Source organism: Micropterus salmoides, unplaced genomic scaffold (genome assembly GCF_014851395.1).
Source record: "Micropterus salmoides isolate LMB-PRFRI ecotype aquatic unplaced genomic scaffold, ASM1485139v1 Ms_hic_scaffold_12, whole genome shotgun sequence".
In the NCBI taxonomy this organism is placed as follows: domain Eukaryota; kingdom Metazoa; phylum Chordata; class Actinopteri; order Centrarchiformes; family Centrarchidae; genus Micropterus; species Micropterus salmoides.
The window spans coordinates 10,081,143-10,153,231 of NW_024040263.1; the positions used below are offsets into that span (position 1 = coordinate 10,081,143).

At 40.8% G+C, this 72,089-nt stretch overlaps 1 protein-coding gene across 1 annotated transcript; it reads left to right on the plus strand.

Annotated features, from left to right (window-relative positions):
- The first annotated feature begins 6,134 nt into the window (after positions 1–6,134).
- On the plus strand, positions 6,135–37,476 carry cxxc4 (CXXC finger 4). The gene is made up of 3 exons (XM_038713278.1): positions 6,135–6,749; positions 8,776–9,714; positions 36,273–37,476. Exons 2-3 carry the CDS (start codon positions 8,890–8,892, stop codon positions 36,315–36,317), a joined length of 870 nt encoding a protein of 289 aa, XP_038569206.1. The 5' UTR covers positions 6,135–6,749; positions 8,776–8,889; the 3' UTR covers positions 36,318–37,476.
- The last annotated feature ends 34,613 nt before the right edge of the window (positions 37,477–72,089 follow it).

Genomic DNA, 72,089 nt, shown 5'->3' on the forward strand with positions numbered 1-72,089 from the left:
AGCGCCCAGCTATGACGAGCTCTTGGAGGTGGTGACACGGGCAGTGACCAAGCTCCAGCTCGGTTGGCTGCAGACTGTGCCAGACACACATGCTGCGAGTAAGCTGGATGAGCGTTTCCTGCGACGCCTCTGCGCCGGTCTCAGCCTTTCTTCCCGGATTTGCACGACGAGTTGTGTTCTTCCCGGATTTGCACGACGATTTGCACGACAAGTTGTGCAAATCCTGGGGCAAGCCCTTCTCAGCATGTCTGACTACTCCCCTGCTCCGGATTTACAGCGACGTTGCAGGGGTTAAAGGTTTTCGGCTATGGGACGATGCACCGGGTTGAGGATGCTTTGGCCAGCTATCTCTCGCCCGGTCTTGCGTCGTCCCTTAAAGAGCCGGCGCTGCCCACCAAGCCATGTCGCGTGACATCTGCTCTGGTGGTCAAGGCTTACATGGCGGCGGGCCGGGCTGGTGCAAGCCTGCACACGATGGCGGCTTTGCAGGCATACCAGGCCGACCTGCTGAGGGACATGGACTCAAGAGGGGGCCCCTCTGAGGAGGATGTGGCTGAGCTCCGCAGAGCTATGGATTTGTCGCTGGGCCACTCCTCACACTTTCATCCGGTTTTACAGTCTGGACCTTCCTTCTGCACCCGGCACCAGTGCGCTCTCCTCTTAGTCGTGCCTACGGGTTACTGCACGCTGGGGGCAGGCGGGGGTTTCAGCGCGGCCTAGTGGGTATATCGTTCCCATAGTGTCGTCACCGATGCAGTGTCTTCTTCCCCTTCTCGGGGAACAAGGGTTACATACGTAACCCGAGACGTTCTTCCAATTCTGCTGATGACATGAATGCAGCGGTACACACCAATACATTAGGATTAACAATTCACTAATATCATATATAACAATATAACACTCAGAGCGACTTTTGTTGGCATGAGTACTTTTACTTTTGATACTTTAAGTACATTTTGCTAGTAAGGCTTTTTTTAAATTTCAATTTTACTCAAGTAAGATTTTGAATGCAGGCTTTTTACTTGAGTATTTGACATTGTGGTATTACTACTTTTACATTAGAAAATGAGCTGAATGCTTCTTCCACCAGTGTATCCGGCAGCGGATCAAAGAGCTAAACACATTCAAATAAATGTGTGATTGATTTGGTCTATGTGTCATTGCCCGGTCTGCTCAACAGGACTTTTTTTCTGAGTTCTTCAGTATGCTGGGGAAGCATAAAAAGGCCATTTATCTAATACACTCATAGAGTGATGGAATAATCTGAAGACGGGATGTAAATCTTATATTTGCTGGTGTACAACGTGCTAAAATTAAAAAATCCAGAATGAACCAGACATAATAACACCAGAAATCTCCAGTGCTATTTCTTCCGTCTGAAGAATGTTTTAAAAGCAGAAACATCTACAGAATATGACTATGAACACCATTCACGTAGCCCACATGCAGACACTGTACTTTCAATCCACATGTTACTGGATGTTTTCTGTGGAAGTGATTGTGTGTAGGTGCTGTCATCTGTACCAGACTGTGCCGGCTTTCTTTCAGCACAGCTACTAACTGGATAATTAAGGGTGCTCTATACACTCCAATTAGCAGGCGATGCCAAGGGGAGGAGGGATTGCTCAACTATATCCGAGGAAAGCAGCGTAAAACCGGGTGATACACATCAAATCACAGCAAAAGGCTAATGTGTGCGAGGTGAGGGCACATGCATTACAGCCTGCAGGAGGGAATGAGGCAGGTTTCTAAATAAATACTGCCAAGGTTGCTGCTGCACTGTGGCACATCACTGCCAAACCCATAATCTCATACTGTTTATTTTCCCAAGTTGTTCTCCCGCTCTCTCTCTCTCTCTCTCTCTCTCTCTCTCTTGCTCAGCCTTTCTTCACTCGCTCTCTGCCTGTGCCTTTCACTTCATGCTGTAAAGGCCTCAAAGGAATGGTGTTTACCACAACAGTCTGTGTGAGCCATCAGAAACACCTTCAGGAGCTCCTCCCTTTTCCTGGTCAGATTTTTTTTTCATAATTCCTCTGAGAAACGACTGTGACTCTGTTGTGGTTTTCTTTGCGTGCATACAAACATATATACATACTGCAAGTGTTTGGGGGGCCTTCACCTTTTCCAACAGGAAAAATATACAGTATGCTTGAAATAACAAGTGTTAAAATGGGGAAGCCAGCTAATCCCACGGTTTCCACCGTGTACACTGAAGCTTAATATGTTTATTCTTTTATTATTCTTTTTTTCTTTGTTTGTTAAATTAGCTGTTCATTTTAGGATTCCAGGACTTTTGTAAAAGAGAAAAACAGACTGGATGTGTCCATGTTCCTGTCTAGCTTCACTGTCTTGGATGTGAGCACAGTGCTTGGATCAAATTGAGACAGATGAATCAATGGTTTCACACCATCACCCCTCAAACACCCATGTCTTATGACTTCATTCCTCCGTGATTCTATTTCCATCGACTAAATGCAGGCTACATTTAAATCTGGGGTCATGGTTATTAATTACTCCGCCGAGTTCAGCTGAAAGCCCAGGGAAACTGGGAGGAGTAGATGCACGGGGAGCGACGCCGGAACACGCAGACAGGAACAAAGGCATGCCACGAGGGTTCATGCCTCCCACTGCTACAAACCCACATACCGCCGTGGCTCTGCAGGCAGAGGTTAGGACCACCTAGGCAGATTTCCCCTGGGGGCTATTATCGCCCGGAAGATAAAATGATTTTCAGACAGAGGAGCTTCCACACACACAAATGCACAGGGTCTGATCCTGAAGAAAATAACGCTTCCAGGATGGTTCCTTTTTTTTTGTAATGCAACTGTCAGTCGTGTCAAAGAACAAAAGTTGTGATTCATCATTATTTTGTCAGGACAAATTTATTCATAAACTCCTCTCTGCAAAAAAATATTTGTCAAATGTGCTTTTTGTAGTGTCAAAAGGACATGTGCTTTTATTGTAGTAAGGGGCTCTATAAAATTATCAAAACTATTCATATCAACTGGACCAAACATAGGATGAAGATTGAAGAATGAAGTCTGTGTAAGGACAGAAGAAAGACATGCTTTCCACATTACGAGTTTACACACACTTAATACAGTAGATATTTTCATTCAGAGTTGAATATCAAGACACTAGGTTTGTTTTTTATGCACACAAGCACTATGGTAACATGTAATGAGTTTAAGGAAATGCTTTGATATTTTGTTAAGTTTACATCAATGTGTACATAGTGTGATTTTACTCATGATTTTTCATCGTCTTCCTCTGAGAATCATGATGACCTGCGCAGTTTGAAAACAGTGTTCACATGCCCCAAACACTGAAAGAGGTGCTTACTTACTCTGATCATGACTTTACCTTGATTAAAGTAAGTGGTGTACGACAACTTTAGCATTCAATTTCTTGAACACAGACAGATGATGATGATGAAGGAAGACAGAAAGTTGTCGCACCCAAGATAGGAGCAATCGCGGCTCAGAGGGTGAAAGTGGCGTGTGGGGTGAGTTGAGAGACCCAGCTGTTTATCCTAGTCTTAACTGCTCCAAACCTAAACCCAAACCCAACTAGCCAATCAGCATATACTTTAACACCTACTTCTGTTGGCATGCTTACCAATTTGTGTTAATAGGTGTCACTGCTGCTTTTGGGCCTCTGAGAAAAGTGTCTGTGGCAACGCTTAGAAGTCTTTCCAAAGCCCCTTTTCCACTGCACAGTACCAGCTCGACTCTGCTCGACTCGCCTTTGTTTGGTTTTCCATTGTAGAAATGTTGTACCTGTACCTGCTTCCAGGTACTTTTTTTCGTATCACCTCCGTTGAGGTTCCAAGCGAGCTGAGGGATACTAAAATGTGACATGAAAACACGGCAGACTGCTGATTGGTCAGAGAGAATTGTCACTATTCACTGCATCATCATTGCGTGCGCCAGACAGGGGCCAGCAACAGAAAGTTTTATATTTTACAGTTTTCGTATGGAATTTCATCACTAAATCCACTTCTGAGAAGTTTTGAGGTGAGAAATCAGCTGTGTAGATTTCAAATATTGGCAGTTTTACGAAAAGTGATGGCGGAACAAAAATGTGCTTGAAAGTTTTCGGAGTTGAGGAGCTCTGCAAGTGGCGACAGGGGAAGCCTGCCCCAACCTGCGGGAGGAGCGTGTGAGGCCGGCCAGCCGCCCGCTCACAGAACCCTCTGCTCCCGCCGTCACACAGACCGCTGCAGCAACAACGGCAGAGGAAAACACAGCTGGAAGGTTTTCATACCGCTTATCTGTCTTTGCATTCTGAGGAATGTTGAAACGTTTTAACTTAAAAAAGAGAAAGCTGTGTGGATCGCTGGTGTGTGTGTCGCATTGAACATTACGTTGCGGCAGTTGTGTGTGGCGTCGCTATGACGACCAGCTATATTGAGGGGTACTATCTGCAATGGAAAACGGAGCATGGCCAAACCAAATCGAGTACAGTCGAGGCGAGTTGAGCTGGTACTGGTAATGGAAAAGTGCCACAAGTTGTTGGTCACCTTGCCCACAATGATTGACAGCCATTGACAGAGTGGTAATTCGACAGCTGTTGAATGAAGAAGAGGAAGTTTTAGGGCTATGTTCTTTTGAGTCATTTGTGGGCGTGAACAGGTGTCTTGTGGGTGTGTCAGCGTGTCAGCTCAGTCACCAAAGATTATTAGACTTGAACCCGCATCATTTGTTACGAGTTCAGCATCCTTAGAGTCAATGATGTCTCAGTGATTTTTCACCATTTATACTCCTCCTCGCCATCTGTGTATATGGTTAATTTATACTTGAGTAAGTAGAATCTTGGAAAATGATTTACACTGAGGATATCTGAATTACAAAACAAGCATTTGTTAATGAACCAAACGTCACTTCTAAACAAAGTCTAAGTCTAAACAGATATTTACAAATAATTGTAAAACACTTAACGTAGACGTCTTTGCTTCTTCTCTGTCGTATGTATTGCCAGCTCTCAATAAAATTAAAGCGTAGCCTTTAGCAGCCTATAGGCCTGTGTCACACAGCTCACCTGGAGACTTAGAACTGTGTCAGTGTAGCTGTCAGTTTGTTTACTGACACCCAAACCTGTCTAAAAGTAAAAGGAATGCAGGGATTGTTTATTCCTCTGTGACATAATGTCATTTTAAGTGATCTGTCACGTGGAGATCAGTCAATTGACAGATAATTAATCTGCAACAATTTTGATAGTAGATTAAGTCAGTTTTTAAGTAGAAATATCAAACATCCACTGCTTCTAGCCCCAAAATATATATATTTGCTTGTTGTCTTCATCCTCTGTGAAATTAAATCGAATATTATTGGGTTTTGTGCAGTTGGTCCAACAAATCAACGATAATAATAATAATAATCTGCAAATGAATCGATAATAAAAATCATTGTTTGTTGCAGCCTGAATGATAATGACTTGCTTGATAACTAACAAAACAGGCACTACCACTGCCTAATAATAGACACTTAATAAAGGGTTTATAAGATGCCACTGCCGGCTTTATTAATGGTTAATAAATAAGGTATTAATTCTTTATAGATCGATTGGCATCGAGATAGCTTATAAGCCTTTAATAAGAACAACTTTGGGTTGTTGGGTTGTGAAAAGTCTTGTTTATTGGGTTGACCATCTGACCTTGGGTGATTAATTAGTAATCAGCCTCAGTATGGAGTTACAGAGGGGATGGTCCTAGTTAACTTATTTCTAAACTTCACCCTGTGGCTTACAGCCTATAAATGCTAATGTAGAGGGAAAATAATCTGGTACTGATTGGAGTCATAATTATTTCAACTCAAAGCTTATATGTTCCTCACCATGAATTAATGCACAGTCAGTGTCACACTTGGTGGTGGTCGTGGGGTATAAATGTATCCGCCTGTGGTCAGCCTGTGGGAGCTGTAGGCATGGGTGGCCAGCAGGTGGGATTTATAATGCTGATGAATCCCGGAGGTGTTAGTAATTATGGCTGTCGCTGGACGGACGGTGGGGGGGGGGGGGCAACCAACCAGACAGAGGCATTTTATCTTAATCACAGCTCAGCTCCATTCAAATTAATTTGACAAGTTTCCCCAATCCTATCTGGCAAGTGACACCCCCCCTTTCTTCCTCTCTAAATGCCTCGTCATAAAATAAATCTATTAAAACATATTTCGTGAAAGAGGCCACAAGGCTATAAGGTTGCAAGACGCAGATATTTCCAGTAGATATTTTTCTCCCTGTAGGGCGCCCTGAGCCATCCATCCCTCCCACCTCCCGAGTGTTTCTATAGTAATTTCCAGCCAATGATCAGTAGGTGTCCACATCCCTGCTTCCTCACCTCAGCACCAATCAGCCACACACAGCGACAGGAGACACGGACTGAGCAGAGACCAGGCAGACACACAATACAGCCCCCGGATCAAGAGGAGAGGAAACACCGAGCCCCCATTTGCGATTTACCACCCTTCTTTTTATCCTACGACACCTTTTGGCTTATTTATGCACTTTCCAACCTTTTTCTAACGTGACAAGAAAGTCGATAAAAAATGGTCCTTTTGTTTTGAGCGCTTTGAACACACACACACACGCACACGCACACGCACTCGTGCCGCTCTCCTCCGGCAGCCTATGTCTGTGCGTCTTCTCGCATCTTTGCATTATTTTTCCCCCCACGTATCGCTTCGCAGTAATGTGCCGTTACACGGTCGCGGGCTGGTAGCATCTTGGGAGCTCTTCTCAACAGGAACCTGGTAGGTGATGCTCTCTCTCTCTCGCTCTCTCGCTCTCTCTCTCTTTCTCCGTGTCCGTCCGTATTTTGCCGTCCACTTGCATGCGTTTTATCCCCGTTTCCCCCTGTCCCGATTTGGGTCTGTGTGGCTGCCAAGTGAGCCAGGCAATGTCAGATTATTTTATATAGGATTTTATTTGGACTATTGCCACGCACTGCCCTCTTCGGATTATCTATGCATGACCTTTGATCTGAATGTCTCCCGCAGACCTGAGTGTAGCCTAATTAATGGCACCATGGTGCAGCAGCTGCACAATGGTTCGTCATCGGACGTGGCTTTTTTAAATTTTTTTTTTTACTTTTCTTTCTTCAATCTCCTTCACGCACTCGCCACCTTTCTCTCTCCCTCTCTCTTGTTTCTCCTTCCTCTCTATGTCTCCCTCTCCAGCTGCAAGTATTGAACATTTCTGTCTCTCTAAACTTTGTTTACAGGCTGAAAATCAATGTCCGTGACTTGATTGCCTTTGGGCTGCGTATTTCGCTCCAGGGGTGAATTGATTAAGTAATAATGAGCCTGAGGAGGGCTGATCATTAAGCCAAGGAGGTTTTGTTTACTGGTGGCTGCAGGTTGTTTTGGATGCCACATCGACACTGAACCTCTGGACTCGATGGTGGATAGGACGTTGGTCACATCAAAATAAAAATAACGATCACTGAAAATAAACGACGTTGGATATTTTAGTACATGTTAGAAAGTGTATTGAGGCACTTCATGTAAAAAAAAATAGCCTGTGGGCACTTGGACAATATTGAGACTTGTATTGTCTGAATCATTTTGGTACTTTTAAATGAAGGCAAACCTGCTAAGACATGTTTAGAAGGGGATGCACTTCTGCATTCAGATGACTTTGATAAAGCCACCCTGTATGATCTCTCTAGTTCCATTTCTTCTTCTTTTTTTTTTCTCGAGACAGCTGCTGGGTAGCACCATAGAAGTGATTTGAAATGCTTTAGTGTTCCAGCAATGGATCAGCTCTGGCAATTAAGAGAGAAAGCCCAGAAAAAGGTAATGGAAGTAGGGGGAGATGTGTCTAATGGGCTTTTATCTGTGGAAACCAAATCCAGACAGACTGGTGGAGAGAGAGAAAGGAAATGGAGCACCCCCCCCCCCCCCCCCCCCAAGCCCTCCACCACACACATGTACACCTATACACACCCTTGGAGACACACACACACATCCCATCCTGAGGCAGCCGACACTGTAGTTGGTCTGGTTCACAATCTGGATGTAAATCCACCAGTGGCTATCTGTGTTGTTACTGAGTAAATGTAATACAGCTGGCCATGAATGAATACCAGGTCCTCTTAAGAGGCTGGACAGAGTGGTGTTTACATGGATGGGCCACCTCCACTCTTTGGAGAAGATGGAAAATATGTGAAGATATTTAACTATGTTCCTCCTGGCACTCAAAACAGATTATTTTTAAGAGCTCATATTGCAGGCCTAAGGTAAAAAAAAATTCTTTGTGTTTGTAGCTACTGCTGTCATAATCCAAATTCTAGTGAGACGCTCCTCTGACTTTTAAAAATAGTGATATTTTGGATTTAAAATTACAATTATATGGTTTGATGAAATGTACCCTTGTGTATTAAAATGTATTTATTCATTGTGTGAAGTAGCTGATTGGACTTTCATCAAAATTTGTAAGAATACTTTGACAAGACATCTAAACAATGTTGAAAGTGTGGCTTTTTTCCTGAAGCATGCAAATTCGTTTTCTTATTATAATAATAACATGTTGGTCTGTCACAGCTTTCACGTTATTGACACCAGATGAAGATCAGTTCTGACAACTTGTGATAGTTCCATTACAAAACGCAGAGTGTAAACAATGTGCCAGAGGATTCTTCAAATGTTCAGCAGGTATCTTCACAGAAAAGTTGAAGCATAGAAATGCAATCTGATTAGAATGAAAACATTTGTCTCTTTTATGTGTAACTGTTGTTTCTTTTTTTGTTTTTGTTTTTTTGTTTTGCTTTGCTTTTAGCACTGGAGAAGATAAACCAGGATGGTAACACACTGTTCGTAACCAGCTTCAGTTCGATAAAGGCCACAGCAACCCAACTCTCTTCTCCTGAACACTGACAACCATTTCCCAGCCATGTCTAACATAAACAATGCTCTTTGCATTGAAAACGGACAGAACGCAGATGTGTCTCTCTTACAAAAGGATAATCTTCAGGATGGTGGATTAAGCCAGCTTTTGGATTATAACGCCGAAATGGAAAGGTACCGGTCTTTTGCAAACTTTTATAAAACCAATGGGGCATTTCCACAGACTGCTAAGATTGCCCGCATCACAACACCCATTTTTCCCAGTGCTAGAATTGGCATGTCCCCTTGGAACTGCGATAACGCCATGCTCTGGGGAAGGAAATCAGCAGCAATAAACCCTAATAGGACCAGCATGCATAGAAATGACTCCCAGAGGCCGGGGAAGCCTGGCGTACCGCCAGAGACGCTGCAAATGGCAAATAATAATTTCCTCTCTACCTTATCCCCCGAACACTGCAGACCTTTAGCAGGAGAATGCATGAACAAGCTGAAATGCGGCGCTGCTGAAGCAGAGATAATGAATCTCCCAGAACGCGTTGGAACTTTTTCCGCTATCCCGGCTTTAGGGGGCATCTCATTACCTCCCGGGGTCATCGTCATGACAGCCCTTCACTCCCCCGCAGCCTCAGCAGCCGTTACAGACAGTGCGTTTCAAATTGCCAATCTGGCAGACTGCCCACAGAATAATTCCTCGGTATCCAGTGGAAACCCAGCGAAGAAGAAAAGGAAAAGGTGTGGGGTCTGTGCACCCTGCAGGCGGCTAATCAACTGTGGTGTCTGCAGCAGTTGTCGGAACCGCAAAACAGGCCACCAGATCTGCAAATTTAGGAAATGCGAGGAGCTGAAGAAGAAGCCAGGCTCGTCGCTGGAGGTGAGAACCGGGGCTCTGCTTCCCCTTCTTTTGTTATTATCCCCTTGCACTCCAAAGCATTAACCTTTTCATCCAGTCACGTTCTAAGCCCTTGAAAATTGTTTCCATGCCCACCCATGCCTGAACATCCCCCCGGCTTCTCAAATCTGCCTACCCGCCTAGCCTAATTGGCAGTAATTAGGGGTGTTTGTGTGGAGCGCAAGCTGAGCTTGGCTCAGACACCCCTAATTGCTGCCAGTCAGGCTGGGGCTGGAACGCATCCGAACAACCCCGAGCTTGGCTCAGCTCCAAGCAGGGCTGGGAAATGGTTTTCAGCAGAGAGCCATCCCTCTCTGCACCCGGTCATTTTAACCAATTATGGAAACCGTCTCTGGATGGGGAGAATCAATAACCCACAAAGCCTCAGCCTCCGACCACCAAGAGATGGTGAGAGTGATGGCAGGGCTGCTGATGGTATTTCTCAAAACATCCCCCAAGTTTAGTGTGGGGAGGGTAGTGAAGCACCCAGACTGATCTTCTCCCACTGATCCTTAATGAATTGATTGTGCATGTACAGGAGGGTTGAGATGAAATCATTTTATATTATATTTGTGTCATTATGGCCAATTATGGATCAGTCTGGGGCATGATACATATCTAGAAGGGTGCAGAGGCAGAAAAGAAACATTGTCACAAAAACATATTAAGTAGTGGCTTAATTGACAAATAGCAAGAGGCTTCATTAGGACACAATCAGAGGGCAGTGTTGTGTTTAAAGGTTCATTTTAATTGATTTATTTAGTAGCTGACATTTGGTTATCAAGTGCAAAGGCAGAATGAATGTTAAGTTGCAAATACAGTTCTCTTTACCCTGAGAGTTTGAACTTGCTCACTGACTTAACAGGAGCCTGTATGGATGAGTCACCAACAAATGCAACCTGAGGGCCAGATGATTTGCTCATTAATTAAGTAATTACACAGAGAGGAAATAGAGGTTAATTATAAAATATTACATAATCTACTCATGGAAAAACACCACGTATGGATTCCTTTGTTCATTATAAATTTGTGGCTTCACATTGTCTATCTCCATGATTTTTTTGATTAATAATTTTTAAATGTTCATTTTGGTAGATAAAACTCTTCATTTAGGTGTGTTAAACACCTAAAAAGGATTCAAAGTACATTGAGATTGTACCTGAATGCAAATGTGGAAGTTTGTTCTTGTCCATGTAGTGTTGACGAGCTCAATGTGACATAACATATCATTATTTATTCATATATTTCTCATCATTTATGTCTCGCATACTCTGCAATGTAGTGCAGCATGGAGGTTTTCTGGTCATTCAATCTCATTTGACAGCATGCCATCCACAGATAATATCCCTGATCAAAAGCTTTACCACTCTGCAACTAAAACAGAAACTGAAAGGCTAACCTAGGTCTGTTTTTTGTTGTTGAAGTTGTTGTTGTTTTTGTTACCTCTTTAACCCCTAACAGCAGGCCAATCATTATAAACACATGCTGGGCAGACAAGCACGGTTCAAACCTCCAGAGATTTGCTTAAAACTTTAGTTAAGATCCCAATGTTTTCAAAGGGTCACAGTAGGATTCATTTTAGGAAAAACAGTTTTACACTGCAAAAAAATTCCATCTTGACAAGTTCTTAAAAAAAAAAAAAATGTTACAAGTATAAAGTACAAAAGTATACGTGCAAAATCTGCTATCAAAATGTTTCCACTACAAATGAACTACTTTCAAGAATTTTCCAGTAAAATGACCTGAAACTAGTTGATTTACATTGGGGCAAAAATTTAAGATAAAAATGACTTCATAGAAAGAGATTATTTCTATTTAGTGCTGCCATAAGAACCATAGTGTCATGGGTTTGAATATTTCCTTTAGTATCTTGTACAGTGGCTCAAATTGAGTTTTGGAAACTTTTCATACAGTGTGGAGCACTGGGGAAATTGGGAAAGCAAGGCTTAAGAATTTAAATAAAGGGGTCACTGAAAGGGTTATGGGTTATAGGTTGGTCGTGTAACTAAAAAAGTGGCAATCAGAATTTTTGTTGACTGAATATATCATGTACTAACAGGTGTCCTAAACAGGTGTCCAGGAAGCTGACCTCACACTCATAATGCATGGGTAGGCTCACTTTTAGAAAACATCCATTTGCGAAGACGGTTAGAATTATACAGGGTGTGAAAACCCCCCAAACAAATCCACACTTGCTTTTAAAAGCTTCTTCGCTGAGTTCAGTAATTCATATTATGGACTTCTCCAGCAGTAATTGTTATTTTTGACTCTGCATCTGTAATTACAGGTGCACCTTCTGCTCCGGAAATGGGTTTGAGTTTGAAGGCCCCTTAGAGGTGTGAAGTTGTGCTCTTGCTTCGGCAAACTTTTATATGTACTAATGGTCGCTCACAGTTCAGCGGGATTCGATTGAGGAGTGTGACGAATCAGGTGCTGAAGTGACTTTAGAAGGAGAATTTGCAGCCCATGCGTGCAAATTCACATGTGAGCAGTCACACATATGCACACTCCGTATCTCACTCTTTCTCTCGCACACAAAGACGTATGCAAACACACTTGCATCCACACTCTTACCACATGCTCACAAACAAACAAACAAACACACACACAAAAGATGAGCCGAGTGTACCTTTTGCCTTGGAAGAGACGATAAGCTACTGGCAGCCAGCTAGATTTGGCTGTCAGTGTTTTCCACATGGGAATCACCCTGAACTAATTATATCTTAAGCAGCGGTGGAAAATGCAAATCAGAATTTTACTCACACCCCTGAAATCGGAGAGCCAATTTAATCTAATACCCCCTTTAATTTAGCGCGCTAATGCAAGGCCCTAGAGAATTGCCCTGTGTCACTGCTGTGCTGTTCTGCAGCAGATTCCACTCTCTCTCTCTCTCTTTCTGTGTGTCTCTGTGCTACTCTCAGGCTCCAGGATGGATTAGTCTGGCAAAGGAATCTCATCTAACCTAACATTTCCCGTGCAGTTACCTTTGCGTAGCTTCAGCTCCTATGGCTCAAAGGTCCTTCATTAACTTTCAAATGCAATAATATTGTATGTGGGCAAGCTGTGTCTTCACCTCTGTTTACCTCACATGTTTACCTCAACTTTGCTTTTATTTCTGCAGAGATACTCATGAAAATGGGCCTTAGCTGTTCCTTTTGTTATGTTTGCCAGCTTGTGTTGCTTAACACATTGATTAACGTTGCACAAAAATTGACATGGTGTGAGGACATCCATAAATCCTTATCGTTTTCTAAGGCAAGGCCAATCTTTTTAACTTGTGGCGCTTTAAAAGGATGCATCATGTTGATCAAAGGTACTGTATGTCCTTGGTGTGGACATGATTTGTTAGCAGTTCACCCATACACTGATTTCCCTTCTCAGATTGTTTCATTTGAAGGATATATAATTTTGTGTTAATTATCTTGACCCTTCAGATTTATCTTGGGACCCCTTGGATTGGGAACCATTCTTCTGAGGTACTTGGTATTCATCATCCAGCGTGTGGCTCAATGGTAATACTCTGCTTTAAGATAATCTCAATAATCTTTAAAATATTGTCCACAGCGAGGTTAAGAATGGCTTTTAATGTTTTTTCAAAGTTTATGATAAAGTTTTATTCTAATTGTGGCAAGTTTGCCTATTGTTTGTATTAGTTATCTGTCAGTCAAGCTAATGTAGGGGTTGCCTTCATAAACAGTATTAAGTGTGAACTGTATACATCTCACAGCCAATTTAATATTTCAAATATTCTTTGAGGTTGTCACTAGAACTTTATAGTAATCTTGTATTCAGAAATCTTAAAAAATACACACACAGTTCCTACAGTTTATAATTTACCAGTAACAGTGTCACAGTGAAATTGATTTTTTTTATTAATAGTACAGATTTTAAACATGTCAGTCAGTCTAGTGTTAATGTTAATATTCTGACAGAAAACAATATGACTTGATATGGAGTAATAAAGACTTCATAGTTAAGTCAGAAGTCAAGTTCAGTAAAATATTTGTTGAAAGTCAGAAGTTAGTGTATTTTTCACTATGTTGTGCAGTCAGACATTTCATTAAATCAGTCCAACAAAGACATTACTTTTCTGTAGTGAAACATCTGACCAGTGTAGTGAAATATTACAGGACGACTTCCAGTCACGCTACACTTTCAATCTAATATCCAACAAGACTTTCAAAACATTTATAATATGTGGATTTGAGTTGTGCACTCATTTATGTGTTTTTTTATGTTTTTTTATGTGTTAAGGTTTTGCTTGTGAATGACTTGTTAAATTTAATGGCTTCAGATAAATGTATAAAAAACAGCCGTTACTATATAATTTAATAGAAAAATAACATCCTCAGAATTATGTGATTTCAAGTACCATCGCACTGGGTTGTTGATAATAGTGACAGGAACAATTTGCCTTAACAGCACTTCTGTTTTTAATGTTCATAATCCTGCAAAAACAAAAATCCTTGAAAGAACATCCAACCTGGCTCCTATTTGATTAGTCGCATAACACGGTGTAGAAAAAGCAGGAAAAGGGCAAAACAGAAATCCAATTGAGCAGATTCCCTCTTTCAATTAGCAAATGTCAAAGGCCAGCATCAACTCACGAGCAAGAAAACAGCATCCTAGAGTAAGCGGATGTTCTTTCTCTCCCTCTCTCCTTCTGTTCTTTGTGTAATGTTGATATGACTACATGAAATGGAAGAGATGAAAAGGTGGCATGGCTGCCTAGAAACCTTTGCTATTGTGATAAAAGACAAGGCCCAAAATGGTAGGAAGCAGTTCCTTGAGGAAAATAGCTTGGATTCAGCCCCTTAATGAGAGCACGGGAGCCAAATAAGCAACGGCAGCCAGGTCTAATTTGTTTTAGGTGTGCTCAGAATAGATAAGGACAAATCTGTGGCCTTCACCCCCTCCCCCCAACCTTTGCCTCCCTGGAGATAACAGTGAGTGCTGCCAGCCAATCTCCGTGGGCAAAGGAGAGGGGGTAAAGAATTTTTTTTTAAAACACAGAAGGAAAAGCCTAGGGGACAGACGGCCTTTAGATCTGCAGATCTCTAACTTACTGGATTTATTCAAGCTTTAAAACTGCAGATTAATTTGGTCACAGAGGTCTGGGGGAGTGTGAAAAAAGAGAAAAATGAGACCTTACGCCGACGCGCATCTCAACCTAAAGGGCAACCTTAAGCTCCTGTCAAGACAATAGGATTTTGCCATCTGAACCATGATGCAGACCGCTTAATTATACACATCTTTCCTGCAAGCTACCCTCAGCTACTTAAGAGCATGGGCCCCCTTATTCATTGTCATGCCCTTTTTCCCCTAGATTGGTTGTGCCGTGTGGATTTTCTGTCAGCTTCCATTTGCACAGAGTAGCTGTTCTCCTTAGGCGTTTGCTGTGCTCAGAAAGGCACCACCGCATGGCACTGTTAAAGAATTCATAGTTTTTGCCACTGCAACCAATTAAGGCCAAAGCGTAATCGGAGGCGTCTGGACGATGCCCTTACATTATGTGGTCTGTCGCCTCCTCTGCCCCTGTTTGATTTAACATCCCTGGTTCAGTGGTAAAAGAGAACTCGTTGTCATTGTCTTTATTATAGTGCGAGGAAAGAGAGAAAGAGAGAGAGGGATGGGGGTAGAAAGCAGCCAAGTGGAGGATGGACAGCGTGAGAGAGCAGGTGCGGGAGGACGTTAATGTGTGGCACTTTAAATTTTAAACAGATGAGAATAAATTATTAATGCTGACTCTGGCTAAGAAGTTAAAAGGTATCTCGTCATTACAGAGAGCCTGTATGGAAAAAGTGTGAGAGAAAAGTCTCCAGCAAATGCATCGTGGGATTGCACTGAGAGCATCGCAGCAAGGTGTTTTTTTGTTCTTCATAAAAATGACGTGATCTTGACTTGTTTTGATTTCTGCACACATTTTATGGTTTTATGTCACTACTAAGTACTTTTTTACAAATGTTTTTCCCTTGAAGAAATAATAAGGATTTTTGTTAATTACGATGTTAATGGTTGTGGTGCTAGATAGCATTCCCTCGTGTCATACGTTAAAAATACGAGTCGAGAAATAGCTTCTTAGCTAGTCAGAGGCTAGCTTACCTAAACAATGGAGTCTATAAACAGCATGTGTGAGGATGTATCGCTGACAGTGTTGGGCAAGTTATTTAGAAATTGTAAAATATTGTTATTTACTTATTAATCCTTTAAAAAGTAATAGTTGGGGGGGTTATAATAACTTTGGACAGGTTTGTGCAGCGGTGTTCACGAGCGAGAAAGAGGGAGCGAGCCAGGAGGTGCTGCATGAAGATATTCTTCTCAATACAGCTCCTCAATGAAAATGAACACGTGGCGGTCAGTGTTGATAATTATCCAAATTATAGGCTAATTATGGGAAACACTGCTTTCATTACCACCCCCCTTCACCCCCAAGCAGTCCCTCCCGACTTTTTAGCTAATCATATTCATAACAGCAGCAAGGAGTGTGGTATTTACAAAGCATATAACCTAGGTCTAACGTTTCTTAACGCCAGCGGGTGAAATAAAAAAATAAAGCAATTAAATCCTGACTTTTAAACAGCTTTTTTTCTGCACATGTAGCCTATTTATAAGAGCAGTATTCAGTAGTTACAAAACGCTACGCTAAAGCCCCTCTCTCCTGATGAGTCCAAGCATCAGTGACAGCAGCTGCCGGAGTTTTGTTCTGCAAGTTTCACGTTGCTGTGCTGCTTCAGCAGACGCTTCAATAAATCAGATGTAGAAATGTTAGCGGTTGAAAGCTTTTTGCTGGTTTACACTAGACGACAATTTTCTTTGCATCAGACTGTGACACAATAATGGCAGTAGCTACTTACAGCTGTGGAAAGAACACCTCTCTCCCTCGTTCTCCATTCTTCCTTTAGTTTTGGCTATCAGTGGACATGAACAACAAAGTCCGGTGTTATGCCAAGTTTTGCCTGCCTGCCAAGAATTGCATGCACATCCAAATACTACTTTTAAACGCTATATTCTTTGTGGGGTTCATCAATGGTGTTAAATGATTCAAAGTATATATTTTATCTTTAATATTTTAATACACTTAGTAGAAGTACCATTCCTTGACATTCACTAAATATATGTGGTGATAACGCCGTTTGATCAATGAGCACAGCAAAGTGTCTGAAAAGGACCTAAAGAGGTGGATGCATAATTCGGCAGATCAAATTTTGTAGGCTACCTGCCGAGATTTGCATCCACCTCTTTCTCTCAGTATAAATGACCGTTAACACCTGCGAGGTGTATGCAATTCTGCCGCACAGCAGGCCTGCCCACAGAAATGACTGGGCCCCTGACAAGGTCCACTAAATGGGCCCTCCGCAAAGTTGCTTTACTCATGTCAGCGCATGCTGTGCTCTCTGTCTATGTCCTTCATAAACACATACATGGCCTTCCGCATGCGGTGTACTTTTGATGCTTACAACAAACATTACTCATACCATGTTCAGGAGAGGGGGTTTCATTATGAAACAGGCTATATTTTAATAAAGGCAAAAAAATAAAAAATAAAAATGTTATTTTAATAAGTAATGGTGTGTTTTTTGGTACAAAATTAAATTTGGTTATCTTTGCTTATATCAGAATGAACATCATTAGTGTTGGACTGCATGGGCCCCCCTAGCAGCTGGGCCCCAGAATGCTTTCCCCTTTTTCCCCCCTTATGGGCGGCCCTGCGCACAGTCGTGGATTCATGTCAAGGATGGTGCCTTCACTAACGAGTAACGCAGCGTTACTTGCATTAGTAACTAGTAATAATATTACTGTTTTAGAAAAGTAATTAGTTACACTACTTAGTTACTGGGAAAAGTAATATTAACGTGTTACTGCCCACTGATCGCACTGTGTGCGCATGCGTGCGTGTGTGTGTGACACCACCAAGAGTCGGAAAGAGACGCTAACGCATTGACCTGCATTGAACCCAAAGTATAGATAATCTGCTCTGTATATGATTTCTATTTGATTGTACATCCTTGCTTTACTTTCCATCTCATATGTTGTCTCTCTTACTTTTTCACTCAAAACCACAAACCACTAAATTACAGTTCTTCTATTGATTCTGAACAAGTCAAACCTCAAGATTCTCCTCATGGGTCTTAACACTTGCTTCCTCCTATGGGTCTGATTGAGTGGATGCTTCTTATTGCCTAAGATGGTTCATTGACTTTAGACCAGTGAAGACACCGGTGGAAAGAGAAACTGCTAGCAAGACCTTATTTCCTAACGTTACTCCAACACACCAAACCCTTCTCTCCAACTCTGACACACATAAGTGCTTTTCGAAACCTCTGCTAGCCAAAGTTTGAGCATCGGCTGCTAACAACAATTCACATTTTAAACTAGGTTGGCTGAAAATCAAACCAGGAAACAAACAATAAGTAAACATGGATTTCATGAATCAGGTGAATCTGGTAGTGCCTTGCATCGCAGGCCCAATCATTTAATTTAGCCATATAAATTACAGGTATGTTCACATGTATACTTGTAAATCTTGACCTATAGAATAAAAATTTTTTGTGTGTTGGCCAACTAATCACAGCTAGAAACATCAGGCTGTCACAAACGTTTTGTATTCAAAGGGCATCAGAGAACATGAATGATTTCAGTTTTTTACACTGTATAAAAGAAATGGACTCAATCATCATGACATCACCTATAAGTTTGTGGACTAACGTTTTGAAGCCTTGAGTTTGGTGTTTTGGCCATAGCCATTGCCATCTTAATTTTTTGTAACCAGACACCAGACATGACGATATTTAGATAAGACGGTGCATTAGCTAGCATGGTTAGCAAGGTGCATCTGTAATTCACATTTTAAATGGGATGCTCATTTTGGCTAGCAACAAACAAGCTTAAAACAAAATGTAGTTACCAGAAAAAATGTACACTCCTAATGAGCTTTTTCAAAGGCGCTGGTTAAATTTACACTGCAGTGTATACGAGTCACCTCTAGCCTGATTGACAGGAGTGCCATTTGGCAATCACATGTTTCCCACCTTGTTAAACAAAAGGTGCTCCCACTCTAAAGCATACGTCTATTTTCCTTTAAATTGGACTATCATTTACTAAATGAAAAGTGTTTACTGAGTAATAAACCGAGTGAGAAGTAGGGTGATTTTGCCATTATTTCTAATGCAATCTTACTTATTTTTGCAAACAGTAGCGTGAACCCCTGCTGGCCATTATAAAGAATGCAGGTTTAAGGCACTTCCGCATTGGCTTTACTTTTCAGACCTGGAGGTTCTCGCTAGTTTTACTTGTTGTATTGCATAACTACTTGAAAGTTTGGTGATGTGGCTCCTTGCCAACCCTTGTTTGCGTTTGGATCACAGATTGAGCTTTTTAAAAAGGGGTTTCCGTGGCAGCTAACTCTTAAAACGTTTTCCATATATATAGTACACGTTTACAAGATTTGTGCATAGCTGAAGTATTAAAGCATAGAAAAACATCTGAATGGTCCTTATTTAAATTGCAAAGTAACTTGATACAAGTTGAAATATTGACCTGCAAAAGAAAAAGATGACTCTGTATCCAATCTTTGTTAACCTCATTGTAGTTGGCAAACTAAATCAATAATACTGTATAGTAATATACAGTGCCACAGAATTGCAGTTCTGCAGATGTACTAATGAGTTTATATCTATGGGTTAAAAGGCAATAAATGACTGATGGCTTTGTGCCATTCAGCCAATAAAACTGATGTGAAAGGGAATTTGTGAGTGACAACTGGTGATAGGAGAATTCGGTCAACGTGGTTTAAGCGTTGCAGTTTCTGCAAGTCAAATCCTCGCACGCTGCCACCTCCTGTATTGTGGCTCTGCTCTCAGACTATGAATATTTCATGGCAAGCATCTGACACTATGCCCAGAAAGATATTTCAAGGTTTTTTTTTCCTGATAGAAACCCTGGGGTTAGAGAGTGTCACAGAGGCGTGAAGTCGGTCTGTGGCCCTCAGGCAAAGGATAGGATTTATGATGCACCGGTTGATGTCATCAGGTGGATATTTTCATTTCTGAGTGGAGGGCCCCTTTGTCCTCCACGACTGATAAACCATTGAGCTGTTCATAGTTTGTCGTCACTCCTCAAAAGATCTGTTTTGTCTTTGGCATACTGTTAGTTAGCAGAGAAATGATTTCAATCTGCTCAGAGTGCAAGCTGTGTTTTGACAAACTGTGACCGGTTTCCCCGTCTGATCAGTGTGGAGCTGGAATGACTAAGCAAGGGGGAGTCTGCTGGGATTAGCTCAGTCTTAAATGCTGCCTTTAGCATATTACATTGCCCACTGGCTTTATACAGTAACGATATCTCTCTTGTTTTCATCTTTGTCAAGTTTCACCTTCCAGTTTAAATAAAGCCTACTTATGTAATTCCTCATTTTAGGTTGCTTCAGGTGGAATATTAGTCTTATGACTAACTAGATGACTTTAATCCATGTCTTTCTTTTCAGGGAGGGAGCTTTTATACACATGCCTAGAGAGCTGACCTTACATTGTATGTGTATCTCAGTTAAATTAAATAAAAAACAAATTAAGACTACCTGCACAGCCTTGGATTTTTCAGTACAGTATATATATATATATATATATATATATATATATACACACACATTAGTACCTTTTTGGCACGTGACCCCTTAAAATTGACTTATTTTTCTCTAGAAAATAAACCAAAAACGTCTCTGAGAACCTATGCAGGGAAGGGTGTTATGGGTATGGTGTGCAGACCTGCATGTCAAGCAAGTTGATTGGTTGATTCAACTCCTGTAAAGAGTAAAATGTTTACATACAAGTGTAAGGCAGTAAGAACTTTTTTACTGCTTTCCACCTCTGTCATTCATCTGGAGAGGCTCAGATTTATCTTGTGACTTATAGAGTTGCAAAGTAGAAGGAGCTACTGGTATTTTACTCCCATTCCCATTCCCAAATTTTTTTTTGTGTTATTTAACATAGAACAAATGAGTCTCCTGGATAATTTAGCATTCTTTGAGGTTTATGTTTCCATAGTCCTGAAGTATCCAGTAATTCACAAAAATAAAGCCAAGATTAGTCTGAAAAAATAAGCAAGAAGCAGCTTAGCTTTGTTTCTGAGAAATCATGTCCTACTGTTGCTATGGAGAAGAAACCAGTCAGAGGCACCTATCAGAGATTAGCAAAATCCAAACGCAGTTGTTAGCAAAACACAGAAACATAGACGCCAAATTCATCCAAAATCAGAAACTGAATTTATTGAAGCTGCAGACTGTAAAATCAGTTTTCTCAGCAGAGTTACCTTTAGCTTCCCCCTTGCCATTAGTAGTGCAAATAATAGAACTTTAAGCTCTGTGATTGGATGTTTCTTAGAAAAATGCACCTTGGGAGTTGTAGTTTACTTTTCATCTTATGATTTTATGCACACTGGCTTGTACCTTGAACTTTTTGTCAAAGAAGATTTTTTCCCCCTTTATTTAGGGAAGTTTTACTGAGAGCCCATCTCTCTTTTGCAGGAAAACACCCACACAATGGCACACATTTACATCTGCAAGCTGCCTTGCACATCCCGCTGTGCACTGAGCAGCTCCACTGTAGCAGTTGAGGGTTAAGAGGCCTTGCTCAAAATCAGTGATACTACTTCAGTAGTATCCATTTCTTTAAACTTTTGTTGCGGGTTCAGAATACAATTTAAAATAACAGTAACTTCTATCATTTTGTGGCAATGCCAGCATATTTAGCATTTACATTCTGTATGAGTAGCATAAAGGTAGAAGCAGCAAAATATATAGGCAATGCACTTTACAGGTGCAAAGTGGCTGTGTGTATTCAAAATCTTACGTACTGATCTGAAATGTTTGTTACTCACTGAATTTGATGCACAGATTGATTTAATTCAAGTCGCCATTACGTGAGTTCAACTAAAGATTCAACTTCAGCTGTGTGTATTTTCTAATCCTAACCTAAATATTATGTTGATTTACTGTAAATATGCAGAGCTCTGTATATAGACCTTCTGAGTTTAAGGGCTCCCACACAGATGCTGAGAAATCTGCTCAAAACAAGAAGGCCTGCTCCTACTTTGCATTTCAATTTAACATTTCAGAGAACTGGCAGCATGTTGCCTCGCTTAGCCCTCGCTTCGTTACACCCACATGGCTTCTTGCCGTGCTTGCTGACGTCCTCCACTGTTCAAAGGGCTGCAGCTTGGCGGAGAAATTGGGGATTTCCATACCAGATCCCTCAGGTATCTACACACTCAAACGTGTGTCCTGCTCATCTTCTTCCTCCTCCCCCACTCCCATCCTACAACGCCTGCCCTTCTCCCTGCACACTGCTCAGATTTCCCATCTCGGAGCTCAATTGACCTCACCGCTGCATGTCTTTGTTTTGGTTTCCTGAAATCTCAGCAGCACCTGAAAGCTTCTCCGCTGTCTCCCATATAGGGCTTGCTCCCAGAGGAGAGTTAGCTTTGTAGCAGCCCTGTGTAAAATTGCTTTACTTAGACAAGGATACTTTGGTGACGCTAATTGAAATGGAGTCCAGCACTGCTGTACTGTAGCAGGTAGGTGATCCCGGCTACAGACGGCAGCCTCTGACCCAAAGGTGCTGCCTCAGTTTTTTCCTACGAGGGTCGGCTCAGCCTCTGTCTGTGTGGGCAGGGATTTTCCATGAATGATAAATGGAAGAGGCATGGCGTCTGAGCTCTGTTTCAGCAGCAGAATGTCTCTCCATTTTTAGCCTAGATGTTTCTCACACTGTATGGGTGCATTGTTTGAGTTTTTATTCTGTTACAGGTGCAGATAGTTCCAGTAAGTTACTGAGTTAGTGTTATTATTAAATCATACCAGACAATGTGAGAACACAAAAAGGAAATATGCATCTTTAAGGACTTGTTTCTGCCATTCCTCCTTATTTTGATGACAAATGCTGATGAATTGAGTTGTAGCACTAGCTACTCAATTTTGAATGAAGATGCTTGTAAATATTCAACCCCTTTAAATACTACAATTTGTTTTGCCACATTCATTTTGGAGGAAACATTGTTGCTACCTGAATTAAGTTCAGTTGCCATGTTTTTTTTTCCAATCCAAAAGTGTGACATGCTTGTTACACAAGTTGTAGGAGCTGTAGGGAAGAGGTCAGGATCGATGGTTGAGCGTACAAATCTACAATTTTGATATGTAGGCTACTTGGTTAAGGCTAGGGAAAGATGGTTTTGGTTAAATATTGAGATTCAGTTGTGTTTTAGTGACAGGATTGACAGGTGTGGTAATTGAAGCAAAAACCCATGAGATATGTTTTCAGTAAACAGTTTGCAAAGGCGTTTTACATTGGCATTGAGCAGTTTCTAATTGAATAAAGACATGTCTTTGTTATATTGATTGAACTTAGCAGCTCAGGTAAGAAATAGGTTTGGTTTTGTCACACGGGCATACTGTAAGCCAGTGTTGTTACACCAAACATTCCACAAAATCATATTTTTATTCCAGCATAAATCAAAGGAAGAGCACAAAACTGGCAACACTTTATTTTAAGTCCCGCATTTAGCATTTATAAGCAGTATATAAACATGTAATTAATGATTTTTAACACATTAATGTAGTTGTAGGCAGATATAAGTGTTTATTAATGTATTAATCAACCACTACAGCTCCTCCTGTTTGCACCCATAAGCTGAGCCTGGTGTAAAAACAAATAATTTAAGAAAATATAATAATACACAGTTTTAATAATACATAATGTCTTCATAGGAGAAGCTAGAATTGTTGGCAAATACTGTACATTAATAAATACTGCATACAACTACATTATTATGTGTTATAAACAATTTATTAAATGCTTATAAATGCTAAATAGAGAACTTAAAGTAAGGCGTCACCTAAGTATTTGTTTGCTGTGATCTACCATTAAATCCAATTATGTCCTCTCGTAAATGGTCCTATATGCTTCTACAACCTATAGATACTGATACATCTTCATTGTCAAAGAGATCTGATGTTATTAAGTCAATGCTAAACACCTGCTTGGCAGACTTTTAACTTAAAATTTAACTTAACAGGCATCTTCTGGCAAAGGGGTGAAGATGCATTGACTCTATACCTGCAACATCCCCTGTTTGATTTTACCCGTGGGCCTTGTTGTTTTCTGTATTTCCATGTTTCCTGTCTGTATCTGAAATGTCATTAAACATTAAAGGCAAGATAGATTTAGCAAAATCACAAAGATTTTCTAAACAAGTCAAGCCCTTCTCCCGAGACATTTTAGAGGAGACACGCCACTCAATCACATTCTTAATACAACTCTATGGGGAAAGCCCGTAACAGTAAAGATGGCGGTTATCTCGCCCCTCCCGTTAGAAAGCCAATCGTCTGCTTTTAACAGCCAAGTGGGAAACATATTTCAGCCAATCGTGTGGTTCCACTGACGTAAGGGTCTGTTTTACTTCTACTGCGCATGCGTGGACGTGGTGACGCATGCGTAGTAGAAGTATAACCGGTTGGGAAAAACGCTTTTTAAACCTTATTTTGGGGCAAAGTTGTCAAACTTTTTCAGCGATTTTTATCAGATTTTAATGCTGATTCTATTCATGTAGTTTTTATGTCCTGTGAAAGTGTAGATCTGGCTCTCTCCCCATTCATTTAGATAGGAGCCTGGTCTTGTTCGTACGAAATAGCTGCCCGGAGGCGTTGTCAAGATGGAGGCCGAGTGGCATGACTTGCCTAAAAGAACTTTGCCTTCTCTCTGTCTTTAATGCAAAGTGTATTTTAGAATACCAGTTTACAGTTCTGGTTAGCAGGTTCAGCAGATAGCTGGTTAATATCCCAAGATTTAAAGTGTAAATTCATATTGATTTCGCATAAAACAGAAAACTGGTATTTCACTACTCTCATTGACTTAAAAACTTCCAAGCATCTTGCACTTTAGGCCACACCAAAATCCGTGAGGATCAGCAGGTGTTTTGCCCTCGGCAGCTGATGGAAAACATCTGCTGTGACATCACTGATTGGGGTGTGTCCAGAGGAGAGCTGCAGATTTAGTGTGGATCTACCCATTTCAGACATTTGAGTGTAGAAGTTTCCGTTTCCATCAACATACACTGACTTCCTCATAATGTGACATATTGCAATGCTGCCCCCAGTTATACTGGGCCTGTTCCATTTCACTGTCCACTCAGTGGATTCCTGTTTGATAAAAAGTGTATTTTCTGAAGCCAGAGTATTGGCGTGTCTCGCTGCAAACCCACTCCTATGGAGGGCTAGTAAAATATACGTCCTACAGGAATACTGCACTGTAATTACATTCTCCCATTAGCATACGGAGGCTCGGAGTCACACTGCACTCAGCCTCCAGCAGCACTTTGCCATATGGTCCGTCTGCGCTTCTCAGGCGATATTTGGCAAGACTCTTGCAGAAGGTCAAATATCAAGTCAGAGGACTGTGCCAGAATTGCATCTATGCTAATTGCTCTCTCTCTCTTCCTCTGCTCCCTCATCCATCTCATGCTCCTCTGTTCCTCACGCTCTCTCTCTCTTTCCTCCCTCTCGTCCTCTCCCACTGAAGTAAGTAATCTGCTTTAGGATGTTTCTGAGATGGAGATGGATTTGGTTTTCCTTCGCTGCCCCTCAGCCTAATCTCCCCCTTGTGACCACCCCGCCCCGCCTAGACACAGCTCTTAAGCACACCATCATACATCCCCCCTCTACCCCCACTTCATACACGCCTAGTCAGCAAAAAACTTCCAAATTCCTCATTACTCACAAACATCCGCAATACACTTAGCTTGATTTGCTCAAATGGATGCCTGGTGCAAAGCTGGACTTTGAATTAAAAGATTGTGGCTGTATTTCAGTTTTGGAATGCTATCACAACACTGGTGTACTGGTGTGATTCTTTGTTGGTGTGCTTTAGTGTTGTGAGCATTTAAAGGATGCGTTTATCTGAATACATATGCTATTGAGAAGAAAAATAGAAAGAAATAGCTTTTGATATTCCACTAAATTTGTTAATATTTCAGACATAAAAGTCTTCCATAATAAATTAAATGTGCTGATGATCTGTGTTGAATACGAGCTGAAAAACTGACGGTCTGCAAAGGTTGACAACAGGCGCAGAGATTTTGATCTCACATTGGATCTTAAGGGAGCTAAATGCTGATGTAATCATTTAAACTGACTGATAAAGCAATCAACTTGATTTTTTATTTAAAATCATCATGCCTTTGGTTAATATTCTCACTTGACTGTTAACCTGAAATTCACAACTCTGAGCTTTTATGGCACCCGTGAACTGAAGTGGTTCTAAGCTATAAAAATAACATGAATATTTGGCAATATAGTTTGAGCACATTCATTTCAGTGTTTTAAGAAAAGGCCGTCAGAATTATTTCATTTAAGGCTGTCGATTTTCCAAATACTAAAGAGAACTACAGTCACACTAGCAATACAGTGAAAGATAGCTGCAACAATCCGAGAGTAATTTGATTTACACTTCTAAGTGTCTTTTTTTTGCTTTAGAATTGATATTTCTATGGTTCATAATGTTATTATCATATTCATGTTGTACTCTGAAAGTTATAGTTTAGTGAGGGAGCTGTGAAAAATGAAACCTTTAATGGGCTACAGGATAGTGTTGATAAAAAAAAAACCCACTGTTGCCTGTAAGCATGACATGAACAAGATCAGTTAAGAAAAAGGTTTTGGTTTTTTTATACTGTAAGCCAGTGTTGTTCCACTAAATCTTATTTTAGGTCCAATATACATCAAAGGAAAAGCAGTAAAGCTGAAATTTAATGTTTAATGTTTATTTTTTGGTTTATCTGTTTATTTATGGGTGCGATTAATCAACGTTAACATTGTGAGTGGTGGAAATATTCAGATGCTTTACCTAAGTAAACATATGTAAGTGTCATCGGCAAAATGTACTTCAAGTATCAAAAGTAAAATAAAGTTTAAAAAGGACTAAAGTTAAAAAAGGACTGTCATTTAAAGAGGTGATATTATGCTTTTTGGCTTTTTCCACTCCTTTATTGAGTTTATATGTGTTTTGTGCATGTAATAGGTTTGCAAAGAGAAAAAGTCCACCCCAAAGGGAGTTCCCATCTCCCAAAGAAAACTCTGCTCTGAAATGCTTTAAAACAGCTCGTTTGTAGTCCAGCTGTTTCCCTTTTATCCCTGTGACGTCACAGGGATATTTAACGCTCATTTAATGCTCGCCAAGCGGCTAGTCCAACACGCCCTCAAAAACACCGGTGTAAAGACACTGAGCTGCAGCACACACCTCTCCTCTCCCTTCCAAACACTAGCTACCCTCCCGGTGGTCAATATAACAATTAAGTTGTTAGTGTGATGTAGAAACAGAGCTCAGTTAAAACTTTATGGATGAAAGATACATTTGTTACTGATAAAAAACTCACCACTCCAGATACTATACTAAACTCTAGCTCCAGTCTATGCTGACATGCTGGTCGGCAGTGGTGTGGGATGGGGTAAATTTTTGGGGAAGCCAAGTGAGAGGGGATGTCCTTTTTGGAGGGCAATTATCTAATGTATTATGCAATTACAGTGCAGGATATAATTTTACTCAAAATTGAATCATACTTTAAGGTTGCGCACTATCTGTTATCCATACACACGCTGAAAGTTGCATTTACTGACACGTACGCTCTCTCTCTCTCTCTCTTTCTCACTCACTCACTCTCTCTCACCCCAAATAGCATACATATCCCACTGCCAGGGTTGGGGAGTAACGGATTACATGTAACGGCATTATGTAATCAGGATACAAAAAAATGTTACTGCATTCCGTTACAGTTCAGAAAAAATAGACGTAAATCAGATTACAGGTAGCTATATTTTGTAAAATCGTGGATTACTCAAAGGGATTACTTTAAGCAGAAACTTTCCATGAAACAGAATACGCTGTGCTATTTGCCTTCATATATGTTTTTTATATACAGTCTATGGTAAAAACCCAAAGCAAGGGAGAGACTTGTCGCAGGTATTGATTGGCGTTTACATTCGCCAGTAGCGGCAAATGTGTGTTTACGCCCCCATCATGCAGACTCATGCATGTGCGGACTGGTTCCAGCTCCCAGTGAGTGAACACGGCAGCTGGACCGGGACCGAGCACAGCCTCCGAGACCGACAGAGGCAAGTTTGACCACTGGGGATACAGTACGAATGTGGTTTTCTTGCCGGGTTTGGCTCTTGGCAACCCGGGGCTGAGTAAGCTTATAGGACCGCTAGCAGCACGGCTAACTGACCGAAGTAACCAGCCACAGATATAGACAGAATGGCTACAGTTAGCAGTTTAGCAAAACAGTAAAGCTATCATAGAAGCTCTGTCTAAATCATCTCAGTAAGTTCCTGGATTCCCTGTTGGTCGTTGAGGCTGTGTTTGGTCCTGTTCATGCTGTGTTCACTGGGAGGCTACTGAGTGAGGTTTCCCTACGGTTCCCAATCAGGCACCGCACCCCGTGTAACTACTTAAACACCTTTATAACGTTACAGTCTATGGTAAACACTAATACTCCACCGGTGCTCCGATCTCCCAGTACGGGCAGAGTAAGCGAATTTGACCAGTGGTTGCATAGCTAACTGAACTGAATAACAGCAGCTAGTTAGCTTGTTAACTAACTTCAGCAACAAGTAAAGCTATCTGTCCTTCAGGAAACTCTGTGGATCACAGAGTTGAGGCAAAGCAGGGACATCAGAGAGAAAACTAGAAAAATATTTTCTCCATAGTTCTAATATTTCTCCTTCAATAAAATCCAGTTTCACCAGAATCTGTGAAGAAAGTTGTGTTTTTGTACAGTAATCAGTGAGGCCCGGCCCCAGAAACACTATGCTTCAGCAGCTTCATATTCTTTTCATTGGATGCTAAATTAATACAAGTCCAGAATAAGTAATCAAAATTGTAAAATGGTTTTCCAAATGGCAAACTTAAATCTCATCAAGAATACCAACAAAACAATGTTTTGATACTGCCAAAGTGGTGACATAGTGCAAAGCATATCATTAAACAGCTGTCTGTGCAGATTAGCTTCATGTCCCAGGATAGATCCATGTTACAGCACCCGCTGCCATTTTTCTGTTGTTAAAAAGCGCCAGGTCCCTGCCGCCGCTCAACTGCGGTAATGCTTACGTTTATCTTGTGGGGAATCCCTCACCTAACACAGCTCAGGCTTGTCTTTTCCTCGATTTGTGCATCAGAAAGTACAACTACCATCCAGCATTTTGGCAATGCAAAAGTAAAAAAACTCATAGTAACAGTGGAAAATAACGTCTTTTTTGCCCTCCAAGGGAGCGTTTGTCATGGAATGTGACGTCACGTGATAACTATGAACAGGGGGTGCTGCAGCACCCTCCGGACACCCCTTTGTATAATAAGTCATCTCCGTGGTAACCTGAGACAGCTCCCGTTTTTTCATCTGAATGATGTTGATCGCGTGCTGTGATTTGACTGGCATGAAGCCAGACTGCGGCTGGCTTCCCTTGGCATCATCCTGACTAATCACAGTTAGGCAGTGGCATGACAGTGGCCTCATCTGATTGGTTAGTCATTTAATTTTTTTTCACAAAGGGATGCCAACTCTGCCTGGCCTCTTTGCGTAGTTAGACAGCAGGCCAGTCTACAATGGTGGTGCAATATAGTGTTTCACCACACATCCAGCATGGCTTCCCTTGGCGTCTGGAAGAAAATGCCACTGCTGGTCGGCAACATGTAGCCTACAGCTGAATCGAAGCTGTATACCAGCTTCTCACTGACCCGCCCTTCTCTGCTTCTGATTGGCTAGTAGTCCTTAACTAAGGACTGCGCATGTGCAACCCCCAACAAAGATAATTTAGAGACAAGATGTATCACTCCGTAGCTAAAATCAACACACAGGGTGAAAAGAGGAGCTGCAGTAATGTGCGATTGTTACAGCACCCGCTGCCATTTTTCTGTTGTTAAAAAGCGCCAGGTCCCTGCTGCCGCTCGACTGTTTACGTTTATCTTGTGGGGAATCCCTCACCTAACACAGCTCAAGCTTGTCTCTTCCTCGATTTGTGCATCAGAAAGTACAACTACCATCCAGCATTTTGGCAATGCAAAAGTAAAAAACTCATAGTAACAGTGGAAAATCTTTTTTGCCCTCCAAGGGAGCGTTTTTCATGGAATGTGACGTCACGTGAAAACTTTGAATAGGGGGTGCTGCAGCACCCTCTGCACCCCTTTGTATAAGTATAAAGTCATCTCCGTGGTAACCTGAGACTCCTTGCTTTTTGTTTAGCACATTTTGAGCCTATTTTTGATGCTAATCTGCACAGACAGCTGTTAATTCACACAAATATCCCGCTGTATATTATTTAACCAGAACAAAGTATTACTTATTTATCAAACGGGTAAGAAGTTCTTCTTCCACGTAGGCCTACATTTACTAATTTGGCAGACACTATTATGCGGGAAAAAGTCACGTGAAAAAGAATGTTCTTTCTACAATTCAAACGCAGACCTCCTGAATGTGGGACGGATACACTGCCACTGTACTACTGTGTAGCTGTGTTCCACAAAGAGTAATCCACTGTTACTAAGCGTCTCTTTCGTTGTCAACTTCCGTTGTGGCCTTTTGTATTTGTGTTGTGGCTTTTGTAATCGTGTTGTGGTGTTTGTATTTCCGTTGTGGTTTTTTAATTTGTTTTGTGGCTTTTGTGGTCGTGTTGTGGCTTTTGTATTAGGCCTGATACCAACGGGCCACCATACATATATATATATGTGTGTATATATGTATATATGTGTATATATGTATATATGTTTATATATGTATATATGTGTATATGTGTATATATGTATATGTGTATATATATATATGTATATATATATATGTGTGTATATATATGTGCTGGTATTATTGAAGGCTTAAGCTGTTGTGCAGGGCACAATCTGTTTGCGTAACACTGTTGTGATGCAGGACTGGGGGCATTGGCGTGTGGATGACTAGATGAGTGGTCTGTCCATGATGGTGGCCTTGGAGAGGTACCTTTTATAAACGGCACTGGCTGGCTGGAATATTAGCTACAAGCTTCAAGATGAGATTTCATCCCCCACCCACCAACGCCGGTAACAGTGCAGGTGATGGATTGCTATACCTTCCAGGTTTGAGCTTGGCAACGCCCCAATATTCCTGCGGAATAAAGTGACAGGCAATATATAACGCATCAGTTAAGGCTGGCTGCACCACTGAAACTTTTTACCTCCCCTTCTTTAGACCCGGAGATTGGCCCTGAATGTTTGGCTGGCTCCCAAAGTCCTCATGCTCATTCACTGCTCCTCTTTCCTGTCTATTCCTAATCGTGTCTGCCACCCCACCAGTTTGCCTAAGAAAATAATCAAAATAGAGTCCAGGTTGCAAAATACCTAACTTACCCTTTAACTTTTCTCACTGTAGTTCTGAGGTCTCAGATTTATTTGGGGTGCACGAGGTGCAAGGTGTTCGTGTCAAGAAAGAAAACGATTTGGCTGACCTGGGTTTGCACACAAACTTCACTTGCAGTCGTGATGCTGTGTGAAAAGTGTTTTGTAATTATGTTGGTTTTTTTAAGCCAGCGTCCAGACAGCTAAAGCAGTGTCAGCCGTGTGTGTCAAGAGAGAGAGGGTGAATTTATATATATTTTGTTTTCAGCCTGTCAGGGCTGCATCCAAAGGATTGCAGTTATGAAAAGTAGCCTTGGTCCCGGTCTGTAAGTTAATAAATTATAGGTATTGTCAGGGTAATGTATGGGCCATGTGTTATAATGAGCATTCTGAAACACATCAGCACACGCCCACAGACTGTTCTTCAACCTGCCCAGCGCCACTGTCTCTCCCTGAGATCCCTCCCTTCCTTCTCCTTTTCAGTCTCCCCCCTATATCTGTCTCTGCCCTGCTTCTCTGTGTTCCATCTCTACTCTGATTTTTCTCCCACTACACTTTTTTCTAATCTCTAACACATTTTTTTTTTATCTCAGAGTATGAGGGGATTCTTGAGAATTCCTAGACAGAAAAAGAGAGGAGGGGGAGAAGGCGAGTTTGTAGTTGGCTGAAAAAAATCCCACCCGTAATTATGGTGAATTCAAAGTTTTATGATGTTGTGCATGCCTATGTGTGTGCCTTGAGTGTGTGTGTGTGTGTGTGTGTGTGTGTGGAGGGGGGGGGGGGGGGGGGAGGGGGGGGGGCTCTGTGACAAGGCTGGCCGGGAGCATAGAGCTGAGGGTTAGTGCCAGACATGTCTCAAGAGAAACCGGGGCACATTTGCAATCACCCCAAGTTCAAAAGGGTAATTTATTCACAGTCTGTGGTTAAAGTAGGGCTGCTCAGAATGCCAGTGGGATTGTGCTGGGAAGCAGAGTAGTAGAGACACATTATTTTCATTTTTTTCTCTCAACTTGTTTTTTTTCTCTCTTCCTCTCTTCCTTTTTCCCCTCCTCGTCCTGTTCATCGCCTGTTGTTTCTGCGAGCCCTGTGTGGCGTCTTTTAACACACGCCGGCGAGCATATTTCATTTTTACACTCATCCACATTGACGTCCTGGTGCTGATTGAATTTTGAGGCGCTGCGGCGTCTGCCATTATCATCCTCATCGTCTTGAGTGGTTTATCTCTGGCCCCAGCTCAGTGTGACGCCAAGGCTGCAGGGGAGAGGGGGCAGGGGTGGGATCGGGGTTCATGTGTTTTTATTATTTTTGTGGGAAAGATATTGAAGGATAGAAGGATTGGATCGGCCTTAACCCGGACATTTAAGATTGTGGTTGGAGGTGTATGTTGTGTGTGCATGCAGGTGCCCCTGCAGAAATTAGTAAAGCCGCCTTTACAGAAGCTGCTTCAGTCCAGTCGGTTTGATTATGATTCAACATCCCGCTCTAGCCTGCGCCGTCTTTCTACCACTTCGTCTCAAACGGCCGACGACGTGGCTTCAGCATTAACTGCACCTGCCAGTTTCAGTTAGGATCACAGGGTGTCATGGCTGCCCAGAGACCTCACACTGCCACGCCAAAATCCGCAGAGAATTATTCCACCACATGTCAGTTTTACTGTGTCGTTATCACCGAAAGCCACCGGCAGACACTTAGAATACATTGCCTACTGTGGTGGTGTGGTGGGGTTAATTTGAGGTCTGGAGAAATCTTTTCCTCCTCCTTCAGTCAGTTCAATACTCTGTCGTGTGCATTCATTGCCAGAGCGGGAAATTGTCTTTCCCCCTGTGTGTCGTTGTAGCCAGGTTGTTATGTATGCTCTGCTGCAGAGGCAGCAGCGTTGACGTGAGGCTGAGCTGCTGCCACAGCATCTTGAGTTGAGGTGAAACCTTGGTGTTGCTCCCGTGTCCCTGGTGTAACACTATCAGCCCTTACCTTCCCCCCACCTTGCTCTCTTCTGTTTTTCCTTCTCCCTTTATCCCTTTCTGTCTCGCCCTTTCTCCCTGTTGTTTCTGTATTCTTGTGTCTTTTCTCCCTCACTCTCTCCCTAGCGGTTGATGGAGTGAATTTGAAGGCGCATGCAGGTGGGGGAGCAGACAACATGGAGCTGTACTAATTGAGCCTTCTTTGTGCCTCGTCACTGCAGTGTGCCGAGGCGAGGAGGCCCAGGAGTGAATCCAAGCAGCACTCGAGAGCCCCACTGGATCGATAACGCGGGAACTTAACAAAACAGAGACATGCCGAGTGCCCAGATCAGGGTCATTATTGTCTCTGGCGAGCAGCACTTCCACCAGGGACTGATCAATGTGAGAATATGGATCAAGATAAACATTCTCGCCTCCCCTTTCTCTCCTCTTCAGCCTCAGCTCTTACAACATCACATTTAAGACCAAGAGAGCAGAGCTTAAGGCTGAAAGTACTGCTGTGGGTGTGCAGTATCCAATGTGGATGTGCACGTGGCGTCCAAAACATTTGAAGTACATTCTCTTCTCTGTGCCTTATTAGGAAGACTTGTCACAGTGCTCTGACAGACATGTTGATGTGTTTTATAGGAAGTTCTTGAAGATCAATGTTTAAGGAATGTGTTTGCTGAGATTCCCTAGCTTGGCTTTTATATAGAAACTTGGAATGGGCAAAACTGCAGATTGTCTTCCAGGCCTCGTGTGTTTAGCTCAATTTTTGTTGCCACAAATGTAACCATCACCATGTAAGCCCTGACCAAATACGGTTCAACAGCACCACAAACTACATCCTCCCAAATGATCGTACAGTTGAATCAGTGTCTCTCTTCAACAAACACTGAACACTGCAATCTTCATACAGGGAGCATTTAATGCAGGACTGTTGTTTTAGACTGCAAATGTATTTTAGCTAGTTATCCCTAATAAACTTGCAACTCAGTGTAATTTCATTGAACTTGCCACAATGCTTTCCCTGTACAATCTCTCCCATTTGGTCAGTTTGCTAAAGAAGGCCTTCCCTACATCATCCATGTATAGCTCATCCATGTGTTTTTTTTTTACTCTGGAGACCTGGAGGGAAACAATATATGTAAAGACTTAATTGCTTTATTGTACAGTACATATTAAACCATATGAAAACTTTGCATTGGACCACAACAAACACACATATCAACAAAAACATTTACTCAATGTTTGCTTGGTGGTTCAGGTGATAAGAGAACTCACAATGTAACTATGGTCAAATCGGACTTTGCACCTTTGTTTCATGCCACTCACCCATCCTTTCTGTTTTTCTCTACTATCAGATATCTTAAGAATCACAAATGATTGATAATGGCTTTAATAATATATTTATTGAAGCCTAATTGCTTCCAAAAATGATAAAAACACAACTAATGGAGCTACGATGACATAACAAGGGGGCAGGCGTCAGCCCATTGCAATTAAGCAAAAGAGAAAACATCTGCGAGAGCGTCTTGACCCTTTAAAACATAATGGTGTGTCATTTCATCCATGACTTTAAATTGGTGATGATGGTGTCCTGCTGTTCTCAGTCCCTCCATTATTCACTTGGAAGGTAATAGTAATTGCTTAATCTGGTGTGAAAAAATGGTAAATGGTTACCTCACACATAGGAAGAGGAATGTAATGACCATACATTGACTTTGTAAAGATATAAATATATCTTTGAGATCCATGATGGTCTGTTTAGATGGGACATCTCAAACTGGTGAAGTGCTGTTTGTCATACAACTGTCTACATTTTCATAAAGTTCCAACAGAAATGCAAAAAAAAAAAAAAAAATCCCACTGTAAGGTCAGTGAGTGTAAAATGGTAAATTTGCTATATTTGGCTACATAAAAGTCACAAATGTCACAGCTAGAATGCTTGCTCGACATACATTGTACAACATGTACCATACGATATGGCAAATAAGTTTAAAATGATGTAAAATAATCCCACTGCTGCTCATTTAAATAGATTGTGTTTAAGTTGTTTAGGGTTATTTTCATTTTGGACTCTGGACTTGTTTGCTCTATAAAATGTCAATCACAAGTTTGCAGAGCCCAAGGTGATGTCCTCAACATGCTTGTTGTGTCAAAACAAAGACCACTAAAAGCAGGAAATCTTTGCATTTGTGAGGCTGGGACTTGTAAGTGTGTGGCGTGTTTGCTTGTAAAAACTTAAGAGGTTAATAAATCATAAAAATTCAATGTGCCAATCCACTATCTGATTAATAGACTCATGCTCTATTGTTCATTCATTCGGACAGCAGAATTTAGAACAGTAACATGATTATATCTTATATGAATCCACCAAAATTCGAGATACATTAATATTAAATTATCGCCCAGCACTACTGCACAGTATAAATAACGTTTACATGAGGTCCATAAACTGTAGAAGCCTGAGTGTAGGAGCCTGTCTGGTGCACTCATCAGCATGCCTTTAAGGAGCCACAGATGACACTTGGTATTAAAATGTCAAATTGCCCTCCACTCAGACTAAAGTGATTTTAGTTGTGATTATGCACTATTTCCCCCGTCAACAGCAACAAAAAAAAAAATCAAAAAATGTGCTAATTGGTCATGGGGATTGGTGGGAGATTTCAGTATTTTATGTCTTTGACTTCCAAATGAGTTTCGGAAAGGAGAGGCTGTCACTCTGGCATAGAGGTTTTGGGGAAAAGGAGGAGGGGCGGCTGCTGGCGCAGGCTCAAATTGAAATGATGCACTGTTCCCCCTCACTGCGGCTACAGCTCACAGTAATTAAATGCCTCATTGTTGCTTCTTGGGAATTTGTATTGAATATTTCATCCAGCGTAATGATTATTTGGGTGTGGGTGGGACGTGGATGTAATCACCTTGGCTGGCTCTTTGATGAAATACTTGGTTTGGTGGTTGTGCTTTATAGCTGTTTTAAGTGCCCTTCTGGGTTTTTACTTTACTTAATGCCCATGTTATTTCAAACTGCTGTTCAGAACTTATTCAGTATTATTGATTATTGGCACACAAATATGTCTGTAATTTCTAGAAATATGTTAGCTTGAAGATGATACATACAGATTATTCATGATATGGCAATGGATGGCATGACCTCGAAACCTACAAATTAAAATGTGTCCTTTCCCTTTGTCTTCCACAGAGGACGCCGATCAACAACGGCGAAGCTTTCCGGTGGTTCTTTTAGAGAGGCGAACCATGGCCGCCCCATCCAACAGCAGGAGGGCAGGTGGAACTCTTGACTCTCTGCCAGGAGCACTTGATGGGTTCACAGAACCCAGCGTGCCCAATAAATTTGTGGAAGACGAGAGAAGAAAAGTGGACAGACAAAAAGATAAATGAAAACATAATGGTGTTGTTTTAACTCTGTAATTTCCTTTTCTGTGTAATTATTGTACCTTTTGACAGTATCATAATGTATATTTTTGGTGTCTATGAACGTGTTTTCAGTGTTGTGGCTGTAGGTTTACAGCCGATCCTATGTAAAGGACTCAAACAGACAATCATACAATCATTCTGAATCCGTCAAACAGAAGAGGCCACAAGGATTGATGATATAACAAACACAACACACTTTACTCTGGAGCAATAATCTATTCTGTTGATTATTCTTCAACCTTTCATTTCTGTTGACTCTTGAATTGTTTTCTCAAAATTAATCATCTTCTAGTTTTGTCTATTATTTCATTCGAAAACCAAATTTTTAAATGCCACACTAATAATAAGACCATCGCCAGCAGTGCGATGTGTCTCGTTGAGAACGTTGACTTGAAGGATGGCAGCAGTGCTTCTGTTTCTGTGTTTTCTCATTCCAGTGGACTCACTGCAGAACAGGGCACATTGTCTTGTGTAGTGAGTTGCACTTCTTCAAAATCGAATTGGACGTCATTTGATTGTGACCACAGTGTTTTGACCTCCTGACTGGAAGTCATATTCTCAAAGATGATTTAAGTACATGTTTTTACCAAATCCTACATAGTTCATCAAACCTTTCTTTCAGTTTGGATCAATAATGATCATAACTGTCTAAAAGGGAGAGAAATACCAGTAAAGGAATTGTGTGTTATGTTGAAAACATTAAAATTTAAAATGAATTACAGTACGCTATACATATCAGATGTTGTTCTGGAGCAAAGTGACACTCTGGACTTTTCTCCTGCAGAGTAAACGACAGTCCTTTCTCCTGCAAAGTGACGTTAACACATTCCAAAAACATAATGATTCAATAAGTTACTCATTGTCTTAAACCCTATTGTTGCATGTGTAAATGTGTTTTGGTTTTAAAGATTACTAAGAATTTGTATATTGTTGTTGTGATGCTTTTATGTGTTAAAATAAAAAAATGGCTTCAGTAAAAGACATCTTGACAGTAAATGTTTGATGCAAAGGAATCACCAGAGACAGGTAAAGAAATCCACCAATTAAAAAAAAAAAAAGATCAGTGATCAATTATGATCACCTGATAAAAAAAATAATTTTTTGTCCTCCCGTAAAGCATCAACAGAAATAACAACCAGAAGGCGACAAGAGGAATATAACAGCATTGGTTGCCTCCCCAGTCACGTATTCCCTTGAATACTAAAATGTTGCATGGAGAAGAGTGGTTCCCAGAGGCAGCAGACTTTAAAGGACTAGTGAAATCCCATGTGGTTTGTCATGCTGGAATGCACTTGGGAGGGAGCACGGGAGGGGGGACAAGGGGAAGCAAGAGAAGGGAGGATGGGGGTGGGGGGGGGGGGGAGCAAGACAGGCTCCTGAGATAGCTTGAGCAGCTGAGCGATTGCAGGGTCTGTGGGTTTCTGAAGGTGGGAGTAGTATTGGGAAGAGGGGGGGGCAGTAGGAGGGAAAGAGGGACAGAGGCACATTTGGGCGTCAATGCTGAGGAGAACGACCAGAGAAGGAGGAAATCATCCGGGACCGACTTCTCCCCTGACTGAGCATGCTTGCCATCACCCAAATTGAGCTGCTGACTGGTTAGGGCCAGCCAGGAAAACGACTTGAAGTGCTCTGTAGCGGCGGTGTTGGCAGCAATGTGGCGTCGGAGGCGGTCAGTCCCCCTCGCTGGTCATCAGAGGTTGATAACGTGCATCAGGGTGCGCTGGCTCGCTCACTCCCTGGCCGGTGAGATTAATAACATCAGAGACAGCTCTCTCTAATCCCCCCGCCACCTCCCACTCTGTGCTCTGGAACTGGGATTTAAAGTCCTCAGGCCTCCGGGGTTCAGTTTCCTGCTGCAGACAAGCAGAGACAGAGGCTGAGGACATAGCAGGACCACATTAGCAAGTTAGAGGGTTGTGGTGGGAATATCTGACACGTCCTCAGTCCTCGTGGGTGTAAAGGTTCAATCCAACATCTTAGACTGAAGGGGATTACAAACATCATGTGGAGATGACCCTGTTCTTTGCCCCTTCTCGATTAAACCAATTCTCTCAAAACACATTTATAAAAACTCTTAGAAGACTAGTTCATCATTCATGTGCTTATTTGCCTTCTTTCCGAGAGTAAATGAGAAGATTGATCACCATTTTATACCTGTGCGTTAAGTATGCAGCTAGAACAATGGCAGCAATTAGCTTAGCATAGTTTAGCAAGGATGGGCAAACAGCTTGTCTGGCTCATTCCATAGTTAAAAAATAATTCTCCCAACCCCTAAAGATGACTAATTACCAAGTTGTATCTTATTAATTTAATCTCTTAAGGATTAAACAAAAGAGATACAAGGTGTCCGTAGGCGTATTTAAAAAAAAAACTTTGGCCAGGTTAGCTGGCCTGGCTGTGTCTTTATGCTATGCTAGGCTAATTAAATTATTAATAAAGGCTTCCTAACTGCAGCACCTAACTTACCTAAAGCACATGAAAGTGGTATCAATCTCTAACTCTTGAGAATTTTCCAAAATGTAAAACAATTTCTTTAAAATTTTAATATTAGTTATATAAGAGGACCTTTTTTGAATATGTGTTTTAGGTGTTAAATCATACAAAGCTGAGGCATTGTTTTCCATTTCCAGTGTTCCTTTGGAGATTACAGCAGCATCACATGTAACTGTTGAAACTGTAATTTCTGTCATAACAAAAAAATACATCAGATAAGATGTCACTCTAAAAAATATTTGCAAGGTATGTAGGGTCTACAACTTTGACTCATTATCACTATGAAAAGAACCAGATGTCTTAAAGGAGAGGAGAACAAAAAATCCAGGGTTAAATTAAAGGAACTAAAAGGATCCAACCAGGGTTAGTGTAGTAGGAAAAAATAACTGGAAGACAGTTTTTAAACTGTGATGGAAGTTGACAACAGACAGTTTGATTAATAACTTTAATGTTTATCCTATGTCCTCTCTTACTTTGTTTAAGCAATTTTGCCACATTTCCAGATCTGAGCATTTACTGATTGCTGAATTTTAGATTTATAGACTTTTTTTTAGACTAATAGCCAAAACTACAAAAACAAGATCCAGATTTGAATAAGCCAGAACTATGCTTTAAGGAGAATAAGTAAACCTAACTTATGTACACAAACCTTTCCCTGTAAAAAAAAAATAGAGGCGGTAATTTAAAGATCTGATGGGTAATATTTAGGAGGATCTATTGACAGAAATGCGATATAATATAAATAACAATGTTTTCAGTGATGTATAAACACTAATAATAAGACCATCGCCAGCAGTGCGATGTGTCTCGTTGAGAACGTTGACTTGAAGGATGGCAGCAGTGCTTCTGTTTCTGTGTTTTCTCATTCCAGTGGACTCACTGCAGAGCAGGGCACATTGTCTTGTGTAGTGAGTTGCACTTCTTTAAAATCGAATTGGACGTCATTTGACTGTGACCACAGTGTTTTTTCACACTTACATAATTAACTGTTATGTTTTTATTACCTTAGAATGAGTCTACATACATCTACATACACCGTGGGTCCCCTTACATAGAGTCGCCATGTTGCGCCGCCATGTTTCTACAGTAGTCCAAACTACAGAGTGCGTTTTGTCACTACGTTGAATACGTACAAAGAAGAAGAAGAAGAAGAAGAAGTAGTAGCTGTAGTTGTCGTCTGCTTTTTTAGAAGTAAGAAGAGATATGTTTAGGTATCTGTTAGGTACCATAGAAGGGTTTGAGTTTGCAAAGTAAAAGGTCAAACCCATAGAAGGGTACAGTACTATCTTGAGGTAACAAAACAAGGGGTTAGTGGATACTACACTGCTCTCTGGGATGCTTTGAAAGAGAGCTGGAACAATGTGGATTCTTACATTCTTCCAGTAAATACCAACAAACTTCTTGTTGACCCATAACGGTAAAAAGTGATGTAATCCTGTTAGAGAAATGTCATTTGACAAAAAAAATTGTACCAGTATGCTGAAATAAGAATTTTTAGCTGTGAACTCAGCTTGAACCCAACTATATTCTCTCACACATAAATATGCACACACATAGAATTTGCTGTTTGCTGATCATTGAGCCACTAACATCAACTGGTGTAGCAAGCCAAATAGTGCAGCATTTCTGGAGATAAAAAAAGCTGAATCTACAATCAGACAAACTGATCATTAATTAGGTCTGTATGTATCACGTCATTATCATAAATGTGTCACAGGACTAATCTAAAACTGGACCCTACTGAGATTATATCTACACAACTAAGAGAGGGTGACTATAAATGGTAAATGGCTAAATTAAAGTTTTTCATGCTTATTCATGCACACTCACACACCGGTGGCAACGATCTACCACGCAGGGTACTGACCAGCCGTCAGGAGCAATTGTGGGGTTCAGTGTCTTGCCCAAGGACACTTCGACATGTGGACAGGAGGAGGTAGGGATTGAACTACCAGCCCTGTGACCCTCCTAAACCAGAGATGTCACTCAAATAAACACCAAAATGAATACAGGTCCCTTTGATGTAAGTCATGCCACTGGGTGCCAGGGGTTAGTGGGCCAATCAAATGTGTTTACCCTCTCTGTGTCCTCCACTGAAATGCAGAGTCTCTGTGATAATCCCTTTAGGGATTTTGACTGAGAATGCTCCCTCACTCTACTAGCATACTTCTTAGCCATGAGCAGAGAAAAGATCTACACACCTTCCTGTGAGGAGGTGCAAAGAAAGGACATGTAGGTTATTATTAGAAAATTAAAGCAATACTGAGGGAATATAAAATGAACCTGTCACTGTAATCAAAACAAGATCAATGGAGCGCATGTTCTAAGTTCAAGGTTAATGTCATCTTACAAATGTTTGTCATTTTATCATTCATTCAACAAGTTATCCTTTTTGAGTAATAAATCCCAGTTTCTCTTTTCCATCTCCAGCTGTATATTTGCATATACTTGTCATGCACATACTTACATACCTTACACAACGCACATAGCACTTTCCCACACTGAGTCACTCGCACACACAGAGGACAGAGAATGAGACAGAGAGAGAACGACACGTAGAGCCTCCCTCCCCTCCTCTGTACCTTGTTTTTCATTATTTATTTACTGTCTGCAGTTTTTCCATTGCACGCATATTGATGCAGAGAAAGCAGGGTGTGAGTGCGTGTCAGAATCATTTCCTGACGAGGGAGACAAGGTGGAAGTAATCAGCAGAGCGCTGATGCAATATGACAGCCCCTAGAACCGCTGGTACACAGTTAAGAGCAGGAGGGAGAAGAAAAACATCTCCCCACTGAAGCAAGTGGCAAGATTTGCACAAGCGACATTTGGGTGGAAAGTAGATTTACAAAGTTCTAAAAGTTTTGTGGAAGAAAATCACATTCTAGTGCTGTTTTGTCTGAGCTCATCTCTAAAAATGTATCCTAAAGTGTAAAAAAAAATCTGTAGCCAGACAGTGTTTTGTTGTGTGGTTTTTTTGTTTTTATATATCTCTACAAGGTCATTCAACAAGCTACATTTGTTATACATTTGTTTGTAAAATGATTAGTGCTAAAACTTTGGTTCACTTCTTTTGTTGCGCCCTCAAGCAATCTAAGTTATTTGGAATATATATAGCAAAAAAAGTGCTTGCCTGACCAATGTCCAGATTTTGGGAGATGAAGAAATTGCCCATAGGCAACAATATCAAAAGCAGACATTTAGATTTTTATCTGAAGAAATTTACTCAAATAAAGTCAGACTTGTTCATGCATAACCATAAGAAGCTTGTATTATATCAGTATGTGCAGCATGTAAAGCAGGACGCAGACTAACAGGGTCTGCAGAGAAGCCAGCAAGGCACCTGGCTGACATGATCTTTCTCCACTAATCTTGTCTGACTGTCCCTCTCTTTCGCCAAGGCAGGTGTAGACTGATTAGGTATCCTGCAGCCATCACCCAGCGCAGTGAGACGGCAGAGCACACCAGCTCCTTCCCACACTTCTCCCTGTTTAACCCACCTGTACGTATCGCCCTCACACATCTGTACATCTCTATCTCATACATTTCTATCTCTGCCTCTGTCGTCACATTTCTCTGTCTCTCTGTCTCTCACATACATACAGACACCCTCACCCTGTTTTACTTACACACAAATACACAAGTATAGTACAGGTTATGTACACACAAACATGCACAGACACCATCTGCTCATCCTGACAGGCACAACCTTCCTGGCACAACCTTCCTGGGTGCGGTAGCTGATGAACGTGGAAGACAGCGCATTTAGGGTCTCCCTGCCTCTCCTTTTCGCATGCCGACCCAGGAGAGCAAATGGGTAATCTCCATGCTCACACAACACACACACACACACACCAACACATTCAAGCACATACAGGGAAGTGTAAGCATGCTGACTGATTGATTGAGGCTGTAGGTTTCATGACGGCTGGCAACATCATGTCAACGCCCCTGGCAGCAAGAGTCCCAGAGTGATCTCTGAGGAATTAGGTAATCAAAGTCAGCGTGGTTGGATTCCAGGGTGCTGCCCATGCAACAGTCTAAACAGATTTGAAAATGATGATATGATTAATAAATTATTACATAAATATACAACAATTTGCATTGAGAAAAACATGTTTTTTTACTGAACATAACACTCATTGTGAAAGAATATCATTTTATTCCTTACAATATCAATTCCTGTTAACTAAAGCAGTTTTAATGGTTTTATTTAGGAACTTAAAGCACATGGTTAAGGTTTGCTTCTTTGCAAATTTTCAAAGTTTTGCAAAGTTTTGTCTCTCACTAAAAACCGAAATTACAATTGCCATGTATCAGCAATATACCCGATGTGTCCCACTCATCCCCTTATCCGCCTCTTCCCAATGTCCAATCTGTTATGGTAGCTTAACCTAGCAGCAAGAGTGAAGCAGGACGTAAACTCTCGTCTCCAGTGTCCTGTGTTTTGCATCCCAATCCACCCACCCTAACCTCCTTACTACAGCTACTGTGCAGTATAGTGATGTCGCACTTCCAGGAGTGGGGGGAAAAAGCGTCACTAGCTAGCATAATCCAGGAAGCAATTACACTTGCTTCAACATATTTGCCAAAGCAAATGATTGGTATATAAACATCCAAGGTCGTGGCGTGTTATCCAAGGCATTCAGTGCAGCCCAAAGTAGCTTAAATACATTGACTCGTCCATTCAGGTTCAGTGTGGACACGTGAAAGATGGGGTGTAGCCTGTCTTTCACTTGCCTACACTCACAATCTAGAGTTCCACAACATTAAATATATCCAAAAGACATTTAAAATAATCCAATCTTTAGGATAAATAGGATTCAACAAGAAAAAAGTTGTCAGTTAATGGAGAAACTGGTATTGTGACAATATGTTGTGTTTACATTAATATATTAATGTCAAAATATTTTGCAAACTATGTATGATTCTGCCTATATAGAATAGAACAAAACCTCACACTCAGCTAACACCCACCACAACCCTGCTGACCAAATAGATTAGCTAAATAAATGTTAGATTCATTATTTTAATAGCCTGACTGACGCAGTACAGGTGTTGTACGTGGGATGATGTAAAACGGTTATAGAAACCAAAGAAAAAGCATGTCATCAAGATAAAAGGAAATTACCTATGTACTATATCTCTGAAGAGGCTTTCATTCACTTATATCAAGGTATCATTCATCCTTCAATTCATCCACCTGTCCTTTTATCCATGCATTGACCCCTCTATTCATCATCTGTCCATCGGTCTATCAGCTTCTGCAGCCATACATCCACCCACCCACCAAGTCTAACCAAGTGATCCAATTAACCCATTACTTCCTCCTATGATAACAAAAACACCACTTGGCTTTGTTGCAATCACTGACCAAAGACTCATAGTGTAACATTGAAGTGCGGTGACACCATATGCATGTTGGCGAATGGGCTGACTGTTGGGAGGAGAAGATCAAGGAGTGAAGAGGAAGACAGGGAGGGTCCAAGTGTCAGGTCCCATTGGGGTCAGAGGATGGCGGCTACATTTACCAAAGCAAACAGCCCAGAGGAGCAGAGTACTTCACCTGTCGCTGTGAATTACTCCATTATCACGTCCACCAGTCCCGCAGTGTCCCATTCCAACCACTCACTATTCAAAATTAATACATGCACAATGGTAAGAGCTATAAAATGTTGAACTGCAGGGATTGAGATAGTTAGTGAGATGCGTTTATTATTTGGTTGTTGTGTGTGAAACCACTTAAGCAAGAAAGGTTTCTTTTTGGTAAACAGAACAATAGAAGTTGTATGAGAAGCTGACTAGGCCAAAATTGAATACTTTGCTTGTACATATATACACACATGCTCGCAAATACATACATACTGTCATGCACATACATACATACTTACAAATGACAGAATGTATGTATGTGCAAGCAAGTATGTATGTATTTGCGAGCGCGTATGTACAGTATCTCAGTTTGACCAGTACACCTGTCACATTTTTGTAAATATTTGATTATATCTTTTCATGTGGCAGCACTGAAGAAATGACACTTTGCTACAATGTCAGGTAGTGAGTGTACAGCTTGTATAACAGTGTAAAGTTGCTTTGCTTGCAAAGCGAAGTATTCACTTTTGGCCAAGGTGGCTTCTCATAAAGTAGTCTCACTTCACATTTACATTTACTCACACTTTATATTAATCTGTAATATATATAGGCAGATATATTAAATTTAATACATGCTACAACAGTAGCATGTATTAATCTGTTCATATTGGACAACTTATAATGGGAACATTCAGTACCAATGCAAGAAGCATCAGGCTGTATATGTAGCAAGGCAAAATATAATGATTCAACTCTGATTCAGCACTGATTGGGGTTTACAATGTGATTCTGACCAAAAATATAGAAATGTTACCATGATGAGACCATAACATAGAAGGACAAAAAATTACATAAAGAACAGACAGAAGCTTCAGAAGCTGTTCTTCCAGCCCCAACCCCATAGGCTGAAGGGTGTAAAGGCACGCAGGACAGCTCCTCAAAGCAGTCCTTTCTTTAACTGACGAGGAATAATTAAGTGACTCAATTGAGGAAATCTGAAGAAATTTTGATTTTTGATCTAGAGGTGGACTTAGCTGCACTGTACTTTAACCCTGCAAAAATGTTGAATGTGAAGGCTTAATACCACTGTGGTTTAGCTAGGCAGCAAAAAGAACATGGGAAATGGCACAAAAGACATATACAGGGTAAAGAGCCATCCCTGGAGAGAAGAGTGACACCAAGGAGTCCCTCTTCACCTTCTCAGCAGCATGATTAATAACCTCTGTGCCCCATAATCTCTCCATCATCTATCTATGTAAATGCCCCCGGACCTGCAGTGCCAACACACTTTGACTGATGGCTGTTCCACAGCCGTGGGCTTGGTGTGTGTGTGTGTGTGTGTGTGTGTGTGTGTGTGCATTTTTGCATATGTACAAAGGCGTTCTGTGTATGTGTGTGAGGGCATGTGAGGGTTTTTGCAGATGGAAAGGAAGAGATGAGAAAAATCACATGGACCCTGTGCATTGTCACTGTCAGTATGGCCTCTTAGGAGGAAGGCACTCATACTGCACAGCACACAAAAACAAGGCACAGGGGAGGCTATAATTTACTCACACAAACAAGAAACAAATGACAAAATTAGATTTGGCCACATAGTTTAATAAATTCTCATTTTATCCCCTTAGCCCCCCCTTTGCAGCAATGGCAGTTTCAATAAATGGGATGAATGGGATTAATTAGGCATCTCAAAGCACCATTTTAAATATTACATCAATTATAATGCTTTTATAATTTTTTATTCAATGTAACTCTCTTGGTCATGTCAGCATGGGTTTCCATGTATTTGACTGCAACCACAAAAGTGTTGACCACAAACCTGACAACCAGTCCTTTCTTTGTGAGTTTTGATGCACAGCTAGCTGAAGATATGAGGGGAACCCACTTGCCCGCAAGTTTCATGCAGCCTTTCAGATAGCCGTTGCCCCCAGTAACTTGCATTTATGGATGAGGAGAGGAGAGAGTCAGAGAATAAGAAACCAAAAAAAAGAACATAAGTGGGAGCGAGTAAAGGGCAGAGAGTGCACTCTTAATTGTCTTCATATTTTTCATTGTGAACTGTGTATGTCCAAGGCATCTCCAGGATGTTAATGTTTCCTAAAAACCCAAGAGTGTGTGTGGTAAAGACATGATATGTCTGACATGTGCAGAAGCACAAAGCTTACACTGTTTACTAGTGATATCTCTTCCCAGTCCAACGTTTAATAACACCCATTTCTCAGCAAACAATGTAAGTTTGGTGAGCAAAACTATTGGAACACATGACTGACAGATGTTTCTTGTTGCCCAGGTGTTGGTTCAAACTTATAAAGACGGCATTTCCTGTTAAAGAGGGTAAACCAACATGAAGACCAGAGAGCTGTCTATGGGAGAAAAGCAAGCCATTGTCAAGCTGAGAAAAGATGGAAAATCGACCAGAGCCATCGGACAAACATTGGGCAAAGCAAGCACAACAATTTGGAGTGTCCTGAAAAAGAAAGAAACTACTGGTGTACTGAGCAACAGACGTCGAACAGGTCGGCCAAGGAAAACAACAGTAGTTGATGACAGAAATATCGTTAGAGATGTGAAGAAAATCAGTAAGTGACATCACCAACGACCTCCACAGTGCAGGGGTGAAGGTGTCACAATCCACTGTTGGAAGAAGACTCGGAGAGCAGAAACATAGAGGCCACACCACAAGATGCAAACCACTCATCAGCAGGAAGAATCGCAAGGCCAGATTGAAATTTGTACAGAGATGAGCTGCAAAAGTTCTGGATCACAATCTTATGGACTGATGAGACCAAGATTAATCTCTACCAAAGTGATGGAAAGGCCAAAGTGTGGAGAAAGAAAGGAACTACTTATGATCCGAAGCATACAAGCTCATCTGTGAAGCATAGTGGAGGTACTGTCATGGGTTGGGCGTGCATGGCTGCTTCTGGAACAGACTCATTAATATTTATTGATGATGTAACTGATGATGGTAAAAGCAGAATGAATTCAGAAGTGTACAGAAACATTTTGTCTGCCAATTTACTGAGAAATGCATTGAAACTAATCGGGAGGAAGTTTATCATGCAGCAGGACAATGACCCAAAGCACACTGCCAACAAAACAAAGGACTTCATCAGGGGGAAAAAGTGGAAGGTTTTAGACTGGCCAAGTCAATCAGCTGACCTTAACCCAATAGAGCATGCATTTCACCTCCTTATGAGGAGACTGAAGGGAGAAACACCCCGAAACAAATATGAACTGAAAGAAGCTGCGGTAAAAGCCTGGAATAGCATCACAAATGAGGAATGCAACAGTTTGGTGATGTCGATGGGTCGCAACTGTGTTTGTATGCATTTCCTAAATTAATGTCCGGAGTTTGGGGGATGGTGAGTGTTGGTGTGAGGTTTGGACTAAAAGACTGATAACAAGAGAGTTATGAAAAGGTCAAGGTGTAACATTGTCTTAATGTCCAACTGACTGTGTCTGAGGACCGAGGGGAAACATCAGAAGGGAAATGTGTAGATCCAGCAGCAATGCATCTGGGTTGCATCTTGAAAAATACATAAATAAATACAGTATATACTATAATATTTACAACATATTTCTCTTTCTTAAGAAATGAAATACATGCAGCAACAATTTATGAAAAGGTACAATGATAATCATTACATTATTGAAATAAGGATGTAAATGCACAATTACATCATCATACCCTCATCACAGTTCAGTCCTGTAGGATGGCCTTTGGGTGATCCACACATAATGATTTGTGGGACTATTGTTACTGCCGACAAGAACCTAACAAATCTTGACGTAATTCTGCTTTTAATATAGAAGGTAAACCTGATCTGATTCGCTAATTATCAAGCCATCTCAATCTTATAATTGATAATTATAGTTGACTGATTGTTGGATAATTACAATGCAGCTGAATTGAAAACAGACACTTACTGTTAGTTGCTATCTAGACGCTTGGTTTGGAGATCAATTACATTTCATGATGCCAAACCAACCATTGTTAACCAACCATTTTTAAATCTAAGGTTTTGTGTTAAAGGTCCATACTGTAATATAAGAAGTATTGGACGACAAGTAAGCTTCAATTACAAACTTCTTCTCCTCTATAAGAATTTTTTTGTAAAATGACAATGATTTGTAAAAAAAAAAAAAAAAAAAAATACTACTGTTGTTAGATAGGAAAATTCATTTATTTACATTATTAACAGTACATTCACTTCTTTTATCTTGTAACTCCGGTGCCTTTGAAAATATTTTTGTACAGTGCAGATGAGAGTCCAGCTTCTATAGGAGTCTCTAAAGCTCCTCTCTGATTTTGACTATAGTTTATCGTGACAGGAACTAACAGCAGCAAATACATTATTTATGTAACATTTACAATTTATCAAATTACACAGTACATTCAGGACTTCCACTCACTTATGAAGCCAAGACCTAATCAATGCAGCTTTTTGATTGCTTTCTATGTGATACAAACCCCCGGAAGTGATCGTTTTCAAATCTTTCATTGGCATAGACTGACTTGATGATGATTGCCTTGATTTAAATGTAAGAGCAACTGAGTCACTCTGGTTTTGCTCATGTGTTTTCAAGTGAGCTTCAATTACAAAGTCTCACAAGAGAGGAAAGGGGAGGATAAATATCTACAAACTAACAACTTTCCCAAATGCCTTCACTGCCTTAACAGAATATCTCAGTATCCAGAGGATAGTCGGCACCCAGGCCACACTCCAAAGCACCTTTTTCAGTGAGCCGCCCTCACACAGCTCTTCAGAGGGGAGATGTTGTTAATAATTAAGGTTGTGGCTGGAGGCACAGGGAGGCTAAACTTCCTCTAACAAGTGGCTCTCTGACAGCACAGACATATGGCTCTCGCTTCCCCATATTCTCCTCAGCCCTCCAGACTTGTGCATTTCACACACGTCCAAGGCGGGGGTGAGAAACCTCCATCTTGACTGCCAAAGAACAATAAATCAAATTCCTAATGGTCGGCAACAATCGGATAATTATGAGTGTGGCTGCTTGGCACGAAAGGGAATTTTCTCCTTCAAATCGAGTTAAGTATTTAGCCTGATTTCATGCCAATGCTCAGTTTGGTGCAATAGTGGGGTGGTGATGGTGCAGTGGAGAAGAAACATGTCTTTGCTGTGAAAGACCCAGGTTCGTGAGACATCAATGTATCCCTGAGCAAGACACTTAACACCTAGCTGCTCCAGAGGTGTGCGACTTCTGACGTCCATATCAATTGTAAGTCACATTGGATAAAAGCGTCAGCTAAATGAATAAATGTAATGTAATATAGGCCACACCGTTTTCTATTTGGAATGGACACCTTCTAAAAGTAGAAATCTGAACAATATTCATAAGATGCTGAGGTGATTTACAGTCTGTTATGGCATGCACAGCCTACAATAGACTGAGCCAACATGTCTTGTCAAGAAATCTGGTCTATATTTTTTATTATTAACATATCTTATTTTTAAAAACACTGAATTAACCCTAATAACAACTATTGATTGTGTATTCAAAACCTGATATAGCTTGTTTCTCTGTGCCATACACGTCCCCTGTTGTCAAAAAACGATTAAGAGAACATAAGTGAGCCACGCTGTTGCACTGGTTGATATCTTCCTTCCTTACTTTATACATCGGCACTGTAGTTTATCAAGAGTCAATCCCATATACACGTCCTGCTGTCGTAAATACTCACCAGCGTGCAAAAATTGTATTATTGCGCAGCTGTAAATAGTCCCCAACAAATGGGCGATTTACTCCTGTTTGAGCAATGTTTGCTAAAAACTACAGTGCCCAACTGTTTTAGCAATATCCGTTTGTGACAATGAAATGGTATTTATTTGTGACCAATTTTTAAGAATGTATGTCTACAGTAATCCAGTGGGCGTGTGGCTGAGAGCCACAGACAGTCTAGGAAGTTGGAAAGTTCAGACAGACATAAATTGTTGGTTTTGGTCTTTTCGTGGGATTTGCTGACAGTAAGAAAATTATAGAACAACACCAGCCTTAATCTTTAAACTTAACTCTTCTTTTACAGTATAATACACATTATTACCACACCCTGTCACCTACTTTTCATAATTTCTACATTATACAAGCTGAGTTAGAAGCATATCTGTTCCCATGACTGTGGTAAGAACTGGGTTTGTTAGTGAACAAGTGCCTGGCTTAATGTCACACCCATAAATAATGACAGCTAATGAGTTATGGTTGGTCATTAGAACATATCAAGGCCATTTTTAGTCCTTTGCACAGTGATACAGTATTGGAACAATTCCACATCTTGCAAAATGACAAAGTATGCCATACAATTTGATGAAGTAGCAGAAATTACTTTTCATGGCAGACACCAGTTGTACTACTTTTTGGGGCAAACTAAGCATTTGGCTGGCGAAAAGAACTATCATTTTGAGCAACCACTGCCTTCCCCGCTTCCTTCCCCTCTTTCTGTTGGGTGGGGGAAGGGGGGACAAATCTTGTTTTGATGCTGGCGCTGTCAGGGGGCTAGCCAGAGAGGATAGTAAACACTGCCTTTGCAGAACATTTAAAATCAATCCTTCAGCCACAGGCCTCGAAACCCCCCTTGCTTCTCTCTCTCTCTCCCTCTCTTTCCGGGAGCCTTTCTTCCTCTTTTTCTCTCTCTCCCCTCTCTGTAATGTGTCTGCTGCTCTCTGAGAATAGAGGCAGCACTTAAAAGCCGGGCGTAGGGGCTGAGTTTTGTGACAACAGCTCCGGCTTTTATTACCATGCTGAGATGTGACCAGCACCCCCTGCCCACCACCACCATCAGCAGCCCCTAACAGGCACACATCTAGACTTTCACACATACACATCCACGCATGTACACAGTCTCTCACACATACACACACACTCACATCACCCTGATGAGCAAATAATCATGTCATTAGTCCGTGTGCGTTCAAAGCAGGGGCTCATTTGCCAGCTTCCAAGCCGTTACCTTTGCTCATGATTGGCCAGAAGATTAGCTGAAAATCATTTTGTTTCCAGCGTTATTGCTTGATTAAGTCTCCAATTCCCAACCAATAGAAACAGATACTTCTACTAGACGACTACTGATGATGGAGTGGAATACTAATAAATGTATGGTTACATAATGATATAGTCACTTTTTTCTGTACGTTTTGTGTTGAAATGCGAACAAACCCAAAATTCTTACATGAAGCTGAATTTCCTCCACATCTCGCCTGTGGTCTCAGTGCAGTCACGCAGTAGTGTCGAGCAGCTGCTGGAAAGTATGTGAAATCTGACCCCAGAGAGGGTAATGTGAACTCTGGTCCACACAGACGGCACTCTAGTGTGTGTCATCCACCACCTCCCAGCGTTTCATTCAATTTCTTTCAGAAGGTGGAGTGACAGGAAGTGTAGGGCTTTTTTTTCACTACACCACCTTCCACACAGATTGCCTCCTGGCACATTCTTGTAGTTATCTTTTAGCTGCATTTCTTTACCTTCTTTCTTTCTACTGATGAAAACCAATAAATTAATTGAAAAATGACAAACAGGCATGTTAGCAATGTAGTGGCTGGCAAGTACTGGTGTGTAGCAGTAGAACACATTGCAATTATAAACATGTTATCCTCCCGTGATGCAGTCATCTTCAAGGCCAATCAGTGACAAATATGTCACCTTGAGACCTGTTATTGTAAATGTCACCATTGGGCCAATTGGTGTAATTTAAAAAAAAATGGTAGCGTGTGGTAGTGAGATGCATAGTATCATTTCTCCAAGTTCTGTCAAATTGAGGAGGCGTTGGGTAGCCTTGTGGTCATGGACAGGCCATGCACTGATGTTGCAGGCCATAACTACAACATCAATGGTTCGACACCACGCTGTAAGCTGTCCAATAAAGGCTAAAAATTAATCTTAAAAAAAAATATTGAAATGTGATAGAGAAATGGTGTTAATAAAACCTAAACAGGAGACAAATCTTTTTTTTTTTTTATTGACTGGAAGATGCATAAGATTAAATACTATTGTTTGCACCTTATCTGCAGAAGAACAATTATTGGAATAAATTACAAATTAGGAACATATAAAAGTACCATCCATCAATAGAATTTAAATAATAATGACTTCAGGCTAAGGCGAGTTTGTATGTATGCTGGAAAAGGCCTTACCCTCTTTATCCCTGAAAGTCAAAATGGTCTTTCTGCTACTGACTGACTGAGCCGTGAGATTTCTACACTGCTGCACATTACTTCAGATAGGGGGTTCTGCTGGTGGGGGTGGGGGGTTTCTGGTACAGCCATCAAAGATGGGGGTGTTTCATGTGAGCAAAAGAAGCTGCGGCAAGGGCTAGCTTTCATAGTTCACGAGCAAGGCTTATATAGCAAGGCCCCCCAAGGACCAGCACAGCAAAGATGGACACATTTACACTCCCCACTGCCACAAGACAGCAACAGCTTTGGGCACCAAACGACGACGGAGATTGGACAATTCTCTTCAAATGAAACAGAAATGACTGAAGACTGAAATACTGTTATTGAAATGTGGAAGCATGAAATGCATATACTGTATGTTCTGTGTATTTAAAGTCAGGATTACATATTCAAAAATACAATCCCTGACCTCCTGCCATTACTACTTTATAGAGTCAGAAAAGCAAATAAGAGAGCCCCTGTGATAGAATCAACTGTGATGGTTCAAAAGCAAATGTTGAAGGATGAAATCTTTGGACGATAATGTTTTTACAACTCTATTATTCGTTTGAGTTTAAATTTACCCTTGTAAACTCACTGTGTATAATTCTGATTGTTTGCTCTGCGCTGTCCAGCCTCTGGTTGCTTTAAAATGTAATTTTGTTAGATGCATGTAGATAGCTTGAATAGATCCCAAAGGAATATTTCAAACACTATTCCAGTCATGATTTGTGTGTCAGGTAAATTAAAAACGTTAAACAGCATACAATAATCTCTGTGGATTTAGGATAGGAAAGAGAGCATTTATGTTTAAGGTTATTTCAGACTTGAAAAACTTCAAACAGACAATCCTGGACATTTCACATGTTTAAAAATGGTTTGTCTTCTTACATTGAGTTAAATTGTTCACGATTCAGATGATGCTATGCCTACATGTAATATACAATTCACTTTATAATAATTAGTTTTTTATTCTCTATTATGTTTTTGCTGGGTAAGTATTTGTTCTCGGCCTTTCTGGGGCAATCAAGTGGTTGTTTCCACCTATTATCTGTTTTAATGTGTGATTGGGCTACATCCACACTAGTACGTTTTCGTTTTAAAACGGAGACCTTTTGCTACGTTTGCACCTCCCAATTTGAAGACTTTTGAAGAATTTTGAAAACGCTGCTGACCCGTTTTCATTTTAAAACCCCGGGGTAGTGTTTTAACGCAGACAGGTGAAAACTTAGGACTTTAATAACGATGATGCAGACACTCACATTTGGCTTCCTGATTGGGTCTTATTAGTCATGCCAAGTGTTTTAGTTTTGGTATTTTTAGTAAAATATTTTGTACTGTGTAAATAACACTTTCGCCGTATTTACTTTGTGGCGATTCTCAGTCTGTTTTCTGCTGTAGTAGCATTGTAGTAGTAGTACTTTCTTATTTTGCCAGATCTTCTGTAACTGCGGAGTAGACAATCTGTTTCCTGTTTACACTGGCACACGCATGACCAGTGTACATGAACGGCCACTTGATGTGTGTTTTCAGCTGTTTTAATATAGATGGAGATCAATTCTGATACACAGCTTAAACTCTGGTGTGGATCGTTTTCATCTTAAAACTATTTTAAACAAAAACGTATTAGTGTGGATGTCGCCTTATCTGTAGTGTGTCTGTTGAATTGCTGATATTTTTTTGTCTTTCCTACAACTGTAATGTCTTTGATTCGTCTCTTGTTTCTTTTAAATTTCTTTTGTACTGTATTGTATTTTACATTAGGAACCCCTCGAAAACGAGATGGTTCATCTCAAGGGGTTTATCCTATTTAACAAATCATGTGAATCATCAAATGACTTGCCCATGGACATTCAGCTTACTTTCTAGTTTGCCAACACACAGTATGCCGTTGTTGTGATGTCAGCTTTAGTAGCAGGAGAGTTGTGGGTATTGCTGTTTTTTGCATGTTAGCGTTGCAGCAGCATCTGTAGCGACAGTTTGCTAACCCACAACTTAGTTAAAGTTAGTTAGATCAGTTGCTGTTGTATTGGATTGATCCAGAATTGCATACCATAATGTGTGGTAATTTTACTTTGATAATTTGTTTGCCATCTTGTAAAATGTGAAATGAAACAGGTTTATAGTAACACATTACACAATGAAGCTAACAGTCCTGATATACAGTTGTAGTTTGATACAGACCTTCACTTGAGTGCAAAATAGTTAAGTGTTTTCTATATTTATACTGCAAAAATGTACCTAATAGAAAATATATCTGGAAACTATGGGGGTAAATCAATATCATTGTAAATGCACATATGAGTCACAAATATATATTACAATTTGTAAACACAAAGCACAATCCCCAAATATGCTCTCGATCCACAAATCAGTGTCTTGTACTGGAAAATGGAATGAATGCAAAATTATTTGTCGGTGCATGAGGGTCATATTCTATGTTTCGCATTTGTTATTATAATTTTGACATTACTTTTTTTCTGCAATTTGCAAACAAACGTGGTATTTTCAAACCATTGTTTCAAGACATGTGTACATATTCTGTCCAATGCTCAGCATTCAAGTATCACTATACATTTGTCTGATCATTTTGACACTGGTTTACCATGGAGAGTGCGACTACAATCCACAAAATAAGATCTGAAACTTGTCAGAACATGCACATCATCTACTCTGCACCTAATCCTGTGTGGACTTTATTTGTGTTCATGTGTGTGATACAGTAACTTAAGTGCTTAAAAATTATTATTATTATTTGGTTTGTGAAGTGTACCTTTGTAATATAGTTTAATATTTACATATTATATATGCTGTAGTCCATTTCTGCTCTTGCTAACCCATGCGGTCTGGAAAGATTGTGTCATTTGCTCACCAGCTGCCACATATTCAACATCACACTGGCAGCTGAACTGGTATACTCTTATGTGTGTCATATGTATGTGCTTTTTGCAATAATAATGTGGCCTATTTTCTAACGATAACCCATGAATTTTATTAGCACTCTGAGTGTAATGTGCATTTGTCCAGCAGATGGGGTTTACGTTGTGTGAGTCAAGGGTGTCAGGTGACGCCTCTGCTCTTCAGGGAGTAGGCCGTTAGAATCGCAATGGACAACCATAGAAAGTTTGTTCTTAGCCTATGTATTTTAAGTACCAACCTACCTTTCAAGGGTATAGACAATAAACCAAACAGCTACCCGACTCAAAATAGTAATCCTGATAAAACTTTCCAGATGGAAGAGCTAAAAAAGAGTGTTCCCCCACCAATATAGGAGAACTGCGTGGTGGAATGTAACAAGTACATTTACTCAAGTACTGTACTTAAGTACAGATTATATTTGCCGATCATAAAGAGTTTGTTTGTGGATTTATAATCTATTTGTAGATCGTGTTTTGTCTTTACAAATTGTAATATATATTTGTGACTCCTAGTCTGTGCATTTACAATAATATTGACATATTGACATCAATTTACCCACATTGAAGGGGTTTTCCGGCTGAGGTGGTACCACCCTGATCATGTACACACATGCATGTGTACCGTGCCTTCAACTGGCTCAAGCAAACACTTTTTACAAGCAACATATTTTAAGAGTTGTAATAATGATCTGATTGAAGAAAATGACCATTTTCATGCAAAGGCATGTTTTATTTAAAAAAAAATAAAGGTGCAGTACAACAATTACACAGAAACAGAAAGTTTAAAATCAAATATAACATCAGCTCTTGTTTTCATATATAGTTCACAGGGTTCCTATTGTAGTGTAGATAATTGTGAATTTCTGTATGCTCCCAACAATATTTGTTTTTACTTAAGCATGTTACAAGACATGGGTAAGCTCTGTTTGAGACTGACAACATGAACACAAACACTGATATACTGAATATTCTGCTGGTAAAATATTATTTATGTAGATCCCCTCCTGTTTAGCATTTAAAATGAATTTTTACATAAGTTTACATAAGTTTAAGTATTTTGTTTATTTTACTTCCCAATTGATTGATTATTTGCTTTTATCAGTATATGTACTTCAGTACTTTGTGTCATGTTCTCAGCTGTAGGTATTGAAGTGACCTAATATCCCCTTTACGACTGAATGTATTTACAATTATATTTACAATTATATATTTAAAAAAATGATTTATGTTTTTGCTTTCAAGCTAATGTTAAATTAAGTGGAGATTGTGGATTTTATATAGCACATAGAATAGACAAAAAATAATTTTTTTCTGACAAAGCGCAACTCTTGCTAGAAAATAGTGTCTACTATGGAAAAACACCTGTCAGAGTTTTGTCAAGAGCTGGAGGTGGGACCAAATTTGACGGAGGTGGTCTCTTCATAATTCTCTATGCAGGAAAAACTGCATACTAAACACATCACATATAAGCTCAAATACTGTATCACAAAAGTTGAAGAAAATTATGTGTGTTGTCCAGTGTTGCTGATTGGTCCAACATGAACAAGTGGAAAGGTATTTAAGCAATTTGACGACTCTCCACCACTAGGCAATCAACATGCAGCTGGACATTCATTGTGCCCCAGTTTTTATTGGACCATAAGAAGAGAAGGCACCACCAGAGAAAATGTGCAAATGTCCTGGGTTTAACAGATGCACAGAGCACGTAAGCCTCGGTCGTTGTGCTGTTCCATCTTTTAAAGATGATTTGCAGAGCCAGATTGCACAGCCAACCTCCCGCTCGTGTTACTTAAAGCAACAGGCTCCTTTCTCATCCCGTCAACAGGTGTTGTTTCATTGGACAGGCTGTCCAGGGATGTTGTGGGAATATCTAAGGCCTCACAAGTCCCACTGCCTCGTGTAGCATGTAACATGTTGGGTTGTGCTTGCATTAGCGTTGTGGGCTTCCCAAATGCCATTGTGGCCATCAATAGGCTAATTTGCATGTCACCATTGGGAAAATGTAGAAAGGAAAATACATAATTCCAGGTTTGTGCAATTGGTAATTTGGAGGGATGCAGGCACACAAATGTTTGCACAAAGTTTCTAGCTCTGTGAATGACAGCTACATACTTCTTGTTTGAGCACCAAAAAGAACAACACAACAGAAACTGGTCTGTCAGAAAGCTTTCAATAGGAAACATATCTCCTAACATACAGTGAAACGTTTTTCAGAGATCTTAATAAGTTTGCCATTTCTATAGGCAAAAATATAGAGCAGTCAAAATCATTTGAGATTTCTGAAGTAAGTTCTATTGTAGTTTCATCAAAACTATTGCCCAAGGGCAGTATGCCAATTCAATCTTCACGTGCAGCCATCCAAAACAAAAGTGTATTGTAAGGCAATATCTCACTGGTTAAAATATGAAACTGCAAAAAGTCCTTCAAATGTCAAATTTATGATGCATTTTAAATATCAGATTTATCAGATTTGTTGTCCATTAATTAAGTACATTTCTGGTTAAAATACTTTTTTGTTAAGTAAGAACTAAGCCTCATTAGAAAAAAAGGCTGCGGCCCATAAACTTAAATTCTTAAAGAAAAAGTTGTTCATTTAAGGAAATGTACACTTATTCGCTTCCTTGCCCAGAGTTAGATGAGAAGATCAATCCACTGTCATTTCTGTGTGTTAAGTATGGAGCTATTGTTTATAGATTAGTTTAGTTTAGCATAAAAAATGGAAGCAGGGGGAAACAACAAGCCTGACCTAACACAAAGAGAAATGTAACAAGACTCTAGATGTAGCAAGAGTCTACAGCAGTGCTTTGAGCTAAACGTTAACATTAGCATGCTAATATGCTCACAATAACAATGCTAACATCCTGATGTTAAGCGCATAATGTTACAGTGCTCAACATAATTTAGTGCATTAGCATGTTAACATTTGCTAATTATATAGCTATATCTTAGGCTGACGGAACTGACATTAGTTTTGCAAGTATTTTATGTGTGTTTTATGAGTGATGGATAAACTGAAATTTTGATCTGATGATGGGGAAACAGGAAAAGTCAAGGGATCACTATTACAATTCATCCTGAGGGTAATTTCTGTACCAAATGTCATGGCAGTCCATCCCATAGTTGTCAAGACATTTGACTCAAAATCACAAATGTCACATTTATGTTTAAGTTACATGCCCAGAGAATGAACCCCTGAGGTTGACCACATATTGTAAATGCTGAAATATTTCTTTGAAGAAAAAACAGTGCAACACATTTTAACCACAAAATGATCAACAACTTCAATTAACAGCCAAGTCTCAAATAGCCGCCTACCTCGTTTACTGGCCTGGTGTGGGTCCACATTTTGACAAATATACGCAGGTCTAGATTAGACGCCTGGTCTGGTTTTTATAGAAGTTCTATGGATGTATAAAAACCTCTTAAACTCGCCGGGTCACTCACTTTCATAACAATCAACACAGCTTTTTATAAAAATTCCTCCAAGTTGTTAGTAGCATACTGTCATGTGAAATCCATTTCTCAGTGTTAACTTCTGTCACTTTTCTCTGCTTTCTGCACCATGTTCTTGGTTATGCTTGCTTTCGTTACCTTGCAGCCCATAAAATAAAAGTGCATAAGCAGTCTGTCAGAGCTAGAGGAAATGAATGATGTGTAAATGACATTATTTGATATAATAATTTTCACACTGTTTGAAATAAACTGTTTTGTGCGAAAGGAATTAAAGGCCAGTCCCATATTGATGCCTGTCCCAAATATAGGCTTGGTTAATTAATTGAAATAAAAGACGGGGCTATTAATCAAAGTTTTACGGTAAGAACATTGATCACAAGTAGATGTTTTTTAAAGTACAGTCACTTAAAGTCAAGGCAAAAATCTGCTGCTGTTTTCTCTATAGTTGTGACGTCTACACCTGTGGCCACAAGAGGTGTTGAACATGCCTACTGTGGCATCACTGCCTATGTTTGAAAGTTTGAAGTCTCAGAGAAGAGTGCAGTCGCATTATACCCTATGTGATAGTATGAGTATGTTTGTGTGTGTGTACACAAATAGGTGAAATTGGTCATTTGAAGTCATTGAAGTCTCCACAAACTGAGATATTGTGGCAGACTTCAGAAGTTAATTTCATTGTCAACACCTGTTTGTGCTGAAATCCACGCAGAAATGATGGATCCCAAACAGAAATGCCATCTTCAAAAACCTCCGTGAAATATAGAATTTTTTTTTCTAAGAGGAAGGTTTTCTTCATGCATGGCGTCCGTTTGCAGCACAGTGAAGAATGTTGTTACCAGGCAACAGGCATAACAATGACACAGGTGCTCTCCCTCTCTCTCTCTCTCTCCTCCGGTGGTCGTGGGATTCGCATCCTCTCCTCAATAACGTTAAATGGCACTTGTTCTAAGTTCAGCATGAATTTGTTACACCTATAAAAAGGTTGCACCTTAATTCAGAACATCCTGATCTAGTCTTTCTTCCCATTTAGCTATGGGCCTCTCTGTGTGTTGCATTTTCTTTTACTTTCACCAGTTTTCTGATGCAGTTAAAAATGGCTATATGTGCACTGCAAAATCTCCATCTTATCAAGGAATTTTGTCTGCTGTCATTAAACCTCTAAAGTCTTGTTTGTTAGTTTTTTAACAACTGAAAAATTAGCCAGTGAAGTAGGATTTCGACCCATTTCCAATTCAAACATCTGTGCCAAAATGAGTTGAAAGTACACAAAAAGGCAGGTCACTGCACTGAAAGTAAGGAAAACTACACTTTATTTTAGTTGTTTTTAAACAAGTTTATTTGTATTAGAAACAAGTATCAGATATCAAGTCATTGGCAGATTTCTTTGCTTGTTTTCAGAAAGTAAGAAAAAAATTAACTGATAAGAATTTTTCTTACAGCAAGGGGTTGAAAAGTGGATAATCAACAAGTTCTACAGTCATGATGGTTTTATGGAAACCCAGCAGCCTACCATATTTCTGAAAACAGATTTTCAAAGTTACTTTCAAAAGCCTGGCATAATCCCAGCTCACATTTTTCTAAACACCAAATCATAAACAAAGAGGCAGGAGAGGAACAAAAGCAAGGGCAGAACTAACAGGCTGTTAACACCAGCCTGAGCGCGGCCTGATCTCCTCCATGTCTGTCTCGTTTCTTGCTTTTCAGAGATGGCAGAGGCTTTGAGCTTCGTTAAATTGTCCCTCCTGCCCCTCCCCCAACTCTCCTCTCCCTGTCTCTCTCCCTTTCTCACTCACTCTGTTCTCTGCATCCCTCCCCCTCCTCTTCCTCCTCCGCCCCCACCACCTCAGCCGGCAGTCTTTCGCCCTTAATCAGAAGGCTGCGGCTCCCCGCGCTCCTCTACCTCCTCCATCCTCCTCATCCCCCCATCCCCCCTGCTTCTATCCTTTCACCACCAGCCACCACTTCCCTCCCAGCACTCTCTCTCTCTGTTTTTCTCTCTCTTTACATTTTTCCTCTCTCCACCCACCCCCACCTCCCTACCCCACACACCTCCCTACCCCACACACCTCCTTCTACACCCCTGCAGTTAGCGTCTGCCAAAGGCCGCTTCTGTTCATCACTCACCCGTGCACTTAGCAACAAAAGATGTGTGGTAATTTCCCTGCCAGTGCGGCAGACCGCCGGCCCGGTCACACCCCGGGGGGGGGCGATGGAGGGGGCACTGAGGCTCTTTGCCTCGTCGCTGCTCGCTGCTGACCTCCATGTCACGCATGATCGACGTGGGGGGGAGTGGTGGGCTGCGGCTGCCTGACTGGCAGGCCGGGAAGACGGTGGTGGGGTGGAGGTGGGTGAAAGCACTGTCAGAGTGGTGGAAGTGGTGGTGTGTGTGGGTGTTTGGGTTTGTGTGCATATTGGGGGGTGGCGGGGGAAGGAGCAGCGCTGATGGCCACCACGGTGTGTTTGTTAAAATGACTTCCTCGTGCAGCATTGTCACCGGCTCGCTGCTGCACCTGCTCTCCTCCTCCCCAGCCTCCCCAGCTCCATATACTCTCTCTATCTGTGTCTCACTATCAACCACAGTACTGCCTTTTACTTTACACAAACAAATGACCATAAATTCTCTAAGTTCAGACACCAACACAGCTGCACATTTGGCAGACCTTTTACAGTACATTTCAAAAAGCAGCACGAAAAATCAAAACAAGAGTAAGCATTCATGAACAAAGCCAAATAGATTAAACGCACACAGGCAAGCCTGCAAACACTTTTCCACATGCCAAAATACAGTACAAGCAAACACACACACTTAAATACAAACCATGCATGTGTGACTCAAATTAGCCACACAGGGGAAAGGCATATTACTGGAATCTTTTAGAGTGCAAAGCCTTTTCCCAGCAATGAAAGAGTGAGAGACTGTGTGTGTGGGGTGGGGGTGTATTGGATGGAGGTGCGAGGACACCTCCATCCAATCTGATCAATGGCGATATTAATCTGAGCACGAGTCAGCCCTGCCGCCCCGGCATTTGATTAAAACAGGGAAGAAATATGACGTAAGCAATAAATCTGTTTGTCAAAATGGCACGTGGCTCGAGAGGAAAGGAAATACTGGCACAGATAAGCGCCGAGGAGAGGAGAGGAGAGGAGAGGAGGTTGAATGACAGGAAGAGATGGAGGGAGTGCAGAGGGGGGTGGGGTGGTTGGTGACTGACCTCCTCAGCATTTCCGCTGCATGAGCGAAGCACTCAGGCTGAACCAAATCTTTGCCTGCTTGCCTCCCACTGCACTTCCACCAAACTACCTTTCCCTCCCCTCTGTTCCACTATGTTTTTTTTCTCTCGCTGTCTCTATCTCTCACTCTCTCTCACCAGCACCCATGGATAACAGAGTAATCCTCCTGTACTGGGAACTTGAATGTGGTTGTCTGTGTTGCGAAGTTTGGCCTCTGAAGCTCAGTGATTGAAAACTCCAGAGAACAAGAGTTGAACTGTATGCATTGTGAAACTGGCCGCTACTGTCAGTGATGCTTGGACTCATCGAGAGTGGTGTTAAGCAACGTTGTATGTTTTGTAAAAATACAGAATACTGCCCAATACTGGATGGTGAAAGTAATATAGTAACATAACGACTAACATAACTAGTTACTTTTATCACCAATAAGTAATGCAATATTATTACCTTTTAAGGAGAAATAACTAACTAGTAACTTGTCCAACAATGTCTGTCACACAGTCTGAAGGAGATACTACCAGCGGAGCAATAACGTAATGCACAGTATAGGGCAGGTAGACTTAGAAATTATCTTGATTTCTCATTAAATGACATCATCAGTCTCGTAATATTACGACTTTTTCTTGATATTTCAGGGAACACAGGTATGTGGGATAAATTTTGAATGTGCAGGATGTTTTGAACATGCTGAAACACAGGAGATATTAAAGTCCATGAGTTTATAAAATTAATTTAAATGAATTAATTTATCATTGAGGTGAAAAGGTGCTACATGCACATTTAAAGAGGTTACTTTCCTAAACAAAAGACTAAATCATGACTGCATGTGTGTTGACTCAGCAGGGATGATATTATGTAAAAGGAAAAGTTGATCAACAGGAGAAAATATATCTGAAAGCAATATAGAATGCCTCACTGCATCATTTTATGTTATAGTTTTAGATTTTGAATTGTCACATGCCACCTGAATTGTGTGTTTCCCTTTACATAAGTTAAAACATTTCCACTATAAATTGGTGCAGAAAAATTCACCAGAATGCAAGAAATTAAGTGTTTAATGCTCAATATTTTCATATAATTCAGCATTGAAGATTCTTTTGAAATAGTGTTACAATTTGTCTCGATTTCGTGAACCCAATATCGTGCCACGTCTCATCCCATTCCTATTGGTGGTCCTTGTCATTGTTATATCAGCTATAGGTGGAGAACAATGTGTCACATCATGGCTAGCCTCTGTTCCACTAACTTCTGTAACTCAGTGCCATCTCTCATTCAGCATTTCTTTAAATCAACATTATGTAAGATTCATATGAGTGTAGCCTACTGCGTACACTATGTTTGAAACAGTTTAAGCTTAAGATAATGGTATTTATATTAGAACATTCTGTATTAGATTGTGTATTGTAACTGTACTACTATAAATCCTCACCATGCGTCTGTGTGAGTGTTATGCAGTGAAGGTTTTTATATTTGTTTCTAGAGGCTAGGAAAAACAGGCTATTCATTCAATTCTTCTCCACCCAGTGTTGATGCAGTGGGACCTTGGCCCAGGGGCCCGATTAAACTGCCCCACCCTTCCTGCTCCTTATGCAGAAAATATGGATTTAGTGAGATTTATTAAATCTGATCCCCTACAAAGTCCTATGAAACTTTTTTTCTTTCTGTTGCTCTTATATATTTAGCCTCTGAATGATTTGCACTGACTGACAAACTGGTACAGCTTCCATTCTCCACATTAGTGTAAGTAACCACAACTATCCTCATGTTTTATCCAAGCCTATAGACAATAAAAGCAAACGTGCTGTGTCTTCCTTCTTTACTGTCTGTTTTCTGGAGGAATTGCAGATATCACAAGATTCATTTACACAGCGAAACAAAAGAAGCAGAGACACTGTAAGATTACCTCGCATTCGTAAAATAAGTGAGGATGGGAAAAAAGCATCTGTGAAAGTCTAACTGAGACCGCTGCCTGCAAAAATCTTACATTCCTTTTGTTCCTTTTTTTTGAAGATGTTTTTGGCTTACCAAGAAATATGAAAGGTAGGTTATAGGTATAAATACTGTAAATGTACATCTTAAGAAAACACAGGACAAATTGGATATAAAGTATAAAAGTATATACAAATGAAGGTAAAGCGTAAAATGTCACTTCACATTGACACTGAAGTGTCTAAGCATCTATCATTTGTTTTTCGTCCAATATAAAAACAGTGTAATAGTTTTCATTATGCTGAAAATGTTGACATATCCTCTAATCTTAGGCTCTTACATTTTGTCATCGAGGACAAGACAACGTATGTTGGTCTATCAAATGACCTACACAACATCTCTAAAAAGCTGCTTTTACAATTGATAAGTAGGAAAAATATAACCCAGGATTTTAAATCAGTAATGTTGGCAAGCCAGCTAAGAACTACCAGGAGTTGCAGGTCTCCTTTTTTTGGTAGAGAGTTTAAGCACCACCTCACACCTCCAGCCACTGTGACAGACTAACCTCAATCCAGATTCTCCACTGAACACAAAGAGACACAATTAAACCACCATCTAACTCCTGGTCAGACCAAATCCACCTCCAAATGTCAAAGTAAGAAAGCATTACTGGGATTAGTAACTGTAACCTAATGTACTGAATTGTAATCCCTTACTGAAATAAATAATCATATTACTGCAACTCGCTACTAAGTAATGTGTTACTGCCCAACACTGTGTCATGCATTATGCTGTTATAGTGTAATATAAGGAGCACATTTTGGACTGAAGGTAAGAGAGAATATGTTGTTGTGTAGGTGAGGCTGGTAATTAAGTTGAAGAGAGGATGACTCATATGCAATCCACCTCTAAATGTCACTCCTTCAGTTCTGGCTTTGTGCTGGTCACCGTGGACACTGTCTGAACAGATGAAGCTTGAAGAAAAAACTTGTTTACACGCTTATTTATCATTTGTGTTAGTCCCAATGAATGTTGTAAAGCATGTAATTAAAACATGTAAATAAAATGACATTCAAAAGACTTGACAACTTTAATAAAACAAGCTGTCAAGACCTTTACGTCAAGTGGCTGCACTCATTTAGCAGCGATCACTCTCATTTTGAGAGGCCAAATAAAGCTTTGTTTGCTTTGCTGACTAGCCATGGATCAATGCCATCTGTGTGCAACCCTGCCATGAGTGGTCCTCAACCCACGAATGGGATGGAAACATCACAGAAATAACATGGGCGCAAAGCGTAGAAGAAGCAGGATGAAGGGATTAAGAAGGATGGAGAAGGATGACGGATAGGTGGAGAGAGAGATGAAGAGTGAGGTCAAGCAGGAGGAGGAGTGTGATGGTTGAGGGCAGACCAGGATGACCACGTGACCTCTACCCCAACTCACTGCAGGGAGAGGCAAGCAGACAAAAGAACCTGTCAGCATGCACATAAAAGACCATATATGCACACACACACAACAACACAAACCTGTAGCCACATAAACCAGAGTGGCAGAGGCTATTCGGATGAGGGAATGGATTTTTTTTAGGTCAAGCTAAACCTTCAAACATCAAGGTGCCTGATATAAATAACCCATCTACCAAGAGGGATATCTGGCCAGCACAGAGAGGGACAGTCAGTTCTTGACATCAGTATCTTACATCTGTGTGGTCAGAAGAGGAAGAAGGGAGGAAAAAGAGAAGCATTCACACAAAACTAAATACAAGAATATATGATTAGTTCTTCATTTTGTTTTCCATGCTAATGTGTGTGTACGATTATCGTGGCAGAGTGTAGAAGCTAAATTTAAATCTAGTTTTTTGTTATTCATGCAAATATTATCTGCAAATGAGCGCTTGTCATCTGGTGGCACCATGTCAACAAAGAAGTTGTATGATGAGAAGTCTTTACAGAGCTTCTTCTCCCTGGAATAAGATCAAATTATAAAAATTGTAAACAGGATGTTTTGCGATTCACTAGTGTTGTTTGTTTTTAATCTACAACCATTAGTTCTCACAAACCCACTATAGTTGTGGGTTAAACAGCCCGATGTTGGTGGACAAGGAGGGGTGTAGATGTTTTTTAAGACAGCAAGATTACAACTGTGAAGTTGGAACGATGATATTAGAAAAGAAAATGGGTGGACATCATTTATCGAGTGGAAACAGTTATGATATTGTAAGATTTATGCACTGCTGGACTTTCCTGGATCTTATTAAATCTTCTTGCCGGTACATGACACCACATGCTCCCACCAGCACAGCACCTTGCGTTTTCTTATCACGGGGCCAGACACCCACAAAAGGACACGCTACTTGCTACAATGGCAGTGAACTTTGGTATTGGATGTAAATGCTTGTGTGCATAGAGTTACAGAAGCTTGTGGGAAAGTGGGTATAGTCCAGATGCGATGTCTGCACTTTGACTCTCTTTGCGCTTTTACAGTTGTTCAGTTGTGTGTTTATTATCTTCATGGCCTGTCTCTTAGCATGCAGTTTCAGTTCCAGTGCAGTGATGGGTGAGGAGGGGAGAGCCATATCTGGGCCCTCTTGCTAATTGAGCGCAGCACTGGACCCCAAGGTCTGCCTCGCTGACGCTTTCTTAATCCATGGCTGTTTAACGCTGGCTGTGCTTGAGTAATTAAGCAGATAATCTTCAATTAAACTGAGCTCAACCCCACAACCTCCTACCCCCATCCTGAGACAGATGGGCCTTGGAGCATACAGCTCCTCTTCCCTGAGATAAATGGTCCAGTCCCCTGCCATGCAACCCGGGTGCTGCCATGCTTTATGGCAAGTGTGTGTGCCATTATCATTTTTTATCACAGGACTTCAATATTGCCATGCTGACACATTTTTGGCTTTGCTTGTGGTGTATACAGTATGGCTGGAAATTAATGTATTGTAATATGTTTACACAATTGCTTTGTGTATATTTTGAAGATTGTGTTAATTTCTAAATGCTCATAGATCATAATTTTCATAATGTTTTTTGAAAACATTTGACTGCAGAGTATGATTTGATCCAATTTAATAACTAGAATTAGATTTTTTTCATTCAGCTAGAAATGAAGCAAACTGTCATTTAAGTAATGTAATAAAACATTAAGTAATATCAAAAAACTGCAAAGTCATCAGAATCCATATTTAAGATCTGATCGTCATTGCTGTGCTTACAACTTAAGCCTGCGGTATAAGTAAGGGTCATATTCTAAAGTCATGTCAAGGAAAGTGTCTTGGGGCTTGACCCGCACTGAAAACAAATCATGTGATGAAATTTGGTCTAATCCATGCATGCAGTGAATTAATAGCCCATCCATCGTCATCCGCTTTTCCTGCATACAGGGTCGCGGGGGGGCTGGAGCCAATCCGAGCTGACAGGTCGCAAGTCCATCACAGGACCACACATAGACAAACAACCACTCACACCTAAGGACAATTTTTGGAGACACCAATTAACCTAGCCTTTGTGGGACCTGTCCAGGGTGTACCCCGCCTTGCGCCCGATGTCTGCTGGGACTGGCTGGATGCAGGATAAGCGCTTGACGATGGATGGATGGATATATTTCACATTAAATTGTCTCGTAAACAGTGACTTTTATCTATAAGAGAAAAAAGACCAAAACTCAACCCTGTCTGTGGCACTCATTCCTACCTAAGATGTAAACCTAAAAAAGCTTTTTTTAGCAAATTTTTCGGGCTGGGCAAGTTAATGCGTTATTATCACGTTAATACATTAATTAATTAATTAACACCAACAATTATTTTATTTCACATTAACACTGCTTTTATTTTTATTATTATTATTTTGAAAGTCCATTGCTCACTGGCTCTGAATACACATACAGTGAAGCCATGGGTCACAGGAGGGGTGGGATGTTGATCAGCCTGCAAATCACCCACCCAAACAAGCAGTGGAGGGAGGCTTCTGCAGACTACGCTGGATGCAGCGTGTGGGAGAAGTAGATAAACAAAAGCAAGACAAGTGATCAAATGCCACAGCGCAGTGAATAGCTACACTCTGCATGCTGATTAGTACTGGGGAAGATGTCGATCTTAGGAACTTTCTTACAATTGCAACGTAGTTGCTTGGCCCCATGGGGTCGCTCTGCGCTCCAGACAGTGATACAAGCGCTCCGCGAGTAAATGGCAGGCGCTCTATAGATAGTAACCATGGCAACGGCTTCTGTGCGCTACACAGCTGTAGCCTATTTAACATATGTTAAAATTATACATAAGATAACTTTATCTGATCGGCCTTCATCTAGTTTTGTGGGGATGCTCTGCCATGTGAATTCACTCCTGTTGATGTCCTATTTAGTAAACAGGTGATAAGGTGCTACACATAGACATACATACAGTTGACATAAATAATTCTAGAAATATATAAATATGGAATAAACAATGCAAGTTATATAAGAATAATAATAAGAATAGAGGAAAATAATACTAATAATAAAAGTATTTGCAGAGAAAGAACAACATCACAGATATTTACATATGCATTGTTCCAGGTTTGTGTTGTGCACACAAAATATAGAACAACGATTAACAATAAACAAATTTGTGCAATGTGCCAGGTTTGTGCATGATATGAAATGAAATGAAATAATATTTACATGTGCAGAGACATTTGTATTATTTGAAAGGGGGAAGTGTCAGTGAGGGACCAGGGCCTTGTTAATGAGGCAAGCTGAAGATGGCAAGAAGCTGTTTTTGTGGTGAGAGGTTTTGGTCCTGATGGACGGCAGCCTTTTGCCAGAGAGGAGAGTCTGAAAAAGTTTGTGTCCAGGGTGGGAGGGGTCAGCTACAATCTTTTCTGCTCACCTCAGAGTCCTGGAGGCGTACAGGTCCTGGAGGGATGGAAGATTGCAGCCAATTACCTTCCCTGCAGAGGGGTACCAGATGGTGATGGAGGAGGTGAGGATGGACTCAAAGATGGCGGTGTAGAAGTGCACCATCATTGTCTTTGGCAGGCTGAACTTCTTCAGCTGCCGCAGGAAGTACATTCTCTGCTGAGCCTTTTTGGTGAGGGAGGTGATGTTCAGCTCCCACTTGAGGTCCTGGGAGATGATGGTGTCCAGGAAGCGGAAGGAGTCAACAGTGGCGACGGGGGAGTCACACAGGATGATGGGGGAGGGCGGGGCTGTGTTCTTTCTAAAATCCACGACCATCTCCACTGTCTTCAGAGTGTTGAGCTCCAGGTGGTTCTGGCTGCACGAGGTCACCAGAAGGTTAATCTCCCACCTGTAGGTGGACTCATCCTCCCCAGAGATGAGCCCGATGAGGGTGGTGTTGTCTGCAAACAAAAGTAGAACTGGTTCAGCTCATTTGCCAGGCGAGAGTCGTTTATAGAGTGGGAGGTATGGTGTTTGTCTGAACCCCCTCCAGTGAGAAGTGGCATCGTTCACATGTGCACTTTTGTGTACATAGCAGTACATTTAAATTAAAAGTGCACAATACACAATTTTTTATTAAATTCTTTATTCAATTTTGTGCGTAACATTTTAATTGTTGCCCAGCACTACAAATGTTACTTTACAGTACTAAATTGTGCATTTATTGGGTACTATTTTCACATGTGGATTAATACACATTTGGCATTCTAGTGACTATTTGCAGCAGTTAATGTGATGAGGAGTGTGAGTAAAAGTAATCCATAGTGCTCATGTTCATCAGAATAAAGGAACATGCCATCCAGTGTGACGGTATGGCTAAATTATGTCTTTTTAATATTTTCATTCTATGGCACAGGGAAACAAGCTTTATGCACAGAGAAATAAGTTTTATGAGGCTTTCACTGTTGCTTTCTCATGGTTGTGTTTAGTCTTTTCGTGCAATTTTCTGACAATAAGAAAAATACAGAATCTTGCAGCATTCTTTAAGCTTTTATGGGTTTCTATGTTTCAGCACTGGGTAAGAATAGAGTTTTGTTCGATTATAAAATTATAGGAGGCAGAAACTTATTAGAAATCAATAAAATATCTCAGCTTGGTACAGTTATAATATGATCACAATCTGCACAAAACACCTTATTAAATGAGACTAAATAAGCCTCAGAATTCCCCTCACCCAAAGCACATACATTTAAGATACCTTATGGGACCACAGTGCCATTTTATCCCCACACTAACGATCCTCACAAGCATATCAGTGCTGCTAAGACTTGCACATAACCCCTCTCTCCCTTTTCCTCTCTCTCTGTCTTGCTCCCTCTTTCTCTAACCACTCCTGTTTCCACAGCGGTAATTAAGTCATCAAAGCGTGCAACCATGCCCATCCTCCGTCTCTAAGGTGAGAATACAGGCCCACATGTCAAGTGGAGCGTAGTGTCTCTTTAAAAGGGAAGGCACAAGGGACAGGCAAGGAGAGAGGTGTCTCTGTGTGTGTGTGTGTGTGTGTGTGTGTGTGTGTGTGTGCGGGGGTGCGGTGGGCTATCACCACAGCAGCTGCAATGGGCTGGTAGACAACACAGTGTGACGTAGAGCGGATGTCTAATACCTGCTGCCACACCGTGCTGGAGATCCACAGAGAACTGTTTGTGTTCAGCTTGGTTTCTTCAACAGTTTTTTTATGAAAGGAGAAGAGCTAAAATACAGCCTGGATGGGCAGGTGTACTGGCACATATAAAAGCCTCTTCCTAATAAACACAAATACCCACTAACAGATACACCTATCTCAATGTGCTCTTGCCTGCTCTTTCATTAAATTCGACTCACACATAATCTTGCACTGCTATATGTAATCAATCAGTGATGTTCAGTGTATCCCAGCAGTTATTTTATGTTTATTTCCATGTACCAACAAATCTACCTCATCTATGTCTATTCTAGTTAATGATTTCCTACATTTTCCAGAATGCCTTTTGACATTCCCCAGAGACCATGCCTGTTACTGCTGGACACTGTGTTTTTGTTGGTGGACCGTTGAGAAAGAAAGTTATGTCCTTTGTCCAAATTTATACTTCCATGCAGCTGCAAGAGTCCACATAACGTAAATTTTGACATCTGCTCATGTGCTGTGAGTGTCCATGTACTTGCACACACGTGTCCCAACACACATATGTGAGTACACTAGTATGCAGAAACCCAATGTAGTATAAACACAACCGTGTCCATTTTTTAACTATATGGCCCTCAAGAGTCTACAGTTGTAGCTACTTTAGAAGCTCTGATAGGCTGTATTTGGGCGCAGCTGCGCTTTGAGTTAAAGCAACATTATATAATAATTTTATCTTAAAATAATAGTTTCTAAATCATTTTGATGGTACACTGACCAGGGTGAATGGCATCTCTGTCATTGCCACTCCAGGCCGGGGCCCTGATTATTGGTTTCCAAGTTACATTGAAGTCACAGGCATCAAACAATGTTTTGCGACACCAAAAAGACTCTTCAGCAAGCAAACTATAAGAAGAAACAGAGTAACTCGAACACACCAAAGAAGACATTGTTGGAGACAATAGAAGAGAAGAGAACTGGGACATGAGTAAATATAGGACTGGCTTTTACTCGTTGGCGTGAGCTAACAGAGCTGAAAGGAGCTGAAAGACAGATGCTGAGCTGGCCTTCATTCTGTTGGACCAGGAAATAATAACTTGATAGCTGGCTTGCTGTGTCTTGTGTTGGAGCATTTGCTTGATGTTTGGCTGTGTTAGCGAAGTAATTGATTTGCTAGTTTTTGATCATAAGTCATGTAACCATAACCAATGCACGTGTACAGCTGTCCTTATTTACAACAGCATTGAATTATTACACAAATCACA

Excerpts from the sequence above, each read along its gene's own strand:
- cxxc4 (XM_038713278.1), top strand. The coding sequence starts at position 8,890 with ATGTCTAACATAAACAATGCTCTTTGCATTGAAAACGGACAGAACGCA. Across the intron at positions 9,715-36,272 it reads AGCCAGGCTCGTCGCTGGAG|AGGACGCCGATCAACAACGG; the intron begins GTGAGAACCGGG and ends TGTCTTCCACAG.